Genomic DNA, 72,089 nt, shown 5'->3' on the forward strand with positions numbered 1-72,089 from the left:
ACTTAATTTTACACTAGCGATATCATAATTATATACTATAAATCAGTAATTAGAAGCACTTATGATCTTACCTGATTTCCAGATTTTACATTTTTCTTTCCATGTTCTGATCTTGAAGTTTTTTTTCTATGCTTCTTTGTTTTGCTTGATCCAACAATATTTATATGAATTGGTTCACTTCTTATACCTTCTTCTTCATCAAGTAACAAAAGATACATATTGGCTATCAACATGTTCTAAAATTATTTTTATTATTTTTCATGAACCAAAAAAAGAAAACTACATGTAGGTTGAGAAATGATATTCTATTTCACGGGTGTTGATCTGGTATGATAGTTCCTACTCACATTTGTTTGGCTTGTAGTATCAACATTCATTGGCTCCGGATCAGGCTCTACAACAACTAATGAATCAAATGATTACAGTTCATTAATAATATTTTTCAAAATAACCAGCCATACTTCAATCGCTATAATCGCTATCTATACCATTTATGTTTTCATTCTTTAAGAATGCAACACATGTACATACACTGTTTATGTGAGAATTAAAGGCAAACAGTAAATACAAATAAAGTAAAGCCGCCAAAATCACAGTAATAAAAAATAAACAGTTACTTACTAGCATTTTCCAGATTAACCAGTCATACTTCAATCTATATAACCGCTATCTATACTTTTTATGTTTCCATTCTTTAAGAATGTAAACACATGTTCATACATTGATTCTTTGAGAATTGAAGTCAAATAATATATACAGATAAAGTAAACCCTCAAAATCACAGGTACGAAACAACAAATAAAAAATAACTCATAATACAATATATATATATATATATATATATATATATATATATATATATATATATATATATATATATATATATATATATATATATATATATATACAAAACAAGACAACAATACCATCACATATAGTCACAGAACATCAAGCACTTACAAGATTTTGGCAAGGTTTAAAAAACCTAACTCACTATACTAGAAAAATACAAAAACAAACAACACTATCAGCCCCTAAACTCACACAACAACAACCACATACAAGAATTTAAGTATTGTGATTCTGACGGAATGCATTACACATAAACATCGCCATACAAAATTGTATTCTAACAGAATATCATCCATAATACTTCTAACATAATCGACAAAATAATGTAAAAAACAAAAAAAAAAAAACATCTTTTTAATCATCCAAAACACAAAACAAAAACAACAATCACATACCCTTTTTTTTTTGCAAAACAACAGTCAGATATCTGTAAAATCCAAAATTTTAATCGAATTTTAAATCCCCAATTTCAGAAAACCCTAATAAAAAATACCCCCTTTTTACTCTATTTCGGTCTATTTTACTTAAACCAACTTAAAAACCACATGCAAATACTTCATTGTTCAAATATTCCAACAGAATGTTGTGTATTCAATGGATAAAGTTTAAAAAAATATAAAAAAATTTACCTATAGGCGGAGAAGCGAAATCATCATCGTTTTCATCTAGATTCAACACCGTTTATTGTGTGCTCTTAAATTTTGATTTGAAAGAAGTTGACATTGTACTCCTCATTATACTACAATTTCTTTTACTTCGAACGAACACAATGCAACTTCTGTGAACAATCTTCAAGAATCGATAAGTATATATAAAAACGATAACAGAATCTATCGATTTTTTGGTTGATTAGAGAAGATATACTTTGATTTTGTGTTCCGATACAAAGGGGAGTGGAATCCGGGTCCATGCGATGTTATAGGGATTATGCGGGAAGTTGTGATAAATAGAGTATATTATCTATTTTAATGGAGACGACAAATGTACACAAATACCTTTATACATCTGTTTTCTTTAAATGTGAGGCTTTTTTCATTTTTTTAATATCAAATTAATATTAATCATTTTCTATTAAAAATTAAATATTTGATTGGCCCACATTTATGCATACAATCACATAATAATTACTTTGAATAAAATAACCTAAGCCTATATATATATATATATATATATATATATATATATATATATATATATACATATATACATATATATATATATACATACATATATATATATATATATATATATATATATATATATATCATACATACTTATAAAGCTAGCATTTTTTATTGAATATCATGGATTTGAAACCCCCTTTTTTAACTAATGCATCTCAAAAGTTTTCTTAATTATGATTTAACACTCAAAGATTTTATAACTTATATTATATTTTATTAGCATTTAGTGAAAAGTTTACTATAAAAAGGTCAATCTTTTGGGAAGACATGCATACAAATTATATACAAATTTCAGAAAAAAAAAACAAATTTAAAGGTTTTTGTATTGAGTTGAGGTCTTATGACCACTTTTTGAGATATATTATTATATTAGGGCTTTTAGTTTGTAAGTCTTTTATACTAATTCGTTTTTATATTTTCTTCGTTTTTGGATTATTGTAATACAATAGTTGTATATTGTGGTTTAATCATTAATATATTGATCATATGTAATATAGGGTGATGTCGAAAATATTTAATTAAATATTTTAAATATGTTTTTTTTTGTTTTGTAATTGTACACTTATATATATATATATATATATATATATATATATATATATATATATATATATATATATATATATATTATAATAGAGGTCAAAACACTTCAACCAAAATACATTTAAAAATCTAATATTTCAAATGCTTTTTAATAATGATTGTAAAAATTTCAACATGTGTTACTTCATTGATTGATTAATAAAAATATTAATGTTTTGAAACTCCTAACTCTTAAACTTATATTAATTAATTTGTTAGTTAACTAAAATATTTTTCCTATATACAGATAACATTTTTATGTTTGGTTACTCATATTTGTTTATGTAATTAGAAAACAAGGTGTACATAGAATGACTACTTCAATTTCATATAGGAATCGATACCACTAGAGAGGTATGTTGTCTTTAACCGGTGGTAGGAGATCCACATACCCTTTTTAATTATTTATATTAATGCTTAGTAATATCTGTTTTATATTCCTATTCACCTTAATTTTTTAGGTACAAATTAAGGAAGAGGATTCTCGGCGCACCAACATAAAGTCAAACGTACGTCTTGCAAAATATGTAATTAAATTAAATAGCATATTTACTAATCGATTTATTGTAAAACTCTTGATGACATTTATGTATAATAATATATTTTGTATGACTTAATTCTTAATTTCAATGTTTAATATTTGAAAGTTCATATATGAAACCTTGGATGTTTTCGTGTAATTAAATAGTGTAATACAAAGTTTATTAGTTCAATATTGTTTATTAATAACTCATTCAAAACAACTTATTTCTTATTTTATCCAAAAAAAATATTATCAGATATAAGAAAAGTAGATTATATTAATGTTATACAAAAACTTATAATATATATTGGATATTATAAAAGTAAAAGTAAAGTTTATAAGGTATGAACTATATTAGATAATTTCAAAATATAAATGGATGGATTTTTATTTTATTTGATAATTTGGTTAATGCCCAAAACATGACTAAAAACGTAAATTTAACAACTTAAATGCATTCTTGCGCAACGCGCGATGTTACGTCTAGTATACTTATAAAGGAAACATTTTTCATTTCATCACATTCATTTTAAACTCCCATGACTTTGCAGTTTCTTTCTAATAATAATTGTAAGTTAGTTAATAAGGTTAAATAAATATCAAACTTAATGTAAACATATATAAACTAAATTTAAATATTAAAATAATATCTTTACTTCTACTTATAAAGTTATGTCTTTTTAGTTTTTAGCATATTATACTTAATTTAATAGTTTTAATATATTGTTGGATGTAAACCATTATCATTTTAAAGATACAACTTTGAAACAGTTTGTATAAAATACTTAAATTATTAATTTAAATATAACATTATAGGTTCAACTTAAATATAAATTTTAGTTTAACTTAAACAACCCAACGAATATTTTGTAAATAGTTAAAAGTGATTAATTGTAGTGTCTTAATTATAGGTTCAACTTAAATATAAATTTTAGTTTAACTTAAACAACCCAACGAATATTTTGTAAATAGTTAAAAGTGATTAATTATAGTGTCTTTCTAATAATGATTATAAGTTGGTTAATAAGGTTAAATAAATATCAAACCTAAAGTGTAATCATAAATAAACTAAATTTCAATTTTAAAATAATATATTTACTTCTACTTGAAAAGTTAAATCTTTAACTTTAAACATATTGTACTTAATTTATTAGATTTAATATGTTGTTGTATGTAAACCATTATCAGTTTAAAGCTACAACTATTGAACAGTTTGAACAAAGTATTTAAATTGTTAATTTAAATATAACATTACAATGTCAACTTAAATATATATTTCAGTTGCACATAAAAAACCAATGATTATTTTGTAAATAGTTAAAAGTAATGCAAAATCTAAATTGTAATCTCAATTTAACTAAAATCTTTCCTAGAGATATTTTTATTACCGTTAAAAGTTTTCAAATAAGTAGTTTAAAATAACTTACAATAACTATATTTAAAAATAACTTTATATAAATGATTATATTGTTACCTTTAAAATCAAAAAACAATGTTTGATGTTTTAAGTAATTATAATGATAGAAGTTAAAACATTAAGCAAATTAATTTTAAAAAATTAATTAACAATAACAACTATAAATAACATTAAACTATATATTATATTTAATTTTATTCATGTGTAACTCGCGGGTAGAAGTCATTCAAACGATTGACATTATACAGTTATAATAGATGTATATATTATCATATAATTTAAAATCATCAATATATTATATCAATTTAATATACGAACTATCATATCAAATTTCACAACAACTTTATTGTTATATTAAAAAAAACATATATTTGTAAAGACTTCAACTATATAGGTGTTTCTACGCAACGCACGGCCATTCACCTAGTATATATACTTATAAAGGAAACATTTTTCCTTTCACCACATTCATTTGAAACTCCCATGTATTTTTCCTTTGACCACATTCAACTATAAATGTGTTTCTGCGCAATGCGCGGGCATTCGCCTAGGCTATATCATATCATATCATATCATATTATAAAAGAATCATTTTTCATTTCATCACATTTATTTGAAACTTCCATGCATTTTTTCTTTCACCACATTCGTTTGAAACTCGCATGACTTTTCAATTTCTTTCTAATAATAATTATAAGTTGGTTAATAAGGTTAAATAAATATCATATCTAAAGTGTGATCATATATAAACTAAATTTCAATATTAAAATAATATATTTACTTCTACTTATAAACTTATGTTTTTTAACTTTTAACATATTATACTTAATTTATTAGTTTTAATATATTGTTGGATGTAAACCATTATCATTTTGAAGCTACAACTTTTGAACATTTTGTATAAAATACTTAAATTATAAATTTAAATATAACATTACATGATCAACTAAAATATAAATTTTAGATTAACTTAAACAACCCAAAGAATATTTTGTAAATAATTAAATGTGATAAACTGTAGTGTCTTTCTAATAATGATTATAAGTTGGTTAATAAGGTTAAATAAATATTAAACGTAAAGTGTAATCATAAATAAATTAAATTTCAATATTAAAATAATATCTTTACTTCTATTTACAAAGTTATGTCTTTAACTTTTGACATATTATACTTCATTTATTATATTGAATATGTTGTTGTATGTAAACCATTATTAGTTTAAAGCTACCACTTTTGAACAGTTTGGACAAAATACTTAAATAGTTAATTTAAATAAAAACACTACAGTGTGAACGTAAATATAAATTTTCGTTCCATTTAAAAACCCCAATGAATATTTTGTGAATAGTTAAAAGTGGTAAATTGTAGTGCTAAATACCAAAACTAAATTATAATCTCAATATAACTACTATATTTCGTAAAGATATTTTTATAATCGTTAAAGGTTTTCAAATAAGTAGCTTAAAATAACTTACAATAACAATAGTTAAAAATAAGTCTATATAAATGATTATATTGTTACCTTTAAAATCAAAAAACAATGTTTTATGTTTTAAATAATTATAATGATACAAATTAAAACATTAAGAAAATAAATTTTAAAAAATTAAATAACAGTAACAATAACTATACGTAACATTAAACCATATAGTATGTTTAATTTTATTCACGAATAACTCGCGGGTAGAAGTCACTCAAACGGTTGAGATTATGCAGTTATAATAGGTGTATATATTATCGTATAATTCAAAATAATCAATATATTATACCAAATTTGTATACAAATTATTATATCAAATTTAACAACAAATTTATTATTATATTTAAAAGCAACATATATTTGTAAATATTTCACCTATACAGGTGTTTATGCGCAACGCGCGGACATTCGCCTAGTTTATATCATCATATCATATCATACTATACTATAAAGGAAGCATTTTTCCTCTCACCACATCAATTTGAAATTCCCAACTCTATGTTCACATAATTTAATTAATTTATTAACTTAAATATATTATTAATTATAAACATTATCATAAATGAAAGACTTCTTGAATTATCAATGTGATATACTAATTTTGTTGACTTCAATACAGTGTTAAATACATAACTTCAATTAATATAGTAAATATACTTACAAATATAGTGTAAAAATTAAAACCTAAAGTAAAATATCAAATATAGTTTTAAAAATTCAACGTATATTTTTTAATATAGTTAAAAGGAAAATATCTATATCATATCAGATCATCATATCATCATATCATATCATATCATACTATATTATAAAGGAAACATTTTTCCTTTCACCACATTCATTTGAAACTCCCATTCATTTTTCCTTTCACCACATTTATTTGAAACTCCCATGACTTTTCAATTTTTTTTCTAATAATAATTATAAGTTAGTTAATAAAGTTAAAGAAATATCAAACCTAAAGTGTAATCATATATAAGCTAAACTTCAATATTAAAATAATATCTTTACTTCTACTTATAAAGTTATATTTTGTTAACTTTTAACATATTAAACTTAATTTATTAGTTTTAATATATTGTTGGATGTAAACCATTATCATTTTAAGGAAACAATTTTGGAATAATTTGTATTACATATTTAAATTATTAATTTGAATATAACATTACATGGTCAACTTAAATATAAATTTTAGTTTAACTTAAACAACTCAAAGAATATTTTGTAAATAGTTAAAAGTGATTAATTATAGTGTCTTTCTAATAATGATTTTAAGTTGGTTAATAATGTTAAATAAATATCAAACCTTAAGTGTAATCATAAATATACTAAATTTCAATTTTAAAATAATATCTTTACTTCTACTAATAAAGTTATCTCTTTAACATTTAACATATTACATTTAATTTATTAGATTTAATATGTTGTTGTATGTAAACCATTATCAGTTTAAAGCAACAACTTTTGAATAGTATGGAAAAAATACTTAAATTTTTAATTTAAATATAACATTACCAACTTAAATATAAATTTTAGTTCAACTTAAACAACCCAAAAAATATTTTGTAAATAGTTAAAAGTTATAAATTGTAGTATCTTTCTAATAATGATTATAAGTTGGTTAATAAGGTTAAATAAATATCAAACCTAAAGTGTAATCATAAATAAACTAAATTTCAGTTTTAAAATAATATCTTTACTTCTAATTATAAAATTATGTCTTTAACTTTTAACATATTATAATTAATTTATTAGATTTAAAATATTGTTGTATGTAAACCATTATCACTTTAAAGCTACAACTTTTGAATAGTTTGGAAAAAATACTTAAATTGTTAATTTAAATGCATTACAGTATCAACTTAAATATAAATTTTAGTTCTACTTAAAAAACCAAAGAATGTTTTGTAAATAGTTAAAAGTGATAAATTGTAATGATAAATGCAAAAACTAAATTGTAATCTCAATTTAACTAAAATATTTCCTAAAGATATTTTTATAATGGTTAAAAGTCTTCAAATAACTAGCTTTAAATAACTTGCAATAACAATAGTTAAAAATAACTCTATATAAATGATTATATTGTTTCCTTTAAAATCAAAAAACAATGTTTGATGTTTTAAATAAATATAATGATAGAAATTAAAACCTTAAGAAAATAAAATTTAAAAATTAATTAACAATAAAAACAACCATAAATAACATTAAACCATATATTATATTTAATTTTATTCATGTGTGACTCGCGGGTAGAAGTTATTCAAACGATTGAGATTATGCAGTTATAATAGATGTACATATTATCATATAATTCAAAATAATCAATATATTATATCAATTTAGCATACAATTTATTATATCAAATTTAACAACAACGTTATTGTCATATTAAAAAACTTATATTTGTAAAGACTTCAACTATATAGGTGTTTCTGCGCATCGCGCGGGCATTTGCCTAGTATACTTATAAAGTAAACATTTTGTTCTTTCACCATATTCATTTGAAACTCCCATGCATTTTCCTTTCACCACATTCATTATAAACTCTCATGACTTTTCAATTTTTTTTCTAATAATAATTATAAGTTGGTTAATAAGGTTAAATAAATATCAAACCTAAAGTGTAATCATATATAAACTAAATTTCAATATTAACATAATATATTACTTCTACTTATAAAGTTATGTTTTTGAACTTTTAACATATTATACTTAATTTATTAGTTTTAATATATTGTTGGATGTAAACTATTATCATTTTAAAAATTCAATTTTGGAACAATTTGTATAAAATACTTAAGTTATTAATTTAAATACAACGTTATAGGATCAACTTAAATATAAATTTTGGTTTAAACATTATCATCAATGAAAGACTTCTTGTTATCAATATGATATGCTAAATTTGTTGACTTCAATACAGTGTTACATACATAACTTCAGTTAATACAGTAAATAAACTTAAAAATATAGTGTAAAAATTAAAATCTAAACTAAAATATCAAATAAAGTTTTAAAAATCCAACGTATATTTTTTAAAATAGTTAAAAGGAAAACATGTATATCATACATACTTATAAAGTTGGCTTTTTTGTTGAATCTCATACATTTGAAACCCCATTTTTGAACTTCCTCAAACCACATTCATTTGAAACCCCTTTTTTTTAACTAATGCAACTCAAAAGTTTTCTTAATTATGATTTAACACTCAAAAGTTTTATAACTTATATTATGTTTAATTAATATTTAGTGAAAAGTTTACTATAAAAGGTCAATCTTTTGGGAAGACATGCATAAAAATCATATACAAATTTTAGAAAGAAAAAAAAACTTAAAGATTTTTGTGTTTGGTTGAGGTCTTATGACCACTTTTGGAGATATGCTATTATATTAGACCTTTTAATTTGTAAGTTTGTTATAGTAATTCGTTTTTATATTTTCTTCGTTTTTGGATTATTGTAATACAGTCATTGTATATTGTAGTTTAATCGTTAATATATTGATCATATGTTGTATAGGGTGATGTCGAAAATATTTAATTAAATATTTTAAATATGTTTTTTTTTGTTTTGTAATTGTACCGTTTCAAAAAGATAATTAATTAAAACTCATACATATGTTATACTTTCCATCTCTCTCTCTATGTAGGTTTGGTTACTCATATTTGTTTATGTCATTAGAAAACAACGTGTACATAGAATAACTATTTCAATTTCACAGAGAAATCGATACCACTAGAGAGGCATGTTATCTTTAACCGGTGGTAGGAGATCCACATACCTTTTTTAATTATTTATATTAATGCTTAGTAATATCTGTTTTATATTCCTATTCACCTTAATTTTTTATGTATAAGTTAAGGAAGAGGATTTTCGGCGCACCAACATAAAGTCAAACGTATGCCTTGCAAAATATGTAATTAAAATTAAATGTCATATTTACTAATCGACTTATTTTAAAACTCTTGATGACATTTATGTATAATGATATATTTTGTATGACTTCATTCAAAATTTCAATGTTTAATATTTGAAAGTTCATATATGAAACCTTGGATATTTTGGTGTAATATAAATAGTGTAATACAAAGTTTATTAGCTCAATATTGTTTATTAGTAGATCATTCAAAACAACTTATTTCTTATTTTATCCAAAAAAATATTATCGGACATAAGGAAAGTAGATTATATCAATGTTATACAAAAACTATAATATATATTGGATATTATAAAAGTAAAAGTAAAGTTTATAAGGTATGGACTATATTAAATAGTCAAAATATAAGTTGATGAATTTTTTTTGTTATTTGATAATTCAGTTAATGCCCAAAACATTACTAAAAATGTAAATTTCAACACATTTCTATTTTTCATATAATTATTTTAACCACTTAAATGCGTTCTTGCGCAACGCGTGAGGTTACGCATAGTATACTTATAAATAAAGCATTTTTCCTTTCACCACATTCATTTGAAACTCTCACGCAATTTTCCTTTCACCACATTCATTTAAAACTCCCATGACTTTTCAGTTTTTTTCTAATAATAATTGTAAGTTAGTTAATAAGGTTAAATAAATATTAAACCTAAAGTGTAATCATAAATAAACTAAATTTCAGTTTTAAAATAATATTTTTACCTTTATTTATAAAATCATGTCTTTAACCTTTCACATATTATACTTAATTTATTAGATTTAAAATATTGTTGTATGTAAACCATTATCACCTTAAAGCTACAACTTTTAAACAGTTTGACAAAATACTTAAATTTTTAATTTAAATATAATGTTACAGTGTTAACTTAAATATAAGTTTTAGTTCCATTTAAAAACCCAAAGAATATTTTGTAAATAGTTAAAAGTGATAAATTGTATTGATAAGTACAAAAACTAATTTGTAACATCAATTTAACTAAAATATTTCCTAAATATATTTTTATAATCATTAAAAGTTTTCAAATAAGTAGCTTAAAGTAACTTAGAATAACAATAATTAAAATTAACTTTATATAAATTATTATATTGTTACCTTTAAAATCAAAAAACAGTATTTGATGTTTTAAATAATTATAATGATAGAAATTAAAACAGTAAGCAAATAAATTTTAAAAAAAAATTTAATTAACAATAACAACTATAAATAAAATTAAACCATATATTATATTTAATTTTATTCATGTGTAACTTGCAGGTAGAAGTCATTCAACCGATTGAGATTATGCAGTTATAATAGATGTATATATTATCATATAATTCAAAATAATCAATATATTATATCAGTTTAGTCGATGAATTATTATATCAAATTTAACAACGTTATTTTTATATTTAAAAAAACATATATTTGTAAAGACTTCAACTATATAGGTGTTTCTACGCAACGCGCGGTCATTCACCTAGTCATACTATATTATAAAGGAAACATTTTTTCTTTCACCATATTCATTTGAAACTCCCATGCATTTTTCCTTTCACCACATTTATTTGAAACTCCTATGATTTCAATTTCTTTCTAATAATGATTATAAGTTGATTAATAAGATTAAATAAATATCAAACCTAAAGTGTAAGTATATATAATTGGTTGTGAAAACGGTGTGTTACAAACTCGTTAAGCTTTGTGCTTACAGTTTTGTTTATGGTTTCAGGTACTTCTGGTTCGAAAGGGAATGGCCCGACATGATGGCACAACATCCTCCCCTCATGATTTCCGCATTCTGAATAATTGTACTATGATGTTTTGAATATTATAAATGGGTATTTGATTTTGAACAATTTATGAATGAATTGATAAACTTCCAAATGAAAATTTTTGTCACTGTTTTTTTGGGACGTTCCAAGTTGGTATCAGATCCTTGGTTTGAGGGATTCGGGCACACTTTCAGTTGTGTTAGACCTCAAACTGAGGAAATGATAATCTTTTTAAAGATAAATGAAATTGAGCTTCTAAAGTTCATGCAATCAGTCAAGCTCAAGTAAGTGGTCCCCAAGATTACCCATACATATGTGTTATGAGTAGTCTTGATATGAGAATTGCTTGCAAAATTAGGGATAAGGATACCTCCAAGAATCATATGATAAAATTGCTTGATTTGTGTGATGCCTTATAGCCTAGGGGAAATTGATGTTATCTATTACTTGGAATTAATATCGACTCGGTTAATTTCTAAGTGTATGCTTTCAAAGTTGTATACAACTAGGATCATATAGCCCTAGAATGATTCATTCGGCCTCATTCTTGTTCCTTGTTTGGTTGTGAACATAGGGTAGAATCATCATTATACAGTCTATGTGATTTTATTTGTGTATAACTTGCATGCATAAGGAAACCAAGGTGTTGATTAAGGTTATTGGTATTGCGAGCGGTAGGAGTTGAGATTTCCTAGGAGAGTCTAGGATATGTATGTTGTTTAGCATAGGATATATGGTTAGTTTGGCAACTTAGAGGAATCAGACCTACTCTTGAGTAGGGACGAAGAGGGTCTCATCAGGTTGTTTTAGTTGTGGCAATTCGAGCCACGTGAGTAGGGATTGCCCAAGGAGTGCTCTGATTTGATGTGACAACCCGATATTTCAAGTCAAAATGACCTAAAAGTCAAGAATTTGTAATCTACTTTTGATATAATAAAATAGAGTCAAAAATAAAATGTTCAAAAGTCTCAATTGGGTTGCATAAAGTAATAGATATCGTAACAAGGTTTTCAGAAATGTAAATATCACAAAAATCCGAGTTATAATGAAGAAGTTATGACCAATCAAAGATTCCGCAACAAAACCGGTAAAACACTATTAAGCGTAAAACGCGAAATTTCAATAAAAATACTTTTTAGCCTTAGGTATCTAAATGAAAGTCGTAAATATCATTAAACCATGAACGTACATAAAAAGAACGTCCAAATCTGACTTCATATGGGGAAGTTATGATTTTTCTAAGTTTCGGAGTAGCGGTAGACAGCTAAAAACTCGAAATAGAGATCGAGCGACTTTTAACCGACACAACCTAAACGAGAATTGAAGATCTCGACAATAGTAGTACAACGGTAAAAAGACAGACGAAAACGGACATCGGATGAAGAAGTTATGAATTTTTAACGGATTTTTCCTGTCCCCATTAAAAATATATAATTAAAAATAAATTCAAAATTTGCCAATGAAGTCTAAATGAAAGTTGTAGATTATATTCTCACCTACGCGTGGATATAAAGAACGTCAAAAACGGAGCTCGTTTGCAAAAATTACGCATTTTAGAAGATTGGGGCACACAAGCCGAGGGGGAGTACGCTATGGCGTACGAGGGGTACGCCCAGCGTACTTAATGTTGGGCCTCGGATCGTCCACGTCTCCCCTACTGCCTTCTATCCCATCCCATCCGAAGTCCGATATCCGACGAAGACCTCATGCATGACGTACGCCCAGGGTACACGAGTACACTCAACGTACGAGGTTGGTTCCCACCCCTATAAAATGGGATGAGAGGCTTCCGAACTTCTTTGCTAATTCACAACATCTCTCCCATATTTTCACACTCTCGAGCCTCCCGAAACTATCCCAACACCCCGGTTACGTAGCTAAACTCCGACGAAGGTCTGAAGGTCCGAAACTCCCGAGAAATTTTCCACTTTTTGGTCGAAGTGTTGCCCGAGAAAAGTCTCGTTTTTTTTCAAATCATCACACTTACCAGGTGAGTTCATACCCCTATATTTTTCATGTTTTTACTATATTTGGGGGGGGGGGGGGGATACAAGTGAAACGCAAGAAAAACTTATGTAAAAATGCAAATCGTTACATACAGTTTCTAATGCTTTATCTACATTTTGTTTATAAATATTAAATAAGTAAAATAACGTTATACAGATGTTATACTTTACATGCAAAGTTGGTAATACACCAAGGATTATCATTCAAATGAAACACACTTTTGAAAAAACTATAATAGGTATAGTTTACGAGATATTCATGATATTTTACACTCTATGAACACTATAAAAAGGAAATACTTACATTTACAAGAAAATGGACTTTTCATACGTAAATCTATTTAATACTAACTTTTGTGAGACATTTAACTTCACGTACTTTCAAGTACACATTTCAAGTTGTCACAACTAGCCTTTTTGGCAAGGAAATTTCATCCTCAAGTAAGCAAAGACTATTGTGAGACTTGTGCTAACACACTTAAGTGTACAATATGAGTTCCTAAGGAGCCATGTAGTGTTAGGATGCAAATCTCTCCAAGTATGTGAAATCTCTCCCAAATCTCTCTAAGTATGCGAAATCTCTCCAAGAATGTGAAATATCTCCAAGTATGTGAAATCTCTCCCAAATCTCTCTAAGTATGCAAAATCTCTCCAAATATAGTGAATCTCTCACAAATCTCTCCAAGAATGTGAAATCTCTCTCAAATCTCTCCAAGTGTGTGAAATCTCTCCCAAATCCCCCTAAGTATGCAAAATCTCTCCAAGTATAGTGAATCTGTCCCAAATTTCTCCAAGTATGCAAAATATCTCCCAAATCTCTCCAAGTATGTGAAATCTCTCCCAAATCTCTCCAAGTATGAGAAATCTCTCCCAAATCTCTCCACGTATCTAAAATCTCTCTAAGTACCTCCTCAGTCGAAAACAGCTCAAAACCGGAAGAGGAAACCCCAAAAGGATCCTCTTGGTCCGGAACCCTCTTGGACCGGACTCCTCTTGGTCCGGAATCCTCTTGGTCGGGAAACATCTTGGTCCTGAACCTTCTTAGTCCGGAATGCCTCCTAAGGAGCCAAGAGAAGCCACATCCTTCGGAACCATCCTTGCTTCGGAACCTCCTTCACTCCGAAATAAGCTTCTCATCCGGACATATAAGTTGGCTTCGGAAGTCTAGCCAGCCTCGCACCTCGGTCCAGATCCGACCAATTTCGCATCTGACTCCGGATTTGAGGAAGCCACTTCGGAAATGACCCAAATGACTCCGGATCTTACTGAATTGCTCCGAAACTTCTCCTAAATCCTTCGGACCCTCGCAGGAACAACCCTCCACTCTGGATTTTTGTCATTTTCGGACCTTTTCTATCATTTTAAGGCATTTTGACTCCAGAAATCACACCAAACTCGCATTTTTCCTATCCTAAACCCCTTAAACCCCTATTTTATGCTAAAATTAATTATTTTAAGCATATTTACATAAAAATAAATGTTTAGGATTTAGGAAGATCTTATCCTAAATCAAGATAAGGACAAAGAGGTTGACTATTGTGATTTGATGAAATTCTCATTTCCCATGCAAATCACAGGATTCCATGTTTTACCCACCAAATATCCATGCATGGACCAGCAGATCCCCATGCACCAAAGATTCCCTCCATTTTTCTTATACTCTTAGAACAACGACAATAGAAAGATTGGGCTTTTCACATTTCCTCCCACTTTTCTCCTATACTCTCACCTACTCCTCCCAAGAGTAAAAACCAAGGATCTTGCTGAAAGCAAGATTTCTCAACTTCTTCCTAGAAATTTTAAAGGGTCTTGGAAATTTTTGTGTATAGATCTATACGGGGTTGACACCCCGCACCTTCGCTGTTCGCTACAGCTAGACAGGCCAGTCTAGGGTGACAAATGTCTTTTCCAAACCGAGGGCGCCTGAGAAACGCCAAAACAGGCACTCCGTCAGACTAGTATGGTTATAACGACTCACTATAATATGTTATATTAATTAGAAATTTATGTAAGGAAAACCTCATATATAAATTTGGCACGTTGTGTTGACTCTCCTATACGTGATAGGTGATGGTCCACATTTGTTGCGTCAACTGTCCTTTTTCACCGTGTAGAATGTCAACAATTTCCATGTGGATTCTTTCTCCTAACAAGTATAGAGTCGTAATACTGCTATTATACAAATTAAAAAGCGTAGGACTCTATGCAAATGTTTGTAAACGATTTTGAAAACGATAAACTAACCCACACATATACATAATTGGAACTAGAACTTACGAATATTTTATAGCAGAAAATATAGGATTTTCTGGAGAAAACGATTTTCTATGATTTTGATAACGATCAACTATGACACACACTCAATTTTACTCAATAAGAGGAGCAAGATTTTCAACCATATTTTCCTTTTGAAAATGAGGGATTTTTATTGAAACGGTTGACTATTACTATTCAAAAGAACAATTCCCATACACAACTCGCTTTTCACAAATCACACTACTTTTCAAAATCACTCCTTATAAGGATGAACAAAAGTAATGACATACACACATATATCCATGATTTTCAAGGCAAGACTCCAAACGATTTCATAGAAAATATCAGATTTTCTGAAAGTACAATGAGAACGATTCTAAACAAGTGTAAACGATTTTATACAAAAATGCTTATGAACTCACCAACTTTTTAGTTGATGCTTTTCAAAATGACTTGTATTCTCAGGGATCTAGTAAGCAGGTAACAAGGGACGCGGATGCGGGACTATTTAACTGTAGTTTGAAGTTTTCTACTTATGTATCTTTTGTGTAACTCGATGAACAAATACAATATGTAAATAATGTAAGTTTGTTATCTCAATGTATGATGTTTGGATTGCCCGGTTTCATGTATATTTAGTCGTTATTATACTGTACAATGAAGTCACCTGCCTCCGGAAGCTTCCGTCGTCTAGTCCAGGGGTGTGACACAAGTCATGTGTTATAAACCATAATCTCCTGTAAGGAGAGCATGATACTTGTGTATAGATCTATACGGGATTGACAATCCCGCACCTAAACTATTAGTTACAGTGGGACCGACAGGTCTGGGGTGACAAACTTCATATCATTCCAACACCTGAAGAACGTTGTTACCGGCAGTCTGGGTCAATAGTACGGTTATAAAACTCGCATGAAGTATTAAAACATTTGGTTTATGGGGCTATAAAACTCCTTAGTGGTTATATATACATATATATATATATCTACTTACACTATTTTAGGCATGGAAAATACTTATGCATTCCGGTTTTTGGAACTTTTAAAACTACTATTCATTTATGGAAAATATTGGATTTTTTAGAAACAAACTCAGTTACTTTATACAAAAAGGCATACAATTTTATACAAAAACGCTTTATGAACTCACAAATTTAATTGTTGACACTTTTTCAAAATTACTTGTATTTCTCAGGGATTCAGTAATACAGGTAAACAACAGCTTTTGGGGAAGGGACGCTAAGGCGTCAATTTCAAAACTTATTATATCATCATAATGTAATTTATTTTGAAACATGTATTAAAAGAAAAAATGTAACTTTTTAAATTATATTTATGGTTGTTGTGTTTGCTTTCTTTACTGTTTACTCAACTGTTATGATACTACATGAAGTCATCCGCCCTTGAACGATTTCGTCGTTCTGGTTTGGGGGCATGATAGATTGGTATCAGAGCATTGTTTATAGTGAACTAAGTATATCGAACCACATAAGATATACAAACTATAAATGCAAAGGGACTAAAACTCTCTGACGAAACGTTTTCGCACCAACCATACTTCATTAAATTAAAATGTTAGTTTCATAAATGTACAAATACATGCATGCAACAGCTTAATGTCATAGTTAGAGCTATACAAAAGTATTAAGACAAGTTGGACACTATGACTAAGCCTTGGAATATGTAATCAGATCTAGGATGAATATAGTCTGATCAACTATATTTATCCGAGATATGACCATCGTATGTCGGGAAATAGTCGTAGTGAGCAACATGTCAAAAACTTACCAAAGTAACACTAGCATCAAACTTACAAATTTAAATACTATAGGAGTATTTATGACACTATAAAAACAATAATAAACATGATTGAGGTTGCATGGGCTTAAGGTTACACATGATTGAGGTTGCATACTTTAAGGTTACACATGATTGAGGTTGCATGGGCTTAGGATTTATGATTTTGCTTTAGGCTCTTTTCCTTGTTTGGATGTGGGCTTAGAGTGAAACTACTTATCCAACGGTCCATTCAATCTCAATTGTATGTAATTCATATACACTAGGTAATTATAGGAGGACTCGGTGTAGGTCTTATCATAAAATTTTCTCTTTACACTCAAATTCTATATATAATTCTCTTATCTCTATTCTTGATCAGACGAAATGGCAGGATTTCATATCCCCAGGGATCCCTACTACCCACACCAGGGCAATAGAGGTTGGGTCGAGGAGGATCCAGAAGAGGATCCCGAGGAAGATCTAGAAGAGGATCCCAAAGAAAAGGAACAGGAAGAAGAAGAGGAAGCAGATGATGAGGGCACTGACTCAGAACTCGAGGTCTACAATCCTCCCTAGGTAGTACCAAATCACCGACGGGACTTTCAGGGCCCGACGCCCCGCTAGGCTGTAGATCTGAAACGATGGATCAGGGAACAAGGAAAACGCCCGCCCTATGGCATGGGAAAAGGTTTTTATAACCTCAGTAACGGAGGTTCTGCTAACAGAGCACTCCTTGTCATGGTTTGTCGCATCGTCAACCAATGCGAGCAAACAAGGGTAAACGCCAACCAAATCATGGACATTGGTGCCACTGCCCGAATCACGGTGGTACGTCTTCGTCTCCTGGACGAAGAACATGATCAAACAATAGAACACACCTTTTCCTTTCAGGAAGATATTTTCGCTGCTAGAGCCGAGGTGAGGGAGTTCCGGAGAAACCAAGCCGCAATGGAGAGGCGCGTCATCGAGGCTGAATGATTACGTCTATTTTATGCATATATTTATGATGTTTTCTTATTATTTTATACTATGTTTTTATATTATTTAGAACTAAAAGATACTTAATATGTTTTGAAATATTCAATTACAGTAAAAATGGGAGATAGAATGCAAATGGAAGAGAATGGAGCTGAAAAGATGCAAAAAGGATATTGTTGGCAGATTGACCCCTCTTCAGTGTTTCGGGTATATCTGATGACTCAGAAGTCCAATTGACGAGATTCAAAATGTTATGAAAACTAGACTAAATTTCCTAAGACTTATGTGAGAGGGACTTTTGGCTAATTCGACACTTATCTTATCCAAAATCGGCCTTGAAGATGAAGCATAAAAGCTGGACGGAAATTCCCTCCAAGTTACTTATTCCCCAAGCACCACTTATCTTATTTTTATTTGCTTAATCCCTAAGCCACCATTAGTTTCCTTATTCCAATCCAACTCTAATATTCCATATAAATTCCATCTCCATCAACTATAAATACCCCATATCATTCCACCATTTTCATAATCTATGATATTCCACTTCGACTTGTGCAACAAGAAAACTTCATAGTTGCCGTTTTGAGGGTCTAGGAGGCGGCCGGAAGGCCGTTAAGCTAACGGGAGCAAATATCAGAGGGATTGGAGAGCGGATTCATGTCGGTAATCATATGGTTTGTTATCGTGACCATGCTTAGCATTCCACGGTGATACTATTATGTGTTTACTTTCTGATTTAGGTGTAAAAGCCTTTTACTTTGTGTTTATGATTGAATGAAACCTTGATTATTGGATTAATTGCTATTTTAGATTGTTTGTTTATGTTTAATTTATCTTTCCAAGCTTGTTAAAAGATCCTTACATGTTAATGATAATTATTTGTTGTTAATTGCCAAGTAAATTGAGTTGTATGAACATCTGCTTGATTGCTTGTCTCTTATGATTTTGATGACCATCAAGATTATATGACTAGAAATAGTGAACATGAAACTAGGGTTAACTAGGAAATAAGTAAATTAATGTGTGAGCATATGTGACGACCAACCACATATGAGATAATTGAATTAACCAATTCGATTAAATTACAAGTATTCCTTGATACGAACTGAACACTAGGAAACATGTTAGTTTAATCAATTGATCACTGCTTAAATTGACTTGTTTGATAAAGGATTAGTAATAATGAACATGAACCTAATCATTTTAGAAATCGGTGAACATGAATAAATAAATTTGTGTGTGTGCAATTGTCTATGATTTTAAGGTGTAATCTGTCTAAACCAAAGTACCTAAAGAGATTTGTCTTCCTGCCAGTTTATCGAGATTTGCTATTTAGTAATTCGTTTGAGATTTAATTAAACTTTTATTTTTTCCTTTCGTATGTTTTGTAACCCATAATCAAATATTTTAAATTAATTTACTACTGTTCCCCTTGTATTCGACACCCTTGCTTATCAAAGCTATACTATACTCGATCAGGTTCACTGCCTGTAAGGTGTGGTTTAGATGCGATAAATTAGGAATTATAAATAAAAAACTAGTGCATTAAATATACACATCAAGTTTTTGGCACCGTTGCCGGGGAACGGTTTTCAATTAGTTTAGTTTATTTGATTATTCATTATTTGTTTTTAGTTTTAGGTTTTATTTTCGATGATACCTTTTCACGTGTCGGGAAGGTTTTTGTTGTTATGTGCAGGAATTCGTGGATCATACACATTGCTTGGTTTTACTCTTTGCATGGGTTTCGAGATTGCAAGCGATTAGGTAATTCTTGACTTGTTTAGTCTACTACTTTGGTGATTTGTCCAACTCAATCCACGAGGCGTAGTATAGCAAGGCGTATCGAGGTGGTTAAGTGGAAGACCGAACTCTTGTTATTCTTGACTAGTTGGGTCAACTCTTGTTCTACTTATTAGTTAATGGTGCAACGAAAACAAAGGAAATAGTCTGACAGGTCCCGAAAGTTTTTGCTTTCACAAACCACCTCTTGCATGCATGGGATTTAATCAACAATTGTAGCTTGATTTCGACGAAGACGAGTGATTGTGATATCCTTTTTAGTTATTTTGGTTTGCCATTTTTTTAGTTATTTTATTTTTATTTTTAGTTTGTTTAAATTTTTGTTTTCCATGTTGATGCTCTTTGATTGTTTTAGATCTTTACTGAATATTTGCCCTTAGAAATCTGGCAGTAAGTTCAGCAGCTAGATCCGACTGTTGCTTTATCACGAGAGAGATAGTCATGTGAGAGTTTGAAGTTTATAGTCAAGACCCACGTTCTTTTTCATAAGTGTGGGCTGCAAGTTGATATTGTGAGAGTATATTATTTAGAAGAGTGACGTTTCTACCATATTTGGATTCATGTGGTATGGATGAGTTGTTCCCACACCATGGAGTTATATTTCGATGTGGGGTAGAGGTATCATCCCAGCTGCCACGACATGGTTAACACTTTCTTATGTCGTGGGGGAGTTTTTTTATCGCAATAGGAGGCTACCATTCTATATAACACGACGTGGTCGACACTTTCCCACGTCATGGTTACTATACATTGCATTTGTTTGCAATCTTTTGCACCACATTTTCGAAGTCGGCGTTCTTGATTTTATTTACCGGCAAATTCAGACGCAACAGTTCCAGTTTCCAGTCTTCCAACAATTTATGGAGCAACTTTTAGCAGCCCCATTCGATCTCATCATTACTACCTCAGGGGAGTCTGTTCCTTTTTCTCCCTCTTTTTACTGGTTTTATGTGGTTAAATAGTTTTATGCATACAATGAGGACATTTTATGAAATAAGTGTGGGGTAGGGGTCGAAAAAGTAATTTAGATTAGAAAATTAAAAATTGCTAGATTAGGAACATTTAAAAAATTTATAAACTTGAAATAATAGTTTAATTTAGGAAAATCTATTGATAATATAAATTTTTGCTAATATTGTATGGGATGATCCGATGAGAACCAAAATGTTTACCTGAGCCTACACATTTTATAGTGTATTTGTAGCTTCCCATTTCCTAGAGAAAAGTCATGAGATATGAAAGGTAATCTGGTAGTTTATATGGTATAATACGTTTTGCAGCTTAAACCAGAAATCTATCCAGAAGAGCTTATGTAGTCATTGCACATAGACTAATATTTTAACCAATAAGGGTTGAAGTTAAGCGTCCTTGCTTAAGCATGTAGGTATTGAGTGAAAAAAAAAAGTAAGTTACATGTAATAAAATAAAGAGAGAGAAATTACCAAAAAGTGAAAGAATTTTGGAGCTATCAAGTTGAAGATCAAAAGATCAAAATTTCAAGAATCAAAAAAGTTGAAGATCAAAAGATCAAAATTCCAAGAATCAAAAAAGTTGAAGATACAAAAAATCAAAAAGGTGGTGAATTCAAAGAAATAAAATATCAAATATCAAAGAAGTGAAGAATTCCAACAGCTCCATTGTGGTATCAAAAGTTGTAATTTCTAGATTATGTATGCTTGGGTTGCTTTACAAAAACACCTTGAGGTTAAGGAAGATTTCTGAGGATTGATTCTGAGGGTTGCAGAAATGAATGTCGTATAAACTAAGGGGTGAATGTTCATAAGGATTGTGAGTATTTAGGAGTGGGAAGTTTTTTAGGATTTATAGACACAAATGCATGTGTCGCAGTCTTGGGATAATGACTGGGTTTGAAATGGATTGTTTTATGCGATATTGGTGAGATAATAAAATCATTCTTGCTTGAGAGCAAGCAAAAGGCTAGCGTGGGGTAGTTTGATAACGTCTATTTTATGCATATATTTATGATGTTTTTTTATTATGTTATACTATGTTTTTATGTTATTTAGAACTAAAAGATACTTAATATGCTTTAAAATATTCAATTACAGTAAAAATGGGAGATGGAATGCAAATGGAAAAGAATGGAGCTGAAAAGATGCAAAAAGGATATTGCTGGCAGATTGACCCCTCTTTAGTGTTTCGGGTATATCTGATGACTCATAAGTCCAATTGACGAGATTCAAAATGTTATCGAAACTAGACGAAATTTCCTACGACTTATGTGAGAGGGACTTTTGGCTAATTTGACACTTATCTTATCCAAAATCGGCCTTGATGATGAAGCATAAAAGCTGGACGGAAATTCCCTCCAAGTTACTTATTCCCCAAGCACCACTTATCTTATTTTTATTTGCTTAATCCCTAAGCCACCATTAGTTTCCTTATTCCAATCCAACTCTATTATTCCATATAAATTCCATCTCCATCAACTATAAATACCCCATATCATTCCACCATTTTCATAATCTATGATATTCCACTTCGACTTGTGCAACAAGAAAACTTCATAGTTGCCGTTTTGAGGGTCTAGGAGGCGGCCGGAAGGCCGTTAAGCTAACGGGAGAAAATATCAGAGGGATTGGAGAGCGGATTCATTTCGGTAATCATGTGGTTTGTTATCGTGACCATGCTTAGCATTCCACTATGATACTATTATGTGTTTTCTTTCTGATTTAGGTGTAAAAACCTTTTACTTTGTGTTTATGATTGAATGAAACCTTGATTATTGGATTAATTGCTATTTTGGATTGTTTGTTTATGTTTAATTTATCTTTCCAAGCTTGTTAAAAGATCCTTATGTTTTAATGATAATTATTTGCTGTTAATTGCCAAGTAAATTGAGTTGTATGAACATCTGCTTGATTGCTTGTCTCTTATGATTTTGATGACCATCAAGATTATATGACTAGGAATACTGAACATGAAACTAGGGTTAACTAGGAAATAAGTAAGTTAATGTGTGATCATATGTGACGACCAACCACATATGATCTAATTGAATTAACCAATTCGATTAACTATTATTACAAGTATTGCTTGATACGAACTGAACACTATGAAACATGTTAGTTTAATCAATTGATCACTGCTTAAATTGACTTGTTTTCTAAAGGATTAGTAATAATGAACCTGAACCTAATCATTTTAGAAATCGGTGAACATGAATAAATAAATTTGTGTGTGTGCAATTGTCTATGATTTTAAGGTGTAATCTGTCTAAACCAAAGTACCTAAAGAGATTTGTCTTCCTGCCAGTTTATCGAGATTTGCTATTTAGTAATTCGTTTGAGATTTAATTAATCATTTATTTATTCCTTTCGTATGTTTTGTAACCTATAATCAAATATTTTAAATTAATCCACTACTGTTCCCCTTGTGTTCGACACCCTTGCTTATCAAAACTATACTATACTCGATCGGGTTCACTGCCTGTAAGGTGTGGTTTAGATGCGATAACTTAGGAATTATAAATAAAAAACTACTGCATTAAATATACACATCAAGTTTTTGGCGTCGTTGCCGGGGAACGGTTTTCAATTAGTTTAGTTTATTTGATTATTCATTATTTGTTTTTATTTTCAGGTTTATTTTCGATGATACATTTTCACGTGTTGGGAAGGTTTTTGTTGTTATGTGCAGGAATTCGTGGATCATACACATTGCTTGGTTTTACTTTTTGCATGGGTTTCGAGATTGCAAGCGATTAGGTAATTCTTGACTTGTTTAGTCTACTACTTTGGTGATTTGTCCAACTCAATCCACGAGGCGTAGTATAGCAAGGCGTATCGAGGTGGTTAAGTGGAAGACCGAACTCTTGATATTCTTGACTAGTTGGGCCAACTCTTGTTCTACTTATTAGTTAATGGTGCAAAGGAAACAAAGGAAATAGTCTGACAGGTCTCGAAAGTTTTTGCTTTCACAAACCACCTCTTGCATGCATGGGATTTAATCAACAATTGTAGCTTGATTTCGACGAAGACGAGTGATTGTGATATCCTTTTTAGTTATTTTGGTTTGCCATTTTTTTAGTTATTTTATTTTTATTTTTAGTTTGTTTAAAATTTTGTTCTTCATGTTGATGCTCTTTGATTGTTTTAGATCTTTACTAAATTTTTGCCCTTAGAAATCTGGCAGTAAGTTCAGCAGCTAGATCCGACTGTTGCTTTATCACGAGAGAGATAGTCGTGTGAGAGTTTGAAGTTTATAGTCAAGACCCACGTTTTTTTTTCATAAGTGTGGGCTGCAAGTTGATATTGTTAGAGTATATTATTTAGAAGAGTGACGTTTCTACCATATTTGGATTCATGTGGTATGGATGAGTTGTTCCCACACCATGGAGTTATATTTCGATGTGGGGTAGAGGTATCATCCCAGGTGCCACGACATGGTTGACACTTTCCTATGTCGTGGGGGAGTTTTTTTATCGCAATAGGAGGCTGCCATTCTATATAACACGACGTGGTCGACACTTTCCCACGTCATGGTTACTATACATTGCATTTGTTTGCAATCTTTTGCACCACATTTTCAAAGTTGGCGTTCTTGATTTTATTTACCGGCAAATTCAGACGCAACAGTTCCAGTTTCCAGTCTTCCAACAATTTATGGAGCAACTTTTAGCAGCCCCATTCGATCTCATCATTACTACCTCAGGGGAGTCTGTTCCTTTTTCTCCCTCTTTTTATTGGTTTTATGTGGTTAAATAGTTTTATGCATATAATGAGGACATTTTATGAAATAAGTGTGGGGTAGGGGTCGAAAAAGTAATTTAGATTAGAAAATTAAAAATTGCTAGATTAGGAACATTTAAAAATTTATAAACTTGAAATAATAGTTTAATTTAGGAAAATCTAGTGATAATATAAAATTTTGCTAATATTGTATGGGATGATCCGATGAGAACCAAAATGTTTACCTGAGCCTACACATGTTATAGTGTATTTGTAGCTTCCCTTTTCCTAGAGAAAAGTCATGAGATATGAAAGGTAATCTGGTAGTTTATATGGTATAATACGTTTTGCAGCTTAAACCAGAAATCTATCCAGAAGAGCTTATGTAGTCATTGCACATAGACTAATATTTTAACCAATAAGGGTTGAAGTTAAGTGTCCTTGCTTAAGCATGTAGGTATTGAGTGAAAAAAAAGTGAGTTACATGTAAAAAAAATGAAGAGAGAGAAATTACCAAAAAGTGAAAGAATTTTGGAGCTATCAAGTTGAAGATCAAAAGATCAAAATTCCAAGAATCAAAAAAGTTGAAGATACAAAAAATCAAAAAGGTGGTGAATTCAAAGAAATAAAATATCAAATATCAAAGAAGTGAAGAATTCCAACAGCTCCATTGTGGTATCAAAAGTTGTAATTTCTAAATTATGTATGCTTGGGTAGCTTTACAAAAATACCTTGAGGTTAAGGAAGATTTTTGAGGATTGATTCTGAGGGTTGTAGAAATGAATGTCGTATAAACTAAGGGGTGAATGTTCATAAGGATTGTGAGTATTTAGGAGTGGGAAGTTTTTTAGGATTTATAGACACAAATGCATGTGTCGCGGTCTTGGGATAATGACTGGGTTTGAAATGGATTGTTTATGCGATATTGGTGAGATAATAAAATCATTCTTGCTTGAGGGCAAGCAAAAGGCTAGTGTGGGGTAGTTTGATAACGTCTATTTTATGCATATATTTATGATGTTTTTTTGTTATTTTATACTATGTTTTTATGTTATTTAGAACTAAAAGATACTTAATATGCTTTGAAATATTCAATTACAGTAAAAATGGGAGATGGAATGCAAATGGAAGAGAATGGAGCTGAAAAGATGCAAAAAGGATATTGCTGGCAGATTGACCCCTCTTCAGTGTTTCGGGTATATCTGATGACTCATAAGTCAAATTGATGAGATTCAAAGTGTTATGAAAACTAGACGAAATTTCCTACGACTTATGTGACAGGGACTTTTGGCTAATTCGACAATTATCTTATCCAAAATCGGCCTTGATGATGAAGCATAAAAGCTTGACGGAAATTCCCTCCAAGTTACTTATTCCCCAAGCACCACTTATCTTATTTTTATTTGCTTAATCCCTAAGCCACCATTAGTTTCCTTATTCCAATCCAACTCTATTATTCCATATAAATTCCATCTCCATCAACTATAAATACCCCATATCATTCCACCATTTTCATAATCTATGATATTCCACTTCGACTTGTGCAACAAGAAAACTTCATAGTTGCCGTTTTGAGGGTCTAGGAGGTGGCCGGAAGGCCGTTAAGCTAACGGGAGAAAATATCAGAGGGATTGGAGAGCGGATTCATTTCGGTAATCATGTGGTTTGTTATTGTGACCATGCTTAGCATTCCACTATGATACTATTATGTGTTTACTTTCTGATTTAGGTGTAAAAACCTTTTACTTTGTGTTTATGATTGAATGAAACCTTGATTATTGGATTAATTGCTATTTTGGATTGTTTGTTTATGTTTAATTTATCTTTCCAAGCTTGTTAAAAGATCCTTACGTTTTAATGATAATTATTTGCTGTTAATTGCCAAGTAAATTGAGTTGTATGAACATCTGCTTGATTGCTTGTCTCTTATGATTTTGATGACCATCAAGATTATATGACTAGGAATACTGAACATGAAACTAGGGTTAACTAGGAAATAAGTAAATTAATGTGTGAGCATATGTGACGACTAACCACATATGATCTAATTGAATTAACCAATTCGATTAACTATTATTACAAGTATTGCTTGATACGAACTGAACACTATGAAACATGTTAGTTTAATCAATTGATCACTGCTTAAATTGACTTGTTTTCTAAAGGATTAGTAATAATGAACATGAACCTAATCATTTTAGAAATCGGTGGACATGAATAAATAAATCTGTGTGTGTGCAATTGTCTATGATTTTAAGGTGTAATCTGTCTAAACCAAAGTACCTAAAGAGATTTGTCTTCCTACCAGTTTATCGAGATTTGCTATTTAGTAATTCGTTTGAGATTTAATTAAACATTTATTTATTCCTTTCGTATGTTTTGTAACCTATAATCAAATATTTTAAATTAATTCACTACTGTTCCCCTTGTGTTCGACACCCTTGCTTATCAAAGCTATACTATACTCGATCGGGTTCACTGCCTGTAAGGTGTGGTTTAGATGTGATAAATTAGGAATTATAAATAAAAAACTAGTGCATTAAATATACACATCAAGTTTTTGGCGCCGTTACCGGGGAACGGCGCGTTTATTAGTTTATTTAGTTGCATTAGATTAATCGACCCTTTTTGTGGGATAAAATCTGCAAAAAGTTAATTAGTTATTTATTTTTGTTTATTTGCTTAGTAGCATATTATTTTAGCAAAAAATTTTATTTTTGTTTCTGTCACAGAATTCACGACGTGAGCTATATAAACTCACGACGTGAGAGTTGTAGTTTTTAGTTTTTTAGTATTTTCTTATTTTAGTTCAGTTTCACGTTTTTATTTTATCAAGTTATAGGAGTTCATGACCAGAGGATCTACCACACCTTTGGTGCCACCAATTGAAGATCCCGAAGCTGCACTTCACAAGAAGACCGATAAGAAGACGCCACTGCAAGAATTAAAGTCAGCATTTTCAAGGAAGTCGGGAAAGAATACAGGAGAGTGAAGTTCATCCTCAAGGCACAAGAGCAATTATGAACACTTGGATCAAATACCCATCCAAACCGAATCCGAATACGATACCAAGCCGGAATTCGAAGAACATACGAGCGAACCCGAGAACGAGCTAAGGAACGAGATGGCAGCAATTGAAGAGATGTCCATGGGAGCTTACAAGAAGTGGATCCGAGAAGATGTGGGTCCCGGTTTAGTCCAACCCACAATACCTGCCACTACCACATTCGAGCTGAAGGGGCACATCTTGACTGCACTGAAGGATATCCCATTTTTTTGGGAAAGATCATGAGGATGCTTTTAAGCATCTAGATGAAGTCAATGACATTGCGGATTACTTCAATGTCCCAAATGTCAACAGAAACACCGTCTTGCTTAGGATGCTTCCCATTACTTTCAAGGGAGCTGCTAAAGAGTGGTTAAAATCACTTCCACCGGGTACAATCACCACTTGGGCTCAAATGCGTGAGCAATTATTTGACTAGTTTTGCCTGCCATCCAAGATAGCTAAACTCAAGAAGGCAATAGCCAACTTTGAGCAACAGCCGGGGGAGTCATTATACGAAGCATGGGAGCGGTACAAGGGCTTGCTCAGAAATTGCCCTCAGCGTGATCTAAATGTGCAACAATAGATGTCAATTTTCTATGATGGGGTCAACGTTATGACAAGACAACTCCTGACTCTCAAGGAGCTTTGACAAAGAAAAATCCAAGGGAGGTCAAGGAACTGATTGAAGAATTCGCGAAGCACTCTCGCGAATACCACAACCCTAGCCAAGATGAAATTAAAGGCGGTGGAGGAGCCCAAACTGAAGAAATAGCATCCATGATGGCTATGCTAAATAATATGGACCGGAGGTTAACACAAATGGACCACTCAATTCATGCCATAAGAGTGGGTTGCGAGAGGTGTAGTGGTCCGCACTTGACCAGGGACTGCAATTTAGATGAGTTTGGGAACAGAAAAGTTCAAGTGTACTACTCGAGTGGGGATAAGTTTGATGAACACTAGAGGAAACCAAAGAAGGAGTTGCTGCCATATGAAGAGTATAAGAAGCAAAAAGAAGAGAAGTATAGGCAGACAGGTCGAGGCTTCTATCAAAAGGAGCAGCCACCAGCTGAGAAGAAACCCGATCTAGAGACCATGTTGATGAAGTTTATGGAAGCTTCGGAAAAGAGACACGATGCTACTGATTCGGCCATTAATGAACAGCAAACTTTAATAAAGAATCAGCAAGCCTCCATCAATAACCTTGAAGTACAACTTGGTCAACTAGCCACTCTGGTTCATGAGAAGTTGTCCCCGAAAAATCCCAAAACGAAGGCCCAATCTCATGTAATGACCATAGATACTGAAGAAGAGGCCATTTCTGAGTTCTTAGAAGCCTTAGAAGTTGAACAACAGCAGCCCGATCCAAAGTTGAAGAAGCCCAAGCTCGAAAATCAAGATGTTGCAGAATTGCAGAATTCACGACGTGAGCAATGTAAGTTCACGACGTGGGCCCGTCATGAACAGAAAAAATCTGTAGTTGGTTCGGTTTATCGGCCGCCTTTGCCTTTTCCTTCCCGAGCTGCCCTTAGTCCACTGGAAAGAGAGCATCTAGAATTTTTTAAGCACATGAAGGGTATCCCGATTAATACTCCTTTTGTCGAGTCCTTATCAAAAATTCTCGAGCATCAAAAATTACTGCAAGACTTGATAGACACTCGCCAGCAATTAAAGAAGCATTCTAAGGTGATTCTAAGTGAGCAAAGCTCAAAAGCTGTGTTGGGAGAGACACTTAAGAAGATGGGAGATCCTGGACGCCTCACTCTTCTGTGTGAGTTTGGTAACAAAATGAAGGTTAATGCTTTAGCCGATTCTGGGGCTAGCATTAATTTGATGCCTTATTCATTTTATCAGAAGTTGGAAATTCAAAAGATGAAGGCTACAAGAATGACTATTCACATGGTGAACCGTTCAGTGACACAACCCTGGGGCATTGTGGAGGATATTTTAGTGAAAATTGGAAATTTTGTTTTTCCAATAGATTTTGTAGTGTTGGATATGAAGGAAGATCCCGATGTTCCAATTATCATTGGTCATCCATTGCTTAACACTGCTGGAGCTCTTGTTGATATTCGCGAGTCCAAGCTCACCTTGAGGGTTGGTGATGAAAAACAAATTTTTGGGATAGAAGATGGCTTTCAAAAGGATCATGTTCAAGAAGAGGTGTTCACAATTAATGAAGACAATGAATTAGAAGAACTAGAAAAGCTTATGGAAGAAGAGATCAAGGCAGTTCATCAAGTCAAAAGAACAAAACCAAGAGCATCTGTTCCATTTTTGGTTGAAGTCATTGCTTACAAGAGTCCACCTTCTTGGGTAAGCAAGGAAGATGAGATAACAAGTGATGAAGAGGAGGTTACTTCAAGGGTGACAAAGCCAGTAGTGAAAGAGGAGAAGAATGCTATGGAGTGCAGGGAGGAAACTTGTAACGACCAAAAATTTCAACCAATTTAAAATTTTTGAAAACAACCCGATTCCATTAAAGTTATTACAAAAAGGTTTTCAATACAATTTATTTAAAGTATTCCCAGAATCTCATCACAACATAAACACGAGGAGCGGTACGATCACGCCTTCGCCTTGCCACGGTCTCCTGAAGATCCTGAAAAACATAAAACCACAACTGTAAGCCCGAAAGCTTAGTGAGATATCCCCAAAATACCAACCACATATACCATACACGCATAACATGCCATAACATATCCGATCACAGAACAGCCATGCACTTCAGGTCTACTGTGTGACTGGTCCGCCGCACCGGCCAACAGTCCACCTGGTCCACCCTCTAAGTCTATCCACATACAACGAGTCTACATTGTGATTGGTCCGCCCGCACCGGGCCTTCAATCCACCTGGTCCACTCTCTGAGTCTATAGTATGACTGGTCCGCCCGCACCGGGCCTTCAGTCGGCCTGGTTCACTCTCCGAGCCTCGGCACGTCTGGTCCGCCCTCTTGGGGCCTACAGCCTATCCGGACCGCTCACTGGGCCTTCGGGACAACCGGTCCGCCCTGGGTATCTTGGCCTACAGCACAAAGCAGGACCCGCCTCAACCCAACTCCAGTCCAAAAAACCATGTGCACATAAACATACAACATATAACAATCCACAGTCAACAAGCCAATCGAACAGATCACATAACATATCATCATCCTAACCAGGATACCGACCTAACCGGTCACTAGCATAGCATCACCCTACATCTCAGAATACCGATCTCAACCAGGCCTCTAACACATACCATCCTAGCTATCAGGATGCAACATATCAAAGCAATAACATAACAACAAATACCCGGATCTCAGTCTGATAAGGGTCGGGCTTGGTGCCTTAGACCCTATTGATATAGTGAGGATAACTCACCTCAAAACTGTCGGCTGAAAGAATAAGATCCCGCTGCTCCAAACTCCGACACGAACTCCTCCACTGAACAACACCCAAGCACTGAACTCAATAAATACCCATAATTACCAAAATACCCCTGGAAGACAACTGGTCAACCCTTGGTCAAAGTCAAAGTCAACCCATGACTGACTCTACTCGCCGAGTCAACCCGATGACTCGCCGAGTCCCCAAGCTCAGAACTTCCCTCAATCCGCGACCTAACTCGCCGAGTCACCCCGAGACTCGCCGAGTTCAACAATTCTGAGTCCACTCGCACACAACTCACCGAGTCATCCCTTGACTCACCGATTCTCGACTCAACCAGAAAATATTGGGACTCTTCGACAAGACTCGCCGAGTCCAAGAACAGACTCGCCGAGTTTAAGGCTATCTTCAACCTACTCGCCGAGTTGTTCCAGGCCATCTTCATCCAACTCGCCGAGTTGTTCTTCCAACTCGTCGAGTTCCAGCTCATCTTCAAGCCACTCTTCGAGTATACCCATGTGACTCGCCGAGTACCACCGGTCTGAATCCATACAGAAGCATTCCAGGCCATGCAATTGATCCAAAACATAGATCTAGCCTCCTACCACCCATCCATCACGTAAAGTGGCAAACTTTACGTGAATCCAAAGAGATCTAGGCCTTTTACACTTTAGGGCTAGGGTTTGGGACATGATGGCTTCACAAAACACTCAAACACAGGGACTTTAATGCACTCTAGACCTTCTCCATTCCAGATCTGAGGTAGCAACCTCAGATCTAACCTCCAAACTCCAAAACATACCAAGATGAGCTCCCATAAACCCCAAAATGAAGAATCTATATGATTAACAGCCCAAGAACGAGATAATACCTCAAAAGAACGCTCCAACAGCAATGAAACTCGAACCCAAGCAAAGCCCCTTGCTCCAAGCCTCCTACCCTTCAAGATTTCCTCAACAATTGCTTCTCCAAGCTTCCAAATGCAACTTGATCCACTCACACATGAAGGTTAGGGTTCTGGACTTGAGGATGGGTAAGGAGGCTGGGGGAATGGATGTTATGTTCTTTATATAGGGCTCAACCCCGAGAATTAGGGTTTTCTCCACTCAGCGCCTACTCGCCGAGTCCAATACACTGACTCGCCGAGTCGGCCACTTAACACGCGACCAAGTCGCGACTCTACTCGCCGATTCCACCCATGGACTCGCCGAGTCTCTCTTTCCCATATTACTCTTTTAGCCCTTCAACTTTACTCTTGCTATTCCGGGATGTTACAAAACTAAAGGGACCAAACGCAAGCTTGATGAAGAAGAGGTCAAAGCTAAAAAGGAGAATTCAAAGAAGGCGTACAAAAGACGAGTTCAAGCTTACAAGAGCCGTTTCAAGGAACAAAATATCCTAGTGGTGGATTCTTTCGAGGACTCAACGTAGGAGGCACAGAGTCCAGCTCAAGACTCCAAGAAAAAGAAGCGCTTCTCGGGAGGCAACCCAAGTTTGGTTTGCAAATTTTTTCTTCTTTTCTTTTTGCATTTTAGCCTTAAAAACATAGATCATGTCATCCAACTCAATTATAACATAATTAAACACTGAATGTGGGGACCCTAAAATGAAAGTAGTAATAATTGAGAATTTAGTTGAAAGTCAAATTTGATTTAGTATGAATTTTTTTATTCCAGATAGAATTCACGACGTGAATCGTGAATAAACCGGATAATTACTCAATAATACAGTTTAGCCCATTAGACTAAGAGGCCCAAGACCAGTCCATGAATACATGGCCCAATATTAGCCCAGACGAAATTCATGACGTGAATCTTTAAGAATTCACGACGTGAGTTTTCAATTACACGGGACCACAAAATAAAGCCCTAGAAACCAGTTAACCCTCCATTTGTTTAATCCTCATGAAGTGAAAACGAGATATGGTCTCCCCTTGGCCCCCAATGCTCCGATTTTGGCCAACAACTCCCCTAATCTTCTTTGTGCTTACGTAATACTTCCATCAAAGGTAATAATTCTTAATTTTTAAGTTTAGTTTTTGCTCTAGTATATGGACTTGGGGTTAGGGTTCGTTAATTGAGTGAAATGACGAATTTATTTCTTCAAAGTTCCATAATAACCTTTGGATGTTTAGGCTTTGTGTTTGGAAGTGGTATAGGAGTAAAACCCATTGATATTGTGACTAGATTTACCCTCGATTGTCGCGATTCTGCTTGCTTATATTGCGAACCCACAACGTGAATCCTGGGACTGAACAGTTTTCTGTTTCCCTTAATGTCTAAATTGTTGGGTTGTTGTTTTGGCTGTGTTTGTTCCTTGTTTTTTCATAAATGGCACCTAGAAGAGATTTACCTCTTGGGATTGCAAGTTTACACCCATTTTATGAATTTCAAATCACTACACCCCGGGATGTTTACACGCGATGGAATACTCGGTTGGGATGGCTCTACAATCGGGAGTTTATTGTGGCTCCCACTATTCAGTGGGTGAGGTTGAGGGAGGTTGGCTTGGTTGATAGGATGTCCCAATACCTAACAAAAATCTTTTTGGGGGACGGATTTCAATTTACATGCAAGGGGTGGTTTAACCTATTTAACATCCAGGAGCGTGTTTATAAGGAACTTTGCGTGGAGTTTTTCTCCACGGTGACATTCCATGACAATGTCAGAGATCCCACTTTTCCCCGAGCTTTGGTCTTTTGTTTAGGCGGGGAGTATCGGGAGTGCAGTTTAGTGGAGTTTTCTCGCCGTATAGGGCTGTATGAAGCTCATAAGACTATCACTCATGAGTTTATTTTATTTTTGAGGGACGCCATGCGGGTGTATGCGGATGGGGTCTCGGGGCCGGAGTTTTGGAGCAACTTGTCCTTTTTATGGTGCATTTTACAACCGGGTGTTTGCTGCAATATTCCATATTTCTTGGCACGGTATTTGGCGGACTATGCGACAAGTGCTCGTCCTGGAAGCCCCATTTGTGGAGGGCATTTCGTTACACGATTGGCCTGCTCTTATGGTCTTCTTGTTCCTGAAATCACTCGTTCTCTAACATGTATTGAGGGGAATGAGTTCAGTATGGGGTATCTGGAAACAATGAGGGTGGTCAAAAACTATGGGACACATTGGAGAATTGTTTGAGATAATGATGATGAGGAGGAGGAGGAGGAGGAGCCAGCCGACCAACCTGAACCACAACCACGGCCGAGGCGCAGGAATGTGAGAGGACGGGGAGAACGCGGGCAGCCAATACATCCACCCGTATCCATGGTGGGAGCACCTTTTTGGAGTGACATGGCTGGTTATTTTGACCAGTTATCGTTGAGTGTCAATTGGATCGGAGGTACTATGGAGAATGTTGTCCGACACCTTGGAGTGGAGCAGCCGCCTCATTTGGGGTATCATTACCCGATTTGCCCAAGATGGACGGAGTATGGCAGACGTGGAGGTGATGGAGCTGGAACCAGTGGAGCACATGATGATGAGGAGGATGATTGATTGTTGTTTATTTTTATTTTGTTTTGGTTTGTTTTTATTGTGTTTTGTTTATTTTGTTGGGATTGTAAGAACTATTAAGATATTATGTTACTTTTATTCTTCTTTGGTGGTTATTTCTCAGAATTGCTAGGAGCACCTAAACAGGATATCGAGATATAAGTGCGTACATCTTTAGTCGGGAGTGTTTAAAGTCGAGAGTCGAGACCCACATTTTAAAATAAGTGTGGGGTGAGTCCAGAGAGTGGATAGTCAGCAAAAGAGTCAAAAACTGGTGAATTTAGAAGAGTCTTAATACATTAAGACATTGGATTGAATTGTGCACATGAGAAGAAGATTTGGCTGAATGTTTTTTTGACAACCCAGTTTTCACGATGTGAACTCTTATTACTCACATCGTGATTCAGTTCTCAGGGGTTTCCAAAATACGCGTAATTGCGACTTCACGACGTGACTTTTCTTATTACTCACGTCGTGAATCTGAGGTTTTTACAAGATCAAGGCCCTTGACATATTATTATTCCATGGGTTGATACCATTCTTCTTGTCATTATTCTGGAGATTATTTTGGCTCATTTTCACTACCATACAATGTGGCGTATGTTTTCCCACATTTTTCGTTCTATTTTGAAGATTTCCACCACATTTTTAGAAGATTGAAGGCTCGATTTCATGTTTTTCCGGAACATTTCTTATCTCGCGAGTTCAAGATCCAAGTTTCTATTTCTCAGAGTCCATATTCAAGATGCACATTTTCCACACTTTTGGAGATGTTTATGCCACTCTCCCAGGGGAGTCTATTCCTTTTTCTCCCTTTTCTTTAATTTTGATTTATTCTATGCATACAATGAGGGCATTGTATGAAATAAGTGTGGGGTAGGGGTAGAAAAAGTAAATTACTAGAAAATTTGAAAATTGAAATTTTTAATAATTAAATCTAGTAATAATAATTTGAACTGTAGTTGCTAGTGTTATATGGGATGATCCAATAAAAGTTCAAATGTTTAGTTGAGCCAATACACGTTATAGTGCATTTGTGGCCTCCATTATTTTAGTGAAATCATGGAACAAAAACACAACCTCGCTTGGTTCGAAGGATGCAATATGTTTAGCATCATGTACCAGAAATGTATCCAGGAAAATTATTATCGCTAGCCAATAAAGGTTGAAGTTGAGCGCCCCTGCTTAAGCATGTAGGGTTTTGAGTGAAAAAAGTGAGGTACATGTAAAAAAGAAAAAAAGAGAATTGCAAGAAAAGTTTGAAGAATTTTGGAGCAACTAAAGTAAAGATTAAAAGATCAAAATTTCGAAGAAATTCAAAAAGTTGAAGATACCAGAAATCAAATCAAACAAGGTGGTGAATTAAAAAAAATCAAAGATCAAATTATCGAGGAAGTGAAGAATTCAAAAGAGCTCCATAGTGGTATCATAAATTGTAATTCTAGATTATGTATGCTTGGGTTGCTCAACCAAAAACACCTTGAGGTTAGGAGGTTTTCTGCGGATGGATTCGGAGGGATGCATAAAATGAGCATTATTCGAAAGAAGTGGGTGAGTGTTTATGAAGATTATGAGTATTTAAAGTATGGGGGTACTTTAGGCAAATTTTAGACACAAATGCATGCGTTGAGGTCTTGGCATAAAGGCTGAACTGGAATTGGATTGTTCTATGTGATGTTAGTAATAAAGGGTTAAGTTTAAATTTGCTTGAGGGCAAGCAAGGCCTAAGTGTGGGGTATTTTGATATTGTCGTATTTATACCTATTTTTAGGCAATATTGAAGTACATTTTTATATATAAGTTGGTAATTTGTTTAGAATAATGGTACTTATGGGCTTAAATGTTATTTGCAGCCAAAAAGAAGACATTTTGAAGAAAAGGGACTAAAAGCGTTAAAGAAAGAAACTTTGGGAGTTAAAAGATTAAAGGAAAAGAAAATCTGGAAAAAGCGTCTTCACGTCGTGAGAACTTGAAGATTCACGACGTGAGAATAAGTTCTAGAAGATATGTACGCGAGTGAAGGAATCCTTGACAGGCACAGTTATTTGGAACTCACGACGTGAATATCTTATTATTCACGACGTGAATATCTTATTATTCACGACGTGAATTATGAAAATCAGCAACTATATATATCCTTAACCATTACAAATAGAAGGAACTTTTGGCTAGAGAAAGGGGTTCCAGAAGGCGATTTTGAGCAGAAGAAAAGTCCTGGAAAGAGGTTTTCAACACCAAAAAAGTGAAGGTCCATAATTTAGTTTACTTATTTGTTATCTAGGAACATGTTTCATTATACTTTGATTTGTGTTAGTGTGTTAGTTGCTATTATGAGCAGCTGAATCTAGCTACTCTTGTTTAGCTAGATGAAGCTTCCAACTTAAGAATAGCTTAATTTTTATGGATTTATTTAGTTGGTGAATTGCTTGTGTTTGATTTATAGTTACCTATCGTGCTTGTGTTTGTTTATCTAGTTGCTTAATGTCATGTTCCGTGTAGCTTAGTGACCATTAACTGCATGAACTTGTTTACCTAATGATTTAATGAACATTAAATTGTTAGAGCTGGGATTGACCAATCTTAGTTATTAATTAGAGTAAATAAACTTAGTTGTGCTAGAGAACGTGGATTGTGACTATAATTGTGTTTACATAATAAATCTTATATAACATATTCATATGCATAATTGGTTCTGTGTTTAATTGTGTGTGACCATACATAGTTCGACATGAATTAGTTAATTATTGGTAAAGTTAGACTTAACTTACTAATACAATTAAAACCAACTTGATAATTCATAATCATTAGCAAGCCATAAGGAGGAAGTGGATTCAAACTAGACAAGAGTGTTTTACTTATTGACTGAATTTGAGTTAAGTTCGTCTGATCTTGTAAAATCAGATAAACCCTTTCTAAACTTGTTAATAATTAGGTTAATTTGATAGCAAGTATATTAATTAGTAACACCGTTCCCTGTGATCGACACCCGACTTACCCAAGCTATAATGTAATCTGACTAGGTACAATGCCTATAAGTGCATAGTTAGTTTAAGTTTGTTAGGTTATAAAGATTAATATTAGTGGGTACTTTCGTGCACATCACTGAACGTCAAGTAGCTCAAGCTCAGACTTCCACGACAACATACCATGGTCCGCAGTGTACCACCCACTCGGAGTAGAGCGCGTACTTCTTGCGCTATGTATAAACTTATCGAGTGAGCGTTGGTGATACTCTTTCCTTTATGTATGTAAACCCGACGGATTGTGAGTACGCAATTCGGGGGTCTGAATGCAATCAAATTTTCCCATTTTCATTGATGTACTCTAGACCTGTGTTAAGGTCAAATTTTCCTGATCGATGTATTGAATATTAATATCAATGAGATTGACACGCATTTATTATTTCATTGGATATTTAATTAAGTTCTTAAAATACTAAGGAAATCATGTACTTATTGTTGTAAGTTCCTATTTCGCAATTAACTTACAAATTCGATAACGTTCGGAACGTAAAGCATATAATTACTAAGAAGACTTATAAGGAATTCGTCTTTTATCTTATGGCAGAATCATGCCGCCAAGAACGAATCCCCGACGCATCAATACTACAGGAACACCACCACCACCCCCATCAATGTACAATGTTGTTTTTCAGGTTGCCGTAACAGCTGTTGTTACAGCAACGATGGCACAAATAAGTAACAATGGGTCGGGAGAAGGAATAAATAGCTCTACTAATGGCCAACACTAGGATCGTTCTGGGGAATGCACTTACAAGGACTTCACCAACGGCAAACCCATATCCTTTAATGGGACTGGAGGAGTTACGACTCTATCCCAATGGATAGATAAAACGGAAGCAGTATTCGAGATCTTCTCATGCCAAGAAGGGAGCAAAGTAAAATTTGTTGCATGTACTTTCTCTGAACGAGCCCTAACATGGTGGAATGGCCACGTCAAGTCACTAACCCTAGTCGTGGCTAACTCCATGGGATGGGAAAACCTGAAACAAATGTTCATGCAACAGTACTGCCCGAGAGGCGAAGTATAGAAGCTTGAGCAAGAGCTTTGGTGCTTACTATGGTAGGCTCAGATATCACAACCTATACCAATAGGTTCAGTGACTTAGCAATACTTTGCCCGGGAATGATTGCTCTAGAGAGCAAGAAGATCGAGAGGTATATCTAGGGACTATCACCCCAGATTCGAGGAAGTGTGCTAGCTTCCAAGCCAGTTACTTTCGATAGTGCCAAACAGCTGGCACAGTCCCTCGTTGACCATGGTGTCTACCAAGGATTCATGACTACTGCTCCGGAGCAACCCATAGAGAGCAACAACAACAACAACAACAACAACAACAACAACAACAACAACAACAACAATACCAACAACAACAACAAGTTTTGGAACAAAAGGAAGGGTCAATCTTCGCAAGAACCTTCCAAGAAACAACAGATAGTGGCAGTCAATGCCGCTACTACTCCCACCACTATTCCTATTACCCCTACACCAGCAAAGCAATATGCTGGAAACCTACCAAAGTGCGGAAAATGTAATTTCCATCACAATGGAAATTGTCGGGAGATGCACTGTAATAACTGCAACAGGAAAGGGCATATTGCCCGTTTCTGTAAGGCACCGACGCGACCAATCACCCAAGTTCCTGGAGTCGGTATGGGCCAGGCGTGTTATGGGTGTGGTGAAGCTGGGCACTACAAGTGAGATTGCCCTAAGTCAAGGAATGTTGGAAGCGTAGGAAGAGTGCTGGCAATAGGGCAGAACGAAGCAATAACTGATCCCACGGTGGTTACGGGTACGTTTCTCCTCAATAGCGCTTATGCATGCATACTCTTTGATTGTGGTGCGAAGAGGAGTTTCGTGAGCCATGAATTCAAACACTTACTTAAACTAAACCCCCAATCAGTTAATAAGATATTTACAGTAGAAATGGCAAATGGTAAAACAGAAAGCACAAACGATATGTACATAGGTTGCACGCTAGATTTAAATGAACACTCGTTCCAAATCGATCTAATTCCGATCACTATAAGAAGCCTTGATGTCATCATCAGTATGGATTGGTTAAGCCTTCACCATGCTGATATACTTTGTCACGAAAGGTTCGTTCGCCTTAATCTGCCAAATGGTGAAACTCTATTCATTTATGAAGATAAACCCGGTACCAATTTACAAATCATCTCTTGCATCAAAGCCCAAAAATATATGCGCAAGGAATACCATGCTTTCCTAGCCCACGTGGTAGATAAGGAAAAAGAAACGAAAGATATGAAAGACATTCTAGAAGCCATATTGTATAGCCCTAGCAGAGATGCAGGATATATCCAGCCAACTAAACGAGCTACTCAATAAAGGATTCATTAGGCCGAGTTTCTCACCTTGGGGAGCACCAGTCCTATTCGTAAAGAAGAAGGATGGATCCTTTCGCATGTGCATCGAATACCAAAAACTAAACAAGCTCACAATCAAGAACTGATATCCCCTACCGCGCATAGACGATCTGTTCGACCAACTCCAAGGAGCAAGCTACTTCTCAAAGGTCGATTTAAGATCCGGGTATCATCAGTTGCAAGTCCTGGAAGGAGATGTTCCCAAGACGGCCTTCCGAACTTGTTATGGTCACTACGAGTTTTTAGTGATTCCCTTTGGATTAACAAATGCACTGGCGGTGTTCGTGGACTTAATGAACCGAGTATGTCGTTCTTTCCTGGACAAATTTATGATCGTGTTCATAGATGATATACTCATATATTCGAAGAGTAAAGAAGAACATAGTCAACACCTCTGACTGGTCTTGGAAACACTAAGGGCAGAGAAGTTATATGCAAAATTCTCAAAGTGCAAATTTTGGATTCGGAAAGAAGATTTCCTTGGTCATGTGGTCAGCAAAGAAGGGATACACGTGGACCCTTCCAAAATCAAGGCAATCGAGAAGTGGTCAGCTCCAAAAACTCCAACGGAAATCCGATAATTCTTGGGTCTTGCTGGCTATTATCGAAGATTCATACAAAACTTCTCAAAGATTTCCAAACCACTTACCACCCTGACTCAGAAGGTTGTAACCTACAACTTGGGAGAAAAGTAAGATGATGCGTTCCAAACACTGAAACAAGCCCTATGCAGCACACCTATATTATCTTTGCCAGAAGGAACAGAAGACTTTGTGGTCTACTGCGACGCATCAAACCAAGGTCTTGGATGTGTTCTAATGCAACAAGGAAAGGTCATCGCATACGCCTCGAGACAACTCAAGATGCACGAAGTCAACTACACTACCCACGACCTCGAACTGGGAGCAGTCGTTTTCGCCCTAAAGATCTGGAGGCACTATCTCTACGGCACAAAATGCACAATCTTCACCGATCATAAGAGCCTTCAGCACATTCTCAACCAAAAAGAACTCAACATGAGACATAGACGATGGGTTGAACTACTGAGATTACGAATACGAGATTCGCTATCATCTGGGAAAAGCTAACGTAGTAGCTGATGCTCTCAGTCGAAAGGAATACCCGGGCCGCCGAGTGAAATCCTCAACCATGACAATCCATTCACATCTGTCCACGCAAATCAAGGAAGCTCAAATGGAAGTCTTGAAACCCAAAAACATGGCTGGCGAAGCCTTAAGAGGAATGGATAAGAATCTTGAAGTCAAGGGTGACGGAGTTCGTTACTTCATGAATCGAATCTGGACACCAAAGTTTGGTGGATTCAGAGACGTTGTCATGAATGAGGCTCATAAGACTCGATACTCTGTGCATCCTGGTTCAGACAAGATGTATCTGGACCTCAAGAAATTGTATTGGTGGCCGAACATGAAATTGTTGCCTATGTAGGCAAGTGTCTGACTTATACCAAAAGCCTTCGGGATTGTTACAACAACTTGAAATACCCGAGTGGAAGTGGGAGCGGATAACCATGGATTTCATAACCAAGTTACCCAAAACAGCGGGTGGACTTGACACCATCTGGGTGATCATCGACAGATTAACCAAATCCACGCACTTCCTACCAATAAAGGAAACTGACAAGATGGAGAAACTAGCTCGGATTGTGCGACTGCATGGGGTACCAATATCCATTATCCGCTAGAGGTTCATCATGGGTGTGTTCTAAATTTGTTTAGCGAGAGGTACTCTATTGATTTTGTGTTGATTCCCCTGCGGGGATTGAAGGTTATTATCGGGATGGATTGGTTAGGTCCCAATGGGGCCATGATTGACTGTGAGTGGTAGTTAGTGAGGGTTCGAACCCCAAGTAGGGGAGAACTGGTTATTTTAGGTGAGGGAGTCCCGCATGGATCATCTCTCTGTTCAGCTGCGAGGGCCAGGAGATATCTTCATTAGGGTTGTTCTGGGTTCTTAGCTTATGTTGCAGACACTCGAGTTGAGGGAAAGGAGTTGAACGGGGTGCCCATTTTTCGGAATTTCCCAATGTATTTCCTGAGGATTTGCCAGGAGTGCCTCCCAAGAGGTAGTTTGAGTTTTGGATTGCTTTGGTTCATGGTGCGGCCCCGATAGCCAAGGTATCGTATCACTTGGTACCGCCAGAGATGCAGGAGTTGTCTGCGCAACTTTAGGAGCTGTTAAACAAGGTTTTTATTTGTCTGAGCAGTTCTCCATGAGGAGAACCAATTATGTTTGTGAAGAAGAATGATGGTTCACACATAATGTGCATTGATTACCGGGAGTTGAATAAGTTGACGATGAAGAACCGTTACCCACTTCCGAGGATTGACGATTTGTTTGATTAGCTTCAGGGTGCATCTTGGTTTTCCAAGATTGATTTGCGATCGGGTACCATCAGATGAGGGTCAGGTATGATGATGTGTAGAATACAACCTTCATGACTCATTATGGTCATTACGAGTTCATGGTGATGCCATTCGGGCTCACCAAATCACCAACTCGGTTCATGGATCCATGAACCGAGTCTGCAGGCCGATGTCGGATCAGACTGTGATAGTATTCATTGATGATATTCTGGTCTACTCCAAGACCAAGGAGTAGCACGAGGAACATTTGTGGGACGTGTTGGAGACCCTGAGGAGGGAGAGACTTTATGCCAAATTCTCCAAATGTAAGTTCTTGTTGCGCGAGGTGCAGTTGCTGGTGCACATCGTTAATCAGAAGGGTATCTTGGTCAGCACGGCCAAGATCGAGGCTGTAATGTGATGGGAGGTTTCGAGGACCCCATCTGAGATTCGGAGTTTCCTAGGTCTCGCAGGGTATTATCGGAGATTTATCCAGGATTTCTCCAAGATTGTAGTGCCTTTGACTTGCTTGACAAAGAAGAATGTGGTGTTTCGATGGGGGTCCGATCAGCAGTTGGCTTTTGAGACTCTGAGGAAAAGATTAGGTGAGGCCCCGATTCTCATGCTTCCTGAGGTTTTGGATGATTATGTGTTTTATTACGATGCCTCTATTTCGGGTTTGGGAGTTGTCCTTATGTAGAGGGGTCACGTGATTGTTTATGCTTCGAGGTAGCTGAAGCCTCATGAGGGGAATTATCCTACGCATGATTTGGAGCTGGGGGCGGCGTTTTTCGCCATCAAGATTGGGTGGAACTATCTATTTGGGGTTAGGTGTATAGTTTAAACTGACCACGAGAGTTTGAGATATTTGATAGATCAGCCGAATTTTAATATGCGACAGTGGAGATGGTTGGATGTGGTAAAGGATTATGATTGCGAGATCTTGTACCACCCTGGGAAGGCCAATGTGATGGTCGATGCTTTGAGCCATAAGGCCATGATTTCTTCTATCAGGGATATCTGCTTGAGGATGGTTGTCACTTCGCCTTTGTAAGATTTGATCAAGAAGGCTTAGGTGGAGGGATTGAAAAATGAGAATTGGAAGGCTGAGCGGATCAGGGGACATATTCCCTTATTTGTCAAAGACAACCGAGGGTTGTTGACTCAGTGTGGTAGAGTCTGGGTTCCGACAACAGGCAAGGTGAGGCAGACAGTTCTGGAGGAGGCGCATAAGTCAAAGTTCTTTATCCATCCAGGGGCCACAAAGATGTATAGGGATCTGATGTTGATTTATTGGTGGCTCTATATGAAAAGAGAAATAGCTTGGTTTGTTGAGCGGTGTCTAACTTGCAGGAAAGTCAAAGCTTGTGACAACCCAAAGTTTATTCCGTTACATTACCCTGTTACCATTAACGGAATATTCCCTTTTATAAAAGTCTCGTTAATTAGAGGGTGCCAAATGAGTAAACGTTTTATTTATTTATATTTTTACGTCGTTATAGTCATAATAAAGTAAATAAAAACACTTAAGTTGTATTTCCATTTAATTGGAAAAATTTAGTTTTTATTATTACGACCACTAAATCGGGTGCGACCAAAAGCCCCGTATAACGGAAGTATCGGGTAGATTCCCACTGAGCTCCAACTCCAACCCATATATAAGGGGGAATGGACTTCATTCCACCCCTTTACTCTCTCTCTCTCATACAAGCCCGATTTCGCCTCAAATCCGCAACCAAACGCCTCCCAATCATAAGTCCCCTTACCCTAGTTTGTTCTAAACATTATGGATTGTGGTTTAACCCCAAAAATCGACCTTAGAAGCTGTTAGAATGGAGTTTACAGCCTAAGAGCCTCCTTAGGCCGTAAACCCCTCAAATGAGGCCAAAATGACCCAAATTTGTCCCTTTGAGCGTAGGAACCAATTAAGGATTTAGCCTAGGAGTGTTTGAAGCATAAAACAATCAGTTTTAGGGCATAAAAGAGAGTTTACGGCCCAAGCACATGCTTAGGCCGTAAACACCTAAAACCCTTGCAAAAATGCCCCAAAAACACTCCCAAACCACCCTGAGGCTTAAGACATAAATTAGGGACATGCTATTTCGGGTTTAGAAAAATTAAACACTTAGAAATGAGGGGTAAAAAGGAGTTTACGGCCCAAGCACATGCTTAGGCCGTAAACACCCCCAAACCTCACCAAATGAGAGTTTAAACCCCCTAATTGGCCTTATACCTTCACTAGAAAATGCTAGGGTTGAATCAAGGGCTTAAAATCAAAGTTTAAGGGGGTATATGAGAGTTCACGGCCAAGCCAAGAGCTTACGGCCGTAAACTCCCAAGGGGTGGTCATTTGGACCATAAACTCCAAAGGAGTGCACTCTTGGAACCCCAAACACCCCTATAGCCTTGAATAATTACTAGGATTGAATTAAGGGCCTTAAACTTCCATGAAACCAAGAGGGTAGGATTTCACGGCCGTGAACTCCAATAGGGGTGGTTCATGGGCCGTAAACTCCCATATGGTCCCTTTAGAAGCCCTAAACCCACTCATACAATTTAGTTTTGGACCTAGCAAAATTCCGCGATCAAGATTAAGCTTTTAAACACCCTAGAACACCCTCACCATGAGTTTACGGCCATAAACACTCTATGGTGAGTTTACTCTTGGAGAGTAAACTCCATTCCTAAGTCATTCAAGCCCTTAAATGTTACCCGGGACACCCCAAACACTTAACCAAAGTGTTTTCCGCTCCTTAGAGTGCGTATACTTGTTTAATTAGTATATAATATACTAATTGTATGTGAACATATGTTATCATATGTTAAATAGGTCTCTAAGTGTGTCCAAGTCCTTACTTGACACCGAGCACCCAACCGGCACCTTTGTCGGATCCACTTACACCAGGTGAGTTCATACCCCTGAATGAACCTTTTAAATGTTTTTACATGTTTTATAGGGGGGGGGGGGAATACAAGTTAAACATGCCAGTTATCATATCAATCACATGTGATTGATAACCCGCATGCACAAGGATTTACCACATTGTAAACTGTTTTACCAAGTAGGACACTATAAATGGTTTTCTAAAAGGTTTTCACTTGTTTCAAAACTCTTACTTATGCTGTTTTATCAAAGTTCATTGTAAACTGGTTTATGAAAAGTTTCCAAAGGATTTCTAAAGGTTTTTCAAACTTATTTTACAACAGAATAGCATGTCGTGATTTTCTCGAGAATAAAGGTTTTCTTCCATGTTTTAATACTCCTTAGTTAAAGTTCCTACTTGATAACGTTTTCACTTTGTGATGTGTTTATACCTGTTATTACCAATACTTCGCTTATACTTGTGATGGCTTATACCCGTTAGACGCTCTTACTTCACTTGTTGTCGCTTCTACTTCATGATACACTTATGTTTGGTAATGCTTATACTTCACAATTCGGTTATTCCACACTGTACACTTATACTTCACGATTCGGATATTCCATACTGTACGCTTATACTTCACGATTCGGTCATTCCACACGATTTGGTTATACTTCACGATATGTTTCCACTTGTTACACACTCAAACGTAGTTAGATGTATGTCTGTGCTTGTATAGATGCATATAAATAATGATTGAAGGACTTAGGAAGGCTTGTCTGCCGTATTTCCTTTTCTTCGTTGAGATGCGGTCTGGTGGGATCGGATGTCCATCCAAAGGTCGTTTGATCATTAGTTATATATTATGTACACAAGCATAGACATACAGGTTTACATTAGTCAGTTTAGTTAAGTGTCTCCACCACCAGTTCAACACTTACATTAGAAACCCTCTACCCACTATTTGGGATGCATCTTCGGGACACGGCCTTCTCCGTCGTCTAGTTGGTAACCAGAGTCTCCAGTAGGGAGAGCGGACATTGTGTGTATAGATCTATACGGGATTGACACCCCCGCACCCTGACTGCTAGCTACAGTCCACGACCTACCAAGCCAATGGGTGACAAATGTCATATTCTCTAGACGCTTGTAGGGCGTCAGGTACTCTAGTGTCGGTTAGTATGGTTACGAGTATCCCAGTTTACCTTATAATTCATGGCCTTAAGGTAATGGTTTTTCACCAGCAATTTACACTGTATGTTGAGACCACTCTCAGAGTCACACTGTTTTAGACCTTGCTAGACATATCATTCATTTGATACTGTCTAGGGTCTGTATTCACTATATTCACTATATTCACTGTTTTAGACCTTGCTAGACGTATCATTCATTTGATACTGTCTGGGGTCTGTATTCACTGTTTTAGACCTTGCTAGACGTATCATTCAGTTGATACTGTCTGGGGTCTGTGTTCACTGTTTTAGACCTTACTAGCTGTACCTTTCATTTGGTACCCTCTGGGGTCTGTGTCTCTTTCTGTTAGACTGAGCCAGGCATGTCATTCATTCGATACTCTCATGGAGTCTATGATTCCTTTTGCCTTAGTCAGCAGTCCTTACTGCTGAGGCATATGTTATTTTCCCTGATATTCTCCGACTTTCTTAAAAAGCAAATCCCGTATTTTGAAAATGAAAGTTTTTAAGGGAAAACTACTTTTTACCACATAACTCTAACTAGTCTTGGTAGAAGACTGCATTTTAAATAGAAAATATAGGATTTTCTGGAAAGGACACTATTTCACTGTATACTTGAAAACTACTACTTACATAAAGTATTTGATTAAAATGTCACTAAATGCTTATGAACTCACCGGCATTTTTAAAAAATGTTGATACTCGCTTTTCAAATAACTTGTATTCTCAGGTCAGCATTAGAAAGGTACAATCCAGGAGCTTCTGTTGAAGACTATTTTGTGCCAAGCTGCACCTATATATATTTACTTGTATTACCTTGATGTATTGTAAAGTAAACCATGTAAAACTATTACTATTAATGCAATGTTTTGTTGTACTTTGATTACTATAATGCATGTGTTGTGATACTTGACATGATGTCATCCACCCCAGAACGTTTCCGCCGTTCCGGTTTTGGGGTGTGACAAAGCTGAACACCAGAGACCCTACGACAAGATGTAGCCCTTATCCATTACCATGTGGAAGTGGGAAGAGATTACCATGGATTTCATCACAAAGCTGCTAAGAACGACACGTGGATTTGATTCAATCTGGCTCGTTGTTGATAGGTTGACCAAGAGTGCGCATTTCATACTGATTACCGAGAGCATATTTGTTGAGAAGGTAGCTGACATCTACGTTCGGGAGGTGGTAGTTTGGCACGGGGTGACGGTTTTGGTGGTTTCGGATCGGGATGTTCATTTCACCTCCAGGTTTTGGAGGAAGTTTCATGAGGAATTGATTGCTCAACTGTATTTTAGTACAACATACCACCCCCAGACTGAAGGTCAAAGCGAGCAGACAATTCAAATGCTCGAGGATATGCTCCGGGCTTGTGTACTAGATTTTGAAGGGCGTTGGGATACTTACCTTCCACTGGTCATGTTCTCCTACAACTACAGTTATAATCTCAGTATTGACTGGCCACCATTTGAGATGTTGTATGGAAGGAGGTGCAAGACCCCGATTTGATAGGGGGAGGTTGGGCATCAGGTCATTGGGAGTACCGAGGTTGTACTCAAGACCACTAAGTTAATTCAATAGGTGTACGATAGGTTGTGAGTCGCGCAGATCCAACAGAAGAGGTATGAAAATCGATGATGTTCGGACCTTGAGTTTCATGTAAGAGATTTGGTGCTTTTGAAGGTGTCACCTTGGAAAGGTGTCATCCGATTTCAAAAGCGGGGCAAGCTGGGCCCCAGATTCATTGGTCCTTTCAAGATATCCGCCCGGGTGGGCAAGGTTGCATATCGGTTGGGTTTGCCTGATGAGCTCAGCCAAATCCACAACACCTTCCATATGTCTCAGCTTCGGAAGTGTGGGGCCGATGAGTCCGCAGTTGTTCCTCCGGATGACATTCAGGTTGATAATCGCTTGAGTTATGTGGAGACACTGGTGGCGATCTTGGATCCAAAGACGTAGGCTTTACGCAACAAGGAAGTGTCTTTGGTCAAGGTCTAATGGCAGCATCGGAAAGGTTCTGAATGGACGTGGGAGTCTGAGGCAGGGATGCGAGAGCACTACCTGATTTATTCGCAGCAGCGGACTTCGAGGACGAATTCTAGTTCAAGTGGGGGAGAGTTGTAATAACTTGTTCTTCCAGGTATTCACCCTTTTCCCCCTTAGTATATGATTATTTCTAAATTGGCCTTTTATGGCATTTTTGTATTTTAGGGGCAGCATGGGCACGCTGGTCGTACATGCTGGTACGCTGGGCGTACCTGGTCTCGTGCAAGTACATTAAGTGTACACTAGTACGCAAGGCGTACGTAGCTTGGACCAAATTCTAAAATTTAGGGTTTATGCACTATTTAAACACCTTTATAGCCCCAAAACCCTTCCTCTTATCAACCTTCATCCCTCATATCAACCCCCTTACAAACCCTAACCCATTTTGATCATTTTTAAGTTGTTGGGTGAGTTGTGGGTATTCTTGTATGTGAAGGAAGATCATCAAAGAAGTGGTTTTGCTCTCAAGTCCTTGGATCCAACATTTTCTCTTCATTGTGCATCATTTGGAGGTATAAAGTTCCAACCTCGATTCATGTTTCTCTAGATCTTGGTTAAGCTTAGATTATTATCCCTTTTTGTCCCAAAGCCTAGGTCTTTGTGAGTATGAGGTACTCCAAAGCCTTTAAGCTGTCCTTTCAGACATTTTAGTGTATTTTAAGTGATAAAAATGCAAGCTTGGATCTTGGTTTGTCCCCATGCAAGAGTTATGGTGTGGCGAATGATTTAATAAGTTAGGTTTTTAGTGTTGGGCTATAGCCATACAAAGGCATAAAGATTGAAACTTTATGGCCTTAGAGGTTTTAATGAGCTTAGATTTGAAGTTTGGACGTAAGGTCTTAAGGCATTAAGACCTTAATGAGAGTTTTGACCTAGGCTGCGTACGTCGAGCGTAAAAGTATGTACGTTGTGTGTACTACACCTCGACCCCGATTTCCCTCTTGCATCAGTCGTTGTACGCGGGGCGTACAAGGTGGTACGTAGGGCGTACAGCCTAGTTCCCTCTTTTAGGCCATTCCTTTGGGCCTTGGACCATTAGGTGTTGGGCTTTTCAGGTTAGGCCGAATGGGAAGGGCAAAATGACCTTTTTGCCCCTAATTAGGATATTGAGATTTTTGGACCATTTATTATGGGTTAAAAACCCAGATTATTGATTAGGGTTATTTTTGGGATTTAATTAGTGTGAGGAGCCGTGTTAGTAGCAGCTCGAGTGTGTGGCTCAATTATCTTCTTTTGGAGGTGAGTCTCTTCACTAGATCCATGGATGGAAGGCACCAACGTCGGCCCATTACTTTGTTGTGTAGAATGTTAATTGTCTCTGTGATAATTGCATGAAAGACTAGGATCTAGTCCCTAACAATTGTATAAAAGACCAGGATTTAGCCCCTAACACTTTTATGAAAGACCGGGATTTTGCCCTCGGCATTGCAAGAAAAGACCATGATTTGGCCCATGGCAGAAAGTGACTGTAAGACTATGATTCGGCCCATAGCATTCATTATCTTGTGTGTGGTATGTGGTACTTTGGAGAACTCACTAAGTTTTGTGCTTACAGTTTTGTTTATGGTTTTAGGTACTTCTGGTTCGAAATGGAAGGGTATGTTTTGTGCTTACAATTTTGTTTATGGTTTTAGATACTTCTGGTTCGAAATGGAAGGGTTTAGCGTGATGGCACAACATCTCTTCCCCTCATGATTTCCGCATTCTGAATAATTGTACTACGATGTTTTGAAGTTATTAATCACAAACCAAAACCGCCTAGGGACGGAAATGGGGCGGGGTTGACCATCCATGTCCCCATCCCGAGTGTCTAACATCGTCCCCATCCCCATCCCCATCCCCGATGGATGCGGGGAATCAAATCTCTTCCCCTTTGTATTTTGGGCTTTTCTTCAGCCCATCCCCGGCCCATCCCTAATCTATCAACATAATAAACTCAACTTACACAAAAAAACCAAGTTTAATAAGTGATCAAAATCATATGTCATAAACAGATTCTGTTTAGATCAATCATAAAGTTTAACAAGCATCAAAACAAAAAGTGTTGATTTGGTATACAAATCGACAAACAAAATGACGATTGATGAACTCTTGGAATTGGAAACTTAATTTGGTATATGGACTCTATCTCTAATGGTCTAACATATATCAATTTATTTTAGTGGACTTAATTCAAATTCAATAAATGATCGTATTCTAATATTATATATATATATATATATATATATATATATATATATATATATATATATATATATATATATATATATATATATATATATATATATATATATATATAATCATCAAAGTAGGGGCGGGGCGGGTTAGGGATTGTTATACCCAGCCCCGGCCCCATCCCCGATTTTAGCATAATAGGGATCCCCGGCCCTGTACCCGGTACCCGTTTTGGCGGGGAATACCCGTCCCCGATTGGGGCGGGTCAACTAGGTTCTCCACCGGGTCGGGCGGAATTTTCATCCCTAAAACCACCTATCCTTTTGAACACAAAGATCCATTAAATCCTATTTGTTATAATTTTAGTCTAACAAATAATATAGGTGAAGGCTCGAATAGTTTAGTTGTTAGTTGAGGGTCCATGTATGGGATATTCTGTTTATAGAGTGATAAACGAAGGGTTTGTCAAAGGATAGGAGCTCTCACACACCTTTTCCATCTTCATTGATAATTGTCCTAATATACGCTTAGGGTAGATTAATACACATACGTAGAGAGAGAGAGAGAGAGAGAGAGAGAGAGAGAGAGAGAGAGAGAGAGAGATTATTTAGCAAAAGTGCAAGGTACCAAGATATAATAAACTCTTTGTAAAACAACCGAAACAGTCATAGTTCCTTTAGTACACACAATTTAACATATCCATCCACACATGTCCCAACCGAACCGAAGGATTTCACACTCATTTAATCAGATACATTTTAAAAGCAATTGCATAAAATTGAGGAAAATGAATTTTTACTTTTGGAAAGAACCAAAATGATTTTGATTGGCAGTGCTGCTAAGGCTAGAGAAGAAGTCATCTATATCGGTGGATGATGATGATGATGTAAAAGCAGGGGGGGATTTACCAAGCCCAGATCCCATACCCATGGCTTGACCCATGAATAAAGAATTTGGGAGCCCCTTTTCCTTCTCCTTCTCCTCGGGTCCTGCAGATAGACCACCCACGATGCCCACATCTGTCAGATCCACCTTCTTGGCCGCTGCACCAAATATATGAGAATGAATACAAGAAATCATTACCATTATATATATATGGCTACAAAGTTGCAATCAACTTTTGGTCCCACTGCTATTGCATTGAATTAGAACTCATGTTAATCATGGAACAAAAAAAAAAAAAAAAAAAAAAGATAAGATACTTACGTCCAGATATATTTAGATCAATTAGACCACGGCTCAAAGAATCAGCCCAAACTCCAGATTTGACTTGAAAGCCATCTTTCTTTGAGGAAAGAGGAGGAGGAGGAGGAGGAGTTTTAAGATTTTGGTTGTTTAAGCTATCTGTCTCTGTATGAGAAGAAAAGGAACCAAAAAAGTCTGAATTATCAAAATCGGTCATTGGGACAGCAGCAAATGGGTCAACTATTTTGGTTGGTGTCGTCGAGTAGGATTCTGAAGGCTTATTAATCTCGGGTTGGGATTGGGGTTGCACTGCTGCTGCAAAAAAGTCCATGGCTGGAATAGCTGCACAACTTGCAGGTGGAGGAGAGGCAAAAAGATCAACTTTAGTCTGCAGCACAACAATGACATGCCAAAACTCTACTTTATTAATTACATCCAAACAAACAAACAAACAAACAATGTGGCCTACTTTTACAGCTACCTAGTAAAGTTAAATGCAAGAAATTGCATTCTACTTTCACTCTTTTTTTTTTTTTTTTACAACATGCTACTTCTAAGTTTTTCAGCGTTAATTTTTTCTATTACTTTAAAAAATCTACCCACATTTACATGTGAATATTGCTTTGTATGTATCTATCTAGATTCTAGATGACATACACAGACACGGACGGGTAGATGTTTCCAAGTCCAATACTGTAATAGAAAAAATCAAACATGGATGTGTATGCTAATACAAAAAACAAATCAATCTATTTCATACTTTTTGTTTAAAATCGAAACCAAACTGAAGAAACTCGGTTTCCAACCCCAAAAAACCAATATTCTTGGTTTTTGTTTCTCAGTTGTATAAAGCAATAAAAATAGCAATCAGTTACATGGATTTGTTTAAATCATATTTCATGAAGGACGTACTTGTAAATTTATATCTAACATAACATAACATAACGACTTGCTTTCAGTCTTTTTCTTTTTAGGACAGTACATTATACAAAAAATATAGCACAGTGAAAATTGCATGCACTGGTATTTGGAAGGATAATAAGGAATTTTTTTCACATAATGAATTGAAATGTTGTTAAGTTTGGTATGAGAATTAACAAATTGACCTGAGATCCTGCTGATACAAAAGCGGCATCAGCAAACAAATCAACCTCTTCTGACTTGCTATTTCCATTACCATTAGAATTCTCTGTGGCATCTAAAAGGTCACCAATCAAACTTTGTCCAAATAAATCCACTTGTGGAGAGCTTGCAGCAACCGCCTCTGCCAAACACCCAAACTCTATCTATGTAAGCTCCACAAATCAAGGATATACTTGCTAAACAAAAACCGCCTTCAATCCAACAAATAACATCCTACCTTCATTATGCTACTTGAAAATTTCTACCCAATACAAACCAAATTTCACACCTATAACTACCAACAACTTTATATATATATATATATATATATATATATATATATATATATATACATATATATATATATATATATATATATATATATATTGGTGGAACAAAAAGAAATGAAAGTATTATGCCATCCATAATAAAACAGTACCCTCAAAACCATTAATGTAAGCACCGGAAAGGAAAGGCACACTGCACACATAACTAAAGAAAGTAGGGTAAAGTATACTTTCATTAAAACAAAGCAATTTTCACAGTTGTAATTAGGTATAAAAAATAAAAATAAAAAAATAATAAAACTGAAACTACAATGCTGTAATTAGGTGGATTTTTCAAAGTACGATGCCTTTATAAGAAGAAACTGAAAGTACAAGATTGTAATAAAAAGAAATGGCAGTATGATGCTCTAATAAACAATTAAATGAAAGTAGGTTGCACACATGATCTAATGCAAGAAATAGCAATGTGCTTCCATTAACATGTTCATTATAGCAATCTACATACATTTCAGTATTATTCTACATAGAAAAACCTAGACAAGCATAGCAATTTCATCCAATACAAAGTTATTTTGACTGGCATAACTTTTTGTAAATATGATCTTCTGATATATACTTAGGTGGATTCTTCAAAGTACAATGCTTTTTCATATAATATGGGATTGGGGAGCAACCTAGATTATACCATTAAGAGGATGGTAAAAGTTGCACAAAAAATACACCGATAAAAGTAGATAGAATCATAGAACAATATAACTAATAGAATTCAATTAATTGAGGAAAAAATCGAAGAAACTTTTGTTTTGTGGATAAGGGACAAGGTAAGTGAAAAAGTTGTTTGTCAATTTTAGACAACTAGAATAGAAGCAAGAGGAGGAAAACATGATAGATACCAAAGGAACTCAACAGTTATCTCAATGTTTGAAAGAATTCCATGCACATGCTTTCAATTAATTTGTTTACTTCTGTTTCTCCATATTTACAGCATTGTATTTAGAAAAATCTACCCAATTATAGCAATATCATCTGAATACAAAGCAATCTTCATTGGACATCCTAATAAGCAAAGAAAAATGAAAGTACAATGCCTTAATAAAACAAAGTTGAAAGCGCAACACAGTAATACAGAGAAATGAAAGTAGAATTATATATAACATGCAAATAAACGAAAGTATTGTTGCATTTAGCCCAAAAACTGACAAAAAGAGGAAGGCTTACTTGAATTTGATGTTCCTCGGGGGTCAAAATCATCAAAATCATCATCATTGTCATTAGAAGGTGCACTCACGCTTTGCAACCTAATCGAAGAATTTTTATCAGCAGCACTCTTTACTGATGCTTTTGATGCACCACTAGCTGAAGAGTCTTGAATTGTGCTGGCATCCAACTTTAAGCATTAGCAACAAGACTTAAATATAAGAAAAACGCAACGCAATCAAAGTTTACATCAAATTATCTAGTAAATGCCACTATGAGTAAAATGATATATGAACATATAAACATCTTTCATGGTGTCTTCATAATTATGTCACCAATTATGCACTTGATTACATACAAACTGTAACAACCTTTTGCAGCCATCAGGTTTTATAAATAGATTAAAATCATATCAGAATTACCCACCCGTTTAATTTGACTGACATTTTATTATCATCATATAAATCAAATCAAATCAAATGTGTTAAACTAACTCTACATGATGCTTCTATTTTTATTCTTCTTAAAAACACTTACTCTCCACTCACCAGGCACTAATACTAGAGTCTGTTCCATCAACTACACCTCTTCACCTACTGGGAAGATGATGGGGACATTATTTGTAAAATTAATAAAACTATCAGTTTATTCACAGCTCCATTCTTGTAAGAGGGTGTTTTGTTTTGTTTGCTAAATGTTTTGGAAGATATTGGAAACTGTCAAAGGAATCAGAAGTTAAAGGCTTCAAAATCTGATTTTTTTTTTTTTTTTTTTTTTTGAATTCTGTCATGTATTTGGTTTGCTGGAAATGGAATGGAATTCGTTGTTCATAAGCATTCATGATCGAGTAGAGGAAAGCAGATAGGCAAGAGACAAAAGGTGTTTACTTGTGAAATTCTGGGGCTAAAAGGGCATTTTAAGTAATTTTTAACAAGGAGAAAAAGTTTGGTATTAGAATGGAATCTTGAAATCTATCTGTCGAAGGATGCTGTGAATTGCCACAGAATTCATTTGCAATCAAACTCAGGGTTAGACAACTTCCAGAAGAATATTTCCTTCATTATGTAATGTCACCACGTCCTACAAGGAAAAATTAAGTTGCAATCTTCAGGCAGCAGCATTGCATCCTTTCAGTTGGTATCTGATATTTAAGAACCTTAGGCGGTATGGCTTGTTTCTTTTATACTTAATGGACTTATTGGGGACATGACTTATTCTGGTGAGCTATATATATATATATATATATATATATATATATATATATATATATATATATATATATATATATATGAGTGTTTCTTTTTAACTTAATGGAGAGAGAACGACGGAACTCATTCAGTTTTAATTTTCCTTCCATCTTCTCAAGTGTGCTGTCATTTTCGCAAACATTTTTCTAAATGTCAATAATCCAGACAACACTTAATGGGAAAAAAAAAAAAAAAAAAAAAAAAAGAGCCTAAGACATCACACACGACCATGATCCCAGGTGAACTAAAGTTTAAATAAAACGAATGCTTCTTAACCAAACAATTTATGCATAAGAAAGCTCTGGAAAATACATAAATTTTAATGCATATATTATTTATGCAGGCAACAACATTTCACCTTTTTTTTTTCAATTTATGTAACAAAGTGGTTTCTTAGACGAAATACGCATTTTAGAAATAAAATATGCAACATTGTACATTCTTAAGCAAATACGTATATTTTTTTAAAAAAGAATAAAGATGATACCTTCCATGTCGAGACGAGCCTTTCTTAGAGTTAGAGGCTGAGGCACTCCCCGGGGTACGTGGTTTATATTTACCTGGTTCAAACCTATCTTCCCCTGATTTTTCTCTCTCCTTAAAACTATCTTTGAATGTTTCACCATCTTTTGAACTACCAAAACCCCCATATCTATCACTTTTTTGAAAGTTACTGCTGCTAAAGGAGGCTGCTGACCCTGACTTAAATGTTATTCCCGTTGACGATAATCCAACATACCTAATAACCATAAATAATATCACATCATTAAATTTCACACTTGTTCCAACCCTCAAAAATTATTTCAATCACCCAACTTTTGATGTTGTGGAATTTTGTATTCTCTTGTTCCATTGATATGAAACTCTGTATTTGGTGTTGATGTGGACATATATGACATACTACTAGGTTTATTCAAACAATAACAGTCACCAAGTTTCAGTTTTGTTCCAATCTTAGAAATTGTTGAGCAAATCCCATTTAATCAAATTGATCACGTCATATCATATGGCCAGATCAGAGCCACCTCAACAAAATACAAAATGCCATAACAATAGAACAAAATTGAAAGTTGAACGCTTGAAAAAGAATTTTCAGTGCCCAGGTGTGAAACATATTTAGTGACATTGTCCAGAAATAAGAATGGGGAGTGTCACTTACTTATCACGAGTTGCAGCAGCTTTGTTTCTAGCTGCTTGTATCTTATCTTTATCATTCAACAGAGCCACTATGGTTTCAACCTTTTTCCTCACATTAATTCCACTGTCCTTCCCGTTTGGCTCAACATATTCGAAACATGAGAGCGACTTTGTGATTTCAAAGATTCAAACAGCAATAATAGAATACGTTAATCACTAACAACAAGCTTCCATTTTGTTAAATCCCATTCCTTAGCCCAGGGGTGTTTTTTTCAATCAATCATGGAATGGAATGAATAATTGCAACATAACCCACTTTTATTTATCATATGTAACTTTTGATGAGATAGTTTTTTTTTTTAGAAATAAAAAAAATAACTAAGAAATATTGGCTTTATTAGCACTTATTTGGGTTTTATGAGCTTTTAATATGTCCAATTATGATAAGTTTTGTAAAAAAAAAGTTCATTAACTATAAACAAAATAGCCTGTAAAGAAGAATTAAGTTTACATATAATATAAAAAATTGTAGAAAACTCATTTCATTCCTTGAGGGCAATCAAACATGATCATGGAATGTAATGAGTCATTCCATTCCTTCGTTTTCATCCAAACCAAAAAGACCCCAAAAGAACTGACAAAAGAAAGATTCTAGAGCTGAAAAAAAGACTTACAGAGATCTGGAAAGTATGTTCTATGATATCATCAACTGCCCGCTCAGACCCATTTGCCACCAAATACTCTATCACAGCTAATGCCTGGAATAAAATGTCTCAGAACAAGACATACTAAATATATACATATATAAGATGTAATGTTTTGATTTGAATTTGAGGCACTGGAAACAACAAGAGATTAAACAAATGTGAAAACAAAAGATAAATGTTATTGGTATTTGGTAGTACCTTGTATACATGACGCCAATTGCGGTCAGTTTCAGTTAATCTAGCCCACAGAACATTCATAACCATCTGACATTCAGAGCTGGAACACATAGCGAGTCAGCCAACAATCATCTAACTCAATCATAGTAAATTTTCACTACTTACAACTTTTTAGTTGCCTGTGCAATCTCTGCCAATGCAGTACCATGTGGACCCCAAGGTTCATCATCCGTTGCATCTAATACCTGTGCCAAAATCAACAACCACAATTACCAATTCAACAGATCCATCACATTCACAGCTATGAGCTATCTATCATTCTCATTGGATCTTGGTTAGGAAAGCTTCAAAGTGGACAAATACAAATTGATTCACATCACCTGTTTCAGCCAACCATTTGAAACAAATCTATCATATGAATGGACGGACCCACTATACCAACATGAAATATACATTCATTTGCTTTAATTCTACTTCGGGTCAGATTACAGCTTAGACATCACAGCCCAAAACTCTTTTGGTTACTTACTAATAACCTTTGGAACATGAACTCAAATCCAGAAAAAAACAACAACACAAACATATTTTAAAAATAACTTGGTCCAACATACTTTTAGATGCATACAATGATGCCATAGAAAGAAATTTAGGCAAGGTCATGATCAAATGCATTATGCATCCCATCCATGTATCAGAGCAAATCGTGCTACTGTGATCACAAAGCATGCTCTTTTGACATTATTAAATTACAACTTAATACTACCACATCAACATCTAATTATCGGAAGAATGACTATACAGAACCATGAAAGATTACTATATGCACAGCAATGACCTAAAATAATTAGTTAATCTACATAAATTCATCCAAAATTTGCACCATTATCATTAATTTGATATAACATATGTAACATCAAAGAGTGTGTTTGAACTTGAGCATACTATTCACTGTTTGAAACTTGAGATGCATTTTCACTTCGGAAACTTGATATGCGGGATCCTCAAGCTCAAAATTCACCAACTAAGACGATAAAATACTTCCATTCTAAAACAGAGCCATACTTCAATTGCTATGATACCTTTCAAACGCAAAAGTGATATGCGTTTCGTTGCACTAATACCAACATTATTCCATTTGTAGTATGCGCTATAAAGTTTAATCCAATCACAAATCTTTTTTCTCAAAATGTTCAAATTCAAATCAATTTCAAAGTTAAAAGTTACTTTTTGTTATTGTTAATTACCCGATTTACCATTTCCAGTACCACAGTGAACCCATGTCAACCCTAAATCCTGGAATCTGAGTGATCGATTGCCCAAATGCTCAAACAACACATTCGTACATTCCTTTCTGAGAGCTACGATCACAAAATTAAAGCAAAAAAATAAGGTTGTTGCTGTTATTACCTTCTGTTCAATCTCAGGAACCTTCAATACTTTCAAATTCACCTCTCTCTTTCTGCAATTGGGGAGAATCCAATGAACGTTGATTGGATATCGAAGAGCGTATACATCTAATTTCGTAAAAAAAATGGAAAACAGAGCTTACATCTCACGGACAGTTTGATCGATAACTTTCATGAAATCCATCTTTGATCTGTAAGAGAACCGATGAATGACGAATTGGGATTTTTTTTAACGAACGAGAATGGATCTACGATGAAACGTTTAGGTACCTTTCGCTCGATATCAGGGGAGACCGAATCGATATAGATCTATATAAGGAATTTTGTAGTTATAAACCTTTTGAAAAGAAATAAAACATAAATACTAGGTTAATGTCACTTAAAATGTCCATTTCTTTACCGCATAAAGTTGAATGTTGTGGGTTAAAAACGTCATTCATAGGAAAGGTGAAGGGGTAAGTGAGTTTCCTTTGTTAGTAGGCATCTCAACAACCAAAGGGCTTTCTTGCCTAGCGGTATCAGGTGGTGTCCTTCCTCTTTGAGATCGATGGTTCAAGTCCCGTTGTGGACATAGGTGGAATTAGTGTAGGTGGAATTAGTGTTAGTTTAGGAGTAGATTAGTATATTTGTATTTGCCGGTTCAAAAAAAAAGTTGGCATCTCAATAGCATAAGTTCTCTCTTTGGCCAAGGTACATCACTTTCATTAAATGTTTACCAGGCACTAGGGGTAACATTCCTGGTGTATTATATCGGTTAATTAAAAAAAATTAAATATAAAAATTAAAATATTTAAAAATTTTGAATTTCTAAAAAAATAAAAAATAATAATGAATTATTAAAATTGATTTTATTTTATCTTCCAAGTTTAAATAAATAAAGAAAATTAATTAATGAGCTTTGAGAATTTTGAAATAAGAAGGTAAATCCATTAATTAAATTGATATTTATTTATTACTATATTTATTGTAATTATTACATTAAAATATTATATGAAATTTATTAAAATAAAAAACCCATAAAATCACATGTAAAAAATAAATTAATTCAAAATAACAACAAAATGACATTTGTCAAATTCAATGAGAGTGTGATGTGTGGCAAAAAAAAAAAAAAAAACTTTCATTTATGTAACATCGGGATTCCCAGGTATATTATTTTACTCAATTATTTTTGGAGTTTGTGGAAGAACTCGGTGAGTTGGAGCTTAGACTCACCGAGTAGGGTCGCAGATTCTCATCCAGGTCACGACTGGACTCGGCGAGTCCATGCTGTTTATTGAAACCCTAATGTCCAGGGTTTGAGACCTATTTAAAGGGCCTTATGGCCGTCATTTGCGGCCATCCACCTCAGAGAGAAACCCTAAAGAGATCTAGAGCGTTTGTGAGGAAGGAGAGGTCAATCTTGATATTAGGTGGGTGTTTTTACAAGAAGGAAGTGTTTAAGGCAAGAGGAGGCTGAAGGAGGTGCGATTTTTGGTGGTTTTGAGCTCATAGAGATTGCATTGAGGTATTATTCTCGGACCTTCTTCAGTTTTGGTGTTGATTCTTAGTGTTAGGGTTTTCCTAACCCTTTTAGAGATTGAGTAAGTGGTGTATTTGGTCCCTCCTCGAGTTTGTGTTCTGGATCTGGACATAAAGAGGTCCAGAGACCTTAACCCTTGGAGCTTTATGAGTCATCTTGGAAGTCATGAGCTTGGAATGACATTTTTGGGGCTAAATCACCATTTTGGACCATTTCTATGTTATATGTGTGTCAAGGTCCGAACTTTACGTGATAATCATGCTTGGGGAGGCTAGATCTATGATGGTATGGGGCAGATCTGACCTTAGAAGTTGTTTTGAGTTTGTGCATGTCATGAACTCGCCGAGTCCCAAGAATAGACTCAACGAGTAGTATGAAGGTTGCCCGTTAATCACCCAGTGAGTGGACTTGCCGAGTTGGGGGTATGACTCGGTGAGTCAGGGAGAGTCAGGGGTCTGAGTTCAAGTTGGAACTCGCCGAGTTGAGTCGGGGTGGAATCGCGATTCATGCCAGGTGGACTCGTCGAATCAAGGGAAGTACTCGGCGTGCCAAGAGAGAATCTAAAAGAGTTAGTGGACACGTGTATACTCGCCGAGTCGCCCAAGTGCACTCGACGAGTCGGGTCAAAGTTGACCGTTGACTTTTGTTGACTTTTAGGGTTTGGTCAACAATGTGGCCTTTAGGCCAAGAGAGGGGTAAAATGGTCTTTTACCTTTAAGAGGGTGCCAAGAGAGGGTTGAGTCTAGTCTCGAGAGTTGTATTCATGAGAGTATTTGCCTTATGTGCTAGGCGGTGGCGAGTTCGCGATTCAAGTACGAGGATATCTGCTTTCTGCTTGCCAGGTGAGTCTTCTCACTATAGTTTACCTAGAGTGGTAATAGAGTCATGTGACAGAGTTATTATATGTTATCTATGTGATGTGTGGCACCGCATTATTTCTATGTGATTTATGTTGTGTGTATATTAGAGATAGGACCAGAAGGTCCACAGAGCTAGGACCAGAGGGTTCGTAGAGTTAGGGCCCAAGGGCCCATAGAGTTATAGCCTCGAGTGGCTAATATGTGCTATATGTGGTGTTTTTAGTATTATGTGCCAGTATATTTGTATGCTATTTATATGTTGATATTTATTGTGATATATGATATGCATGATTCAGAGTTAGGACCCTTGGGTCCATAGAGTTAGGGCCAGAGGGCCCACAAAGAGTTGGGACTGGAGGGTCCCATTGAGACACACTGACTGGAGGGTCAACAGAGATTATAGCCGTGAGTGGCTAGTATGTGTTAGAGTGGTATTTTGGGGAACTCACTAAGCATCGTGCTTACAGTGTTTTGTGTGTTGTGTTTCAGGTTATCACAGGATCACGGGACGGCACCGACTCGATTGTACACACTAGAGGAAGCGTTTATTTGAGGATCCTGGTTTATTAATTGATTGAACAAAACAAAAAGTCATGTATTGTAAATTAAACAAAATGGAGATTTTTGTGAAAAGTGTTAAGAGATAAACAATTTTAAATGAAAATTTTGTTTTCAAATTTTCGGTGTTACAAGTTGGTATCAGAGCCTTGGTTTGAGGGATTCGGATGCACCTTCGGGTAAATCTGGACTCAAACTGAGGAAGTAAGAAAAGTTTTCAAAGATATAATTTTCTAAACTGAATAAGAGTTCAAAGAGAAAGCGAGAAAGAGCAGTGTGTACAATCAGCCAGAGCCCGAACGGTGATTTCCCAAAATACCCTTACTTTTGTGTTATGAGATATTTATGATGCACTTTATGAGATATTATTGCATGCTAGAGACAGGCTAGGTATTTCGTATCTTAGGACTAGAGTGGCCTGATTTGTGATGCCTTAGCCTAGGAATTGTTGTTATATGCGATGTGCTTTTGAGTATGTGATGAGTGAGAATATTAGTTGGAATCCTTTAGGGGATTTGAGTAGAGGAGTGATCTAGGGGAGATGCCTAGATAAGTACAGTGGTGATTATCGAAGGAATAGTTAGAACCCGCGATGGGTAGAGTTGTAGAGTTCGGTGGTACTTTCGAGGATGAGCAGAGCAAGTGGAGTTATCACCCAAAGTGAGTCCTATGTATTCTTCGATGCCCGAATGCTGCTTGCTTCATGCTTTGTGGAACTCTCGATGATGGGAGTCAGCTACCAAGTGAATATGACGATATTCAGGAGGTAGATGGCTGGCATCATTAGGAGCTCTTCAGCAGCTGATGACAGGGAAGTGGGAGGACCAAGGAAGAACCTAGAGAGTAACCTTAGTCAGATGAGTACGCTGACGGAGTAGAGCATTTCGCTGAGGAGCAAGCACACGTGGTGGAATTAGTGAACGAGAAGGTTGAGCAGCTACTTAGGAGCTCTGGAATGGTCCGTGTGGAAAGTATGGGTAGATGTGGCAGGTAGTATGGGCCCGTACTACTGAAAGCAGAGGACCCATACTCGATACGGGGAGTATTCTGGAGGTTCTAAGTAGCAAATTGAGGAGAAATGTTATGGTCCGTGTACCATACATCGGCACAGATTGAGGAGTGATGTTATGGTTCGTGTACCATACATCGGAGCAGATGAGGGTGATGTTATGGTTCGTGTACCATACATCGGAGCAGATTGAGGAGTGATGTTGTGGTTTGTGTACCATGCATCGGAGCAGATTGAGGAGTGATGTTATGGTTCGAGTACCATATATTGTAGCAGGTTGACAAGAGACGTCATGGGCTGAGTACCATGGTTCCTAGCAATGATGCTTGTGATTCTCCAATTGCCCGGTCAGGATTAACTGTTGGAATTTGGACACAATGGGGTTTTAGGCCTAAGGGCCATGATTGAGTTCGAAGAGGCATCCCTTAAGAGGGAGGTCGATAATATTTCAGAGTATTTTGGTAAGATGAAGAGGAGGCATTTATGGTGGAATGCGGTCTGAGTGAGCCATTAGCCGATGGAGGAGATGTCACCTTTTGTGACTGGATTGGAGCTATTTATGTTTCCCGTGGGAAGAAGGAGAGGCATGAGATTTCAGTTTTGGGTTTAGGAACAAACCCTACGGGTCGACATTGATGACGATTTTTCCACCAAAGTATCAGGCAGCATGTCTGCCACGAGGAAATGATCTACCATGAGCAGGTAGTCAATGGGGACTGAAATGGTCAAGGAGCACATTACACCCAAATTGAGTATAGCAAGGCGTGTAGTATCGGTAGCAGTGGGTAATCCAGTCGAGTATATCAGAGCGGTGGCTCTTCTGTCTATGATGAGTATTGAGTATAGTAGTGGAGTCCCTATTCTTGTGATGATTCATGTGTTGGAGCGGAGGCTGAGAAGTCGAGGATGGAGAGTAGGATGATTTATTGTTTCAGTCTAAGAGTCAGTGATAGTACTGGACAGTTGAGGTGTTCGGTATTGGGATGGTATGAGACTTCGAATGGCTAGAGGCAGTCGTAATGAGGAGTTCCTGAGGATTTCATCGGAGATTTAGGGTAATTGAGGGTTCTTGATCTCTTCGTGGGGAGGACATTGGGCGTTGTGTGGCACTTTCCAAGCGTAGTTGCGATGTTTCCGGTGTAAACCGTCTGTGGGGTAGATTGTTGATGCGTCAGATAGTGATGGTTCGAACCCTAAGTAGGGGAGAATCGGGTGGTTTATTGAGAGAACCAGAGATTTGTGCAAGAGCGGTTAGGGGTTGGATACAGAAACCTGCGGCTTGAATTCATGAGATCAGGGTCATTGGTGATCAAGGAAAGGTGCAGGGCGAGATAATGCATGTGGTATATGTTTGAGAGAAGGATGGGTGTCTCCACGGCGGGTGGTTAATGGTCAGGAATCTGGTGGTGGTCAGATTCGTTTCAAGTGGAAGGCTCGTAATGATGGTATGGGCAGTTGAGAACTTCTGGGTCGAAGATTGTCGAGTAGCCAAGTCCCGGGCTGGGATGTGTATTCTTGCTTGGATTTTGAGCAGTAGAGGAAAGGGTTTCGAAGGATCATCAGTGTGTTCTGAAGAGTTAGCGCCTTCCTTGTATTCCAATTGAGTGTTTGGATGCACTAAAGTTGCGCATTGAGTGAAATAGGAAATTATTTATGGGATTCAGAGGCAATGTATTATTGTATGTGTATGGTGCTGGGAGTAAGAGAATCAGTGGTAGAGGCAGGACATTGTGATGCTACGGGGAGCCGTAGTACTCACAAGTCAGAGAGAGAGAGAGAGTCGTGATGCTATGGGGAGCCGTAGTATTCACCAGTCAGAGGGTGTTGTGATGCTACGAGGAGCCGTAGTACTCACAAGTCAGAGAGAGAGAGAGAGAGTCGTGATGCTATAAGGAGCCGTAGTATTCTCCAGGCAGAGGGTGTTGTGATGCTACAGGGAGCTGTAGTACTCACAAGTCAGAGAGAGGGAGTCGTGGTACTGTGGGGAGCCGTAGTACTCACTAGTCAGTTGACGTTGTGATGCTACGGGGAGTCATAGTACTCACTAGTCAGAGGCTGTCATGATGTTGCAGGAAGCCATATCACTCACTAGACGGCAAAAGAGTGGGATGATGGAGTGTTCTCCGAACAGTGTATGATGCAAAAGAGTTTTAGGCTTGAGTAGCCCTAGTATTGAGTTTATGGAGCCTGGTGGTTAAACCGGGGTGAGACTGGGGTCTCCGTCTCTATCGGGAGAGTCAGCGATATGCGCAGGAGATATGCGCAGCAGACACCAGAAGTCAGAGTTAAGTCGATCTTCGTTTGGATTGTATGTTTCGTATGAGGAGAAGAGAATTTCGTGACTTACGTGTCACTAGGCCGGGATAATGGTCACAGGGAGGAAGTTGGTGATATATTTGGATTATGTTATATGTGACCTTTGGAGTTTTAGCTGTGGAGCCAGAAGCTGACCTGGTGCTTAGTATCGAAGAGGGATATGAGAAATGAGCTAGGGTTTACCATGGTGATGTCTGAGGACACTTCAGAGCGAGCGAACGATTCAGGCGCTCAAGGGCATGCTTCGGGCATGTGTGTTAGATTTCGGAGAAAGTGGTGTCACGAAATTGCCATTGGCAGAGTTTTCCTACAACAACAGCCATCATTAGTGCATCGGTATGCCACCTTTTGAGCTGTTGTATGGGAGGACGTATAGGACCCCATTCGCTGGGGAGAGGTAGGGCAGCGTGTAATGGGTAGTACCAAGATCGTGCTTCAGTCAACAGGGTCCATATAATAGGTTAGACAGAGGTTGTTGACCGCCCATAGTCGCCAGAAGAGTTATGTGGACAGGCGCCGGTCCGAGCTCGAATTTTGGTCGGTGACTTCGTGCTCCTGAAGGTCTCTCCTTGGTAAGGAGTGATCCGATTCAGGAAAAGAGGCAAGCTGGGGCCCCGATGGATTGGTCCTTTCAGGGCGATTGCGAGAGTAGGCAGGGTAGCCTACCATTTGGAGCTATCTGCGGAGTTAGGTCAGATTCATGACACCTTCCACGTGTCGCAGCTGAGAAAACGTATAGCCGACGAGCCGGCAGTGGTGCCATTAGAGGATATTCAGGTGGATGTGGGCCTGAATTACGTTGAGAAGCCGGTGGAGATTAGGGATCGGAAGATCAAGGTTCTGAGGAACAAGGAAGTGCCTCTGGTGCAGGTCCAGTGGCAGCATCGGAAGGGGTCAGAGCTTACTCGGGAGCCGGAGCGGGAGATGTGTGAGTAGCATTCGGAGTTATTTGCAGAGTGAGACTTCGAGGGCGAAGTCTGATTCTAGTGGGGGAGAATTGTAACATCTAGATTCCCAGGTATATTATTTTACTCAATTATTTTTGGAGTTTGTGGAAGAACTCGGCGAGTTGGAGCTTAGACTCGCCGAGTAGGGTCGCGGATTCTCATCCAGGTCACGACTGGACTCGGCGAGTCCATGCTGTTTATTGAAACCCTAATGTCCAGGGTTTGAGACCTATTTAAAGGGCCTTATGGCCTTCATTTGCGGCCATCCACCCCAGAGAGAAACCCTAAAGAGATCTAGAGCGTTTGTGAGGAAGGAGAGGTCAATCTTGATATTAGGTGGGTGTTTTTACAAGAAGGAAGTGTTTAACGCAAGAGGAGGCTGAAGGAGGTGCGATTTTTGGTGGTTTTGAGCTCATAGAGATTGCATTGAGGTATTATTCTCGGACCTTCTTCAGTTTTGGTGTTGATTCTTAGTGTTAGGGTTTTCCTAACCCTTTTAGAGATTGAGTAAGTGGTGTATTTGGTCCCTCCTCGAGTTTGTGTTCTGGATCTGGACATAAAGAGGTCCAGAGACCTTAACCCTTGGAGCTTTATGAGTCATCTTGGAAGTCATGAGCTTGGAATGACATTTTTGGGGCTAAATCACCATTTTGGACCATTTCTATGTTATATGTGTGTCAAGGTCCGAACTTTACGTGATAATCATGCTTGGGGAGGCCAGATCTATGATGGTATGGGGCAGATCTGACCTCAGAAGTTGTTTTGAGTTTGTGCATGTCATGAACTCGCCGAGTCCCAAGAATAGACTTGACGAGTAGTATGAAGGTTGCCCGTTAATCACCTAGTGAGTGGACTTGCCGAGTTGGGGGTATGACTCGGTGAGTTAGGGAGAGTCAGGGGTCTGAGTTCAAGTTGGAACTCGCCGAGTTGTTCTTGAGACTCGGCGAGTTGAGTCGGGGTGGCCCCGCGATTCATGCCAGGTGGACTCGTCGAATCAAGGGAAGTACTCGGCGTGCCAAGAGAGAATCTAAAAGAGTTGGTGGACACGTGTATACTCGCCGAGTCGCCCAAGTGCACTCGACGAGTCGGGTCAAAGTTGACCGTTGACTTTTTTTGACTTTTAGGGTTTGGTCAACAATGTGGCCTTTAGGCCAAGAGAGGGGTAAAATGGTCTTTTACCTTTAAGAGGGTGCCAAGAGAGGGTTGAGTCTAGTCTCGAGAGTTATATTCATGAGAGTATTTGCCTTATGTGCTAGGCGGTGGCGAGTTCGAGATTCAAGTACGAGGATATCTGCTTTCTGCTTGCCAGGTGAGTCTTCTCACTATAGTTTACCTAGAGTGGTAATAGAGTCATGTGACAGAGTTATTATATGTTATCTATGTGATGTGTGGCACCGCATTATTTCTATGTGATTTATGTTGTGTGTATATTAGAGATAGGACCAGAAGGTCCACAGAGCTAGGACCAGAGGGTCCGTAGAGTTAGGGCCCAAGGGCCCACAGAGTTATAGCCTCGAGTGGCTAATATGTGCTATATGTGGTGTTTTTAGTATTATGTGCCAGTATATTTGTATGCTATTTATATGTTGAGATTTATTGTGATATATGATATGCGTGATTCAGAGTTAGGACCCTTGGGTCCATAGAGTTAGGGCCAGAGGGCCCACAAAGAGTTGGGACTGGAGGGTCCCACTGAGACACACTGACTGGAGGGTCAACAGAGATTATAGCTGTGAGTGGCTAGTATGTGTTAGAGTGGTATTTTGGGGAACTCACTAAGCATCGTGCTTACAGTGTTTTGTGTGTTGTGTTTCAGGTTATCACAGGATCACGGGACGGCACCGAATCGATTGTACACACAAGAGGAAATGGTTATCACTTCATATTATTTATCTTTTTTTGACATTATATTAAATAAAAAATATAGTTATTAAACATACATCAATATTTTTTAAATAAAAAAAATATGAACTTAAATAAAAATAATATTTTTAAAATTCAACATACATTTTACTAATAAAAAAACATTAATAAAACATTGAAATAAAAAAATACTACTCATCGTCATCGTTGTCCTCACCGTCGGCCTCATTCTTATCATTTACGTTCTCATGCTCCTCCTCGTCATTGTGGTCTTCGAATTTTCATTGTCATATGTGCTTAGTCAAATCTTGACGTAGATTGTGATGTGTTTCACTGTTCTGTATTTCCAAAAGCGTTGTAAAGTATGTTAGGTTGTCGACTTGTATTACTGCAGGTGGATTTAGTATATCGTTCGCAGTATATGTACAAATAGTGCTACCCTCTTCTTCTATTATCATGTTATGTAAAATAACACATGCTTTCATCACCTTCATTAATTTTTCCATATCCCATGCTCGTGTTGGATGTTTGATTATGTGTCACTTCTGTTTGAGGACTTTGAATGCCCGCTCTACATCCTTCATTGCAGATTCTTGTGCTAACTTGAACGATTTTTGTTTTTTATCGGTCGAATATATGTATGATTTGACAAATGTAGTGTACTCTAGATATATCCTATCACCAAGGTAATATCCATAATTGTATTCATGTCCATTTACAACGTATGGCATGTTTGGTGCTTTACCTTGCAAAATGTCGTTAAATAACGGATATGCTCCAAGCATATTCAGATCGTTATTTGACCCTGTCATACCAAAAAATGCTTGCCAAAACCAGAGGTCCTGTGAAAAAACTGCTTCTAGTATAGCAGTATGCACACCATGATCACCTTGCGTGAATTACCCTCGCCGTGCATTGGGACAATTTTCCCACACCCAATGTGTACAATCAATGCTACCTTGCATTCTTGGAAATCCATGTTTAGCTTGATGAGCGACATACAACTGTTCGACATCACTTCTAGTCGAATCTTGCAAGTATATGCCACCGTAAAGCTCTATAACATACTCACAAAAAAGATATGTGCATTCTCAACCGGTCCTCGCACATATTTTCAAATATTCATGTGACAACTCGTAAATTTCTATCTTGTAAAGTCAATCCAATCAACCAAAAGTCAGACTTATTTCTATTGCCTTTTAGCCTTGTTAAAGGCCATTTTAATGAGTTCTAAGCCTAGTACACTTAAGGATTGAGTGTTATGAAGTATTAGCTCGAAATCAAAAGGTTGCACCCGATCCAGAAAACCCAACACAAGAGGTTTACGGCCGTAAACCCTGTTCACGGCTGTGAACAGTCTTCTAGCCGTGAACCACCCTCCATATGTAAGAGATTGCTTCATTTTTTCTTCATTTCTCCAAACTCCAGCAGTGAACTACCCGTTCTCTCTCAAGTATCATCCAAGAAAAGCTCCCATTTCACTCCAAAAACATAAGTGTCTCATCCCTATTCTTGATCATGCTTAAGAACCCCTTTTTCTAGCCTTGATTCATCACTCTTTGTCACCATCTTCAAGATCTTCAAGGGTTTACGGTCATAAACCCTTCATAGGATCTTGGGCCGTAAACCCTCCCAAGGTCGTGAACTCCTAGAGTTTGGTCATGAACTCCTTGTGATCAATCACATGTGATTCTAACACTCCATTGTGAGTGATTCCTAGTTCCTAAGGTTGTTGCCCTTACATGTTAGTTGCCTTAAACACTAATTATATACATATATGTATCAATATATGTCATTTAGGAACTCGTTTCTGCCTCGTGACTTCATTCGTGGAACTTCTCATCCTTACTCGAATCTTCAAAGTTGAATCACCCACATAAGGTGAGTTCATACCCCTATAATCAATCTTTTAAATGTTTTAAATGCTTTTAAGGGGGGGGGGGGGGGGGGAATACAAGTTGAACACAATGTTATTGTGTAAATATTTATATGTGATAACCATCACATTAAAGGATTTTAATGCTTTTATAAGTGATAATATCAATTCAAAAAATCTTTTAAGTTATGTTACTTTGTTGTTTATAAAGCTCTGTTTTTAAAGTACAATCATAACTCAGTAGATAATCGAGTTTTTTCTACAAATCAGGGACAATACAAAACAAACATACTAGTAAACTATAATAGGTATAGTTTAGGGGTTCAGAACATACAATAACAAGAACAGAAAGGAACATACTATAACAAGAACGGTAAGGAACATACGATAACAAGAACAAGATAACAATAATGTGAAACCACTACTTCACAACATACAATATACTTGTTATGTCGCGTTTTGTAACCATAGTCTCCTGGAGGGAGAGCGGGCATTGTATGTATAGATCTATACGAGATTGACAATCCCGCATCCCAATTGTTTGCTACAATTTGGCCGGCAGGCCAAGGGGTGACAAATGTCACATCAGTTTCGACACCAGCAGGTCGTCGTGTTAAACACTCGTCAATCAGTATGGTTATAACCACCTCACATTTTAACCTTATTTAACAAATTGGTTTTAAGGTAATTAATACTTCAGTAGTTACTTTATACAACATTACTGTACACTTTCATTTTTCCCATTACATTCATATAGTGATCTTCTCACATAAAAGGTAATGCAAACTATTTTCTAGTAAAGATAGTCTTGCACTTGGGAAAACATACATCATTACAAAAGACAAACAGAACAGTCGAGTGTTAGTACATTCAGTTAGAAGGGGGCCTATAATGCTAACTTTATTATTCCTTAGTGGATACATCAGGAATATATATTAATCGGATCTGACATATAGTAGGATGTGTGCTTTCCGCTTCATTTCTTGTTTTGTGTTTGGTTGTCGGCTTAGAGCAGATTCACCCAGTCTACTATTTATTCGATCTTAACTATATATATATATATATATATATATATATATATATATATATATCAAGTAATCATGAGGAGTATCAGGTATGGGTCAGGTCATAGCATACAAATTCAGTATACCGTTTTCTAGTACAAAAACATACTTTTCTGATAGAACATTTAGTAGGCTAAACTAGAAACTTATGAGTAAAAGGTTTAATTCATTTTATTAAACCAATATAACTTAAAGGACCTTTAGTGGTTAATTCTATAATACCGTAGTTTATACATCAGGGTTATATATAATTAATATCCAATAGGCATTTGGATGTGCTTTCCGCTTTACTTCATGTTCCTTGTTTGGTTGTGGGCTTAGGGCAGATTCACCCATTTAACTGTCTGTTCGATATTAGATTATATATAGCTAGTATAAACTAAGTGATTATAGAAGGAACTACTGTGGTTA

General features: G+C 36.1%; 1 protein-coding gene and 1 non-coding gene across 2 annotated transcripts; both read right to left on the minus strand.

Annotated features, from left to right (window-relative positions):
* Positions 1-28,750: 28,750 nt before the first annotated feature.
* On the minus strand, positions 28,751-28,857 carry LOC145055900 (small nucleolar RNA R71). The gene has a single exon (XR_013685447.1). It is a non-coding gene; the product is annotated as a small nucleolar RNA R71 (small nucleolar RNA).
* A 22,944-nt stretch (positions 28,858-51,801) lies between these two features.
* LOC145052872 (ENTH/VHS family protein) lies at positions 51,802-59,981 on the minus strand. Its single transcript, XM_079000787.1, has 11 exons — positions 59,807-59,981; positions 59,665-59,716; positions 58,423-58,502; positions 58,279-58,357; positions 58,048-58,131; positions 57,396-57,541; positions 56,724-56,975; positions 55,011-55,168; positions 53,490-53,647; positions 52,405-52,771; positions 51,802-52,241 (listed from the first exon to the last, which is right to left on the minus strand). The coding sequence occupies exons 1-11, from the start codon at positions 59,845-59,847 to the stop codon at positions 51,994-51,996; spliced, it is 1,665 nt and encodes a 554-aa protein (XP_078856913.1). The 5' UTR covers positions 59,848-59,981; the 3' UTR covers positions 51,802-51,993.
* Between the last annotated feature and the right edge of the window lie 12,108 nt (positions 59,982-72,089).

Source organism: Lactuca serriola, chromosome 5 (genome assembly GCF_051521515.1).
Source record: "Lactuca serriola cultivar US96UC23 chromosome 5, Lser_US96UC23_V15, whole genome shotgun sequence".
Lineage (NCBI taxonomy): Eukaryota > Viridiplantae > Streptophyta > Magnoliopsida > Asterales > Asteraceae > Lactuca > Lactuca serriola.

Coding starts and splice junctions, on each gene's coding strand:
- LOC145052872 (XM_079000787.1), bottom strand. CDS start 59,847: ATGGATTTCATGAAAGTTATCGATCAAACTGTCCGTGAGAT. Junction 55,169..56,723: donor GGCTCGTCTCGACATGGAAG/GTATCATCTTTA, acceptor GTTGGATGCCAG/CACAATTCAAGACTCTTCAG. Junction 53,648..55,010: donor CCGAGGAACATCAAATTCAA/GTAAGCCTTCCT, acceptor GGTGTTTGGCAG/AGGCGGTTGCTGCAAGCTCT.